Genomic DNA, 72089 nt, shown 5'->3' with positions numbered 1-72089 from the left:
ATGTATGTGTGTATAAAGTCAAAGAGAAAAACAAAATGACTGAAAGACTTCAGTACTTCCCTATAAGGTAGAGTTTTTAATAATAAGGTCCTTGTTTACCCTTCTTGATATGAAAATTGTAGAATCACAGTTAGAATTTCTATCCCTGTGAACAGGGATGAACTTTGGACAGATGGCCTGATTTGATTAACATACAGTAAGGGCTGGAAATTGGGAAGACATTTCATTATTTTTTCTGTCTCCCTATTTCTCACAAAAATGAAACACTGCCTCCCTTATAATCTGTGAAAGAGAATAGCAGTGTGACTTGACATTAGAATCTACACTATATATGGAGTTATAAGACCAGAGACCAATAAAATATTAATGTGTGAGCACATATCATACCATTTTAGAAAAAAGATGTCTCAAGTGTATTACCTGTGAAGGCAATGCATCTTAACATAGGTTGAGAGGCAGACCAGGATTATGGTAATTGTGAGTGGTTTTGGGACACACTATTTTAGCTTGGAAAATACTCTGTAATAGTCAAATCTGCAGTGAAGACACCACAGTAATCAAAATTGATTCTGGGATGTGCTTATGTTTTCTAAAATTGATGGTATTGAACTGGTGCTGTGATTTTCTTGCATTTCTTTTTTGTCGATAGGGAACTTGGAAAATTGGAACATTAGAGATTTGCAGCTTGAATAGTACAACTTTGGATATGCTTATAAAGGTACATAAGTCCTAGATGAAGAAAGCCCTGGCTTCAAACCCTAACAAAGAAATTTATAATCCAACCGAGTATTTTAATGAGATCTTTCTGCTTATATCTGCATAGAAAAGGAAGAAATCCCTTAAGAGGATGTTTTTTGTACTTTGAGAATTTATTTTCTCTCTAGAATCAAGGGCTTTATTAAGAGGAGTTAATATGGTTAAATTTTATGTGGATTGAGAAATGAGGAACAGGTAGTTTATAGGCAGCTGGACGTCACATTCCTTATAGTCTTTGTATCACTCTATATCTCACGAAGAGTAGGGTGCTGTTATGCCAAGTAACAAAAATTTTGAGCTCTCAGGGGATTAAAACAATACATGTTTATTTCTCCATTATGCTATACATCTAATGGGGGTCCAAGTGGTTTCTTATTGTAATCCTTATTGTATATGAACACAATCTGATGCACAAGACACAATAGGGATGATTGTGTCTTAGCTTGGTATAGAGTGTGGTCTTCCAATGCGCTAAAACAAATTGAAGAAAACTTTTCCTGACCTATTTCCGTAAGTTTTAGAGGGAACAACAAAGAAACATTCATTAAAACATCTGAGGAACATTTGAAAATTTTAAGAGCAGGAATTTTATATTCTTTCCCTGGCCAACTATTTAGGCCTAACAGTCCTCCTTAATGACTTAGCAGAATAATGAAAATTGAAGCAGAATTTTCCACTACCAGATGATCAGAGCTATTTCTTCATTCTTTTATTTTTAAATTTGGATGTAATAGGCATGCAATGTTACATTAGTTTCAGGTATACAGCTTAGTGATTTGACAAGTTTATACATTATGCTACATTCACTACAAGTGCAGCTGCCATCTGTTTTGTTTCATTGCTATTACAATATCAGTGGCTGTACTTCCTATGCTGTGCCTTTTATTCCCATGACTCATTCATTCCATAACTGGAAGCCTCTATCTCCTTGTCCCCTCCACCCATTTTTCCCCAGCCCACTCCCACTCCAGCAACCATCAGATTGCTCTCTGTATTTATAGGTCTCGTTTTGATTTTTTTTTTATTCATTTGTTTGTCTTTTAGATTCTATGTGAGTGGAATCATATGGTAGGTATTTGTCTTTCTCACTCTGACTTATGTCACATTTCATAATATATACCATATATGGTATACCGTATATACATTATACCATGCAATATACCAATATATCATAATACCATCTAGGTCCATCCATGTGGTCTCAAATGGTACAATTTCATCCTTTTTAAGGCTGCAGAATATTCCTCTGTGTGTGTGTGTGTGTGTGTGTGTGTGTGTGTGTGAGTATACCACCTTTTTCTTGTCCATTTTTCTATCACTGAACACTTAGGTTGTTTCCATATCTTGGCTATTGTAGATAATGCTTCAGTGAACATCGGGGTGCATATATATTTTCAAGTAAGTATTTTTGTTTTCTTTGTTTAATACTCAATAGTGAAATTGACCTTTCTGTTTTTAATTTTTTAAAATATTTTATTTATTTATTTGACACAGAAAGAGAGAGAGAGAGATCACAAGTAGGCAGAGAGGTAGGCAGAGAGAGAGAGAAGGAAGAATGGTCCCTGCCGAGCAGAGAGCCCGATGCGGGGCTTGATTCAAGGATCCTGAGATCATGACCTGAGCCGAAGGCAGAGGCTTAACCCACTGAGCCACCCAGATGCCCCTGTTTTTAATTTTTTTGAGGAACATTCTTACTGTCTTCGACAGTGGCTGTACTTAACCTAAAGAATGAGAGTTGTTACTAGAGGTGATTCAGTATAAGCAATACATTGGTCCAACATACTAGGCAATAAAATGTTAATGTAATAGCAGAGGAGTCAAGATTTTTCTTTCTTTTGCAATGGTCTATTTGCCCTCCCCCTCTCTTTTTTTTTTTTTTTTTTTTTTGAGTATTTTACTTCTTGGACTTCACTCTCTTTTAAATATTTCTCTCTCAGAATTTCATATTACTGTCATGACAAGTTGACCTGGGGCCAACTTCTTTTAGAGTAGGTGGCCCAGCTTATCTTTGCCTGAGTCTAGTTCAGCTTTCCTAGAGATTATGTTGAGTTTTGGAGCCAAAGACTCAGTTATGATTAATCAATCAATAGATACATAGACAAATCTATATATACATTTGACTAAACGTGTTCCCTGTATATGTATCTCTCTGGGGGATTTCATGGATGCGGGGAGGGGAATGGACAGAGGAACTTTAGCCACAGTAGGAAATTTACCAAAGGCTCAAGGTACTTGCATTCCACATCCTCATAGTCACTGTTTCTCCCCAGGTTTTGCCTCATTTTCCATTATAGAAACAAAACTAATAACTAACTTCTCATGTTGCAAGGTAAAGAGAAGTTTTTTTTTAATTCACAATATTTAATACAGATAATGTGCTCTTTAGTCCACTCTTATCTATATTGGTGAAATTAGTTTTAGCTGATGGAATTTATAATTGATTGTAAGATAATTGTGTCATGCAAATGATAATTGCTAGCTAATACACATGCTTCTTAGGGCAAAGAAAAAAATAGACCCAGAATATCTATTTTATCATTTCAGAACTATTTTGCAGTATCTTCAGTGATGTATTTGCAAACTTGTAAGTGGATCCATCTTGGGAGGATAAAATTAGAACATGAGAAAATCAATGCCTTTATACGTAGTTGTTTCCAGGGAAATTCAGTAAGAGGAATATATTTAGAGTTTATTTTCCTGTGAATAGACGAAATGGTTTGTTGCAGTTTTAAAATCTTGCAATGCTTATATAATAAAAATAATGAGATTTTACTGTTGGTTTTAGAGAAATGTTGGTTAAATTTAGAACTCTGTAGGAGGCAAAATTCAGACCACGTGTCATAATCATAGTTGCAATAAAAAACTTTTTGCATTAGTTTGTATTGGTTAGGTAATATAAAGAGATTACTGAAAATGTAACTTAAATAACAAGGTATTTAAACATAAATTGATTTTCCGATAGCAATTGGGTTTTTAAAGTCTTATCAGCTCTTAATGTTTCAAAATACGCTATACCTTACAGATCGCATCTGTGCAGTCTATGCTAAGGAAATTGAGGGGATCAAAGAAGTAGGTCTTTTTGCTAAGCTGCAATCACACTTCATCTTTAGAATAACATATGTGGGTGTATTATTATTCTCATTGTGTGAAAGGACAAAACAGTGTTCAGAAAGTTAACATTTCGTTTAAAGGCACACAGATCATAAATGAAATCATCAGTATTTTAATAAATGTGCACCTAATACTAATATCCATGTTATATAATACTTCAGAGTTGACCCTGACCTAATCAATGGAGATAATTTTCTCATTTGATCAAGTGACCCATTTTAACCTGAGATCAATAAGCCTGGGGAAAAGAATGAGAAAAGAATTCTTTGGACAACTTACTAGTAATTTTATGTTCATTGTTTATAATATGTATTGAATTAATTTACCAACTGCTAGTGACAAAATTTCTTTTTTTCTCCAAATTTTTATTTAAATTCTAGTTAGTTAACATACTGGGTAATTAGTTTTAGTGTAGAATTTACCAGCTCATCACTTACATACAACACTCAATGCTCATCCCAAGTGGCCTCCTAATAACTATCACCTATTCAACCCATAACCCCACCCACCTCCCCTCTGGCAGTTTGTTCCCTATAATTAAATACCAGTTGGTTTGCCTTTCTTCCCCTCCACCTCACCCAGTGTGTATTTTTGCATCTATGTTCATCAGGGATATTGGCCTTTCATTCTCTTTTTTAGTGGAGTCTTTGTCTGGTTTTGGAATCAGAGTAATGCTGGCCTCATACAATGAATTTGGAAGTTTTCTTTCCATTTCTATTTCTCGGAATAGTTTGAGAAGAATAGTTTGTTGACTCTTCTTTCTTTATTTTTTTTCTTTAGGAAATTCTATTGATTGATTGATTTTTTTCATGTTTTCATTTAAATTTTAGTTAGTTAACATATACTGGAACATTAGTTTCAGGAGTAGAATTTAGTGAATCGTCTCTTACATGCAGCATGCCGTGCTCATTACAAGTGCCCTCCAGGATACTTATCACCCAGTTAGTCGATCTCTCTGCCCACCACCCCTCCAGCAACCCTCAGTTTGTCCTCTTTAGTGAAGTCTGTTTTATGGTTTTCTTCTCTCTCTTACTCTCTCTCTCTCTCTCTTTTCTCCCCCTGTGATCTTCTGTTTTATTTCATAAATTCCACCTGTGAGTGAAATCATCTGCTAAAGTGTTAATATCTAAATCTATAAAGAACATCTCAAACTTACCACCCCCCAAAACAAATAATCCAGTTAAGAAATGGCCAGAAGACATGAATAGACAGATGGCTAACAGATGCATGAAAAGATGCTCAACATCATTAGAGAAACACAAATCAAAACCACAGTGAGATACTATCTCCCACCGGTCAGAATGGTTAAAATTCACAACACAGGAAACCACAGATGTTGGTGAGGGTGTGGAGAAAAGGGAACCTTCTTATACTGTTGGTGGGAATGCAAACTGGTGTAGCCATTGGAAAGAAAGTAGGGAGGTTTCCCCAAAAGTTAAAAATAGAATTACCCTACAATTCAACAGTTGCTCTACTAGGTATTTACCCAAAGGATACAAAAATATTAACTCTTCTTTAAATGTTTGGTAGACATCACCACACTCCTTTATGATATAGACATACGTTTGCTACGTTCTTTTTTTTTTGAGGGGGCGATAGCCCTTGTCTGGTCTAATTATAGTTCACTGTCTTCTTCTCTTCCTAGACAGAGCTGTTAATCCATAGGTGGGCATGTGAACAAGCAGCACAGGAAAAGGCACCTCTTTCTCTTGGATGGAACTTAACATTCCATAAAGGCTGCAATAAGCCTATAGATGACCTGTTAAGGAAATAAAGGAAAAATATCAGAAGCAAAGTCCAGAGGAAGGAAGGGTTAAGGGCAGGGTTTGGGGAGAAGGAGAAAGCAAGGAAGAGAAAGAGAAAGACTCAGATAAGACTAATAACTGGATTCTTGGATCTATGCATCTTTAAACTCAGTAACTCACTAAGGCTTCTTGGCTATTTAGGTTAGTATACCCAGAATTTTTCTTAGTCTAGTTGAGTTGGATTTCTGTCATTTCTAACTGAAAAATGTTATGATTCATTTTTCCTTTTGTCATCTTATATGGTATTTATTTTAAATTATGGTTTACATAATTATGCTGTTACTTTGATTATGGTAATCTTCTGAACTTGGAGAGTAATAACAAAATTAGAATTATTATATTTATGATTGATATTGTCATAGCTAATATTTATGTAGCATTTTGTAACTTCACATGTATTATCTTATTCAATCCTTAGAACAATCCTGTCATTTTGATGCTATTATTATCTCTGTTTTTCAAAATGAGAAAGATTAGGTAGAGGGGTCAGTAAATTTTCCCAGAATGAACTAACTGGTAAACATCAAAACTGGGATAAAAATTCAGATAATTTGGATTTAAAATCTATTTTGTAAACCAATGAGCAATGCTCTTTTTTAACAGGTTTTTGCTTACAAAAGAGAGAGAAAGATCTTCACTGACATTAACTTGTTTGTGTAATTATTCCAAACTTTCTTTACACATTAGCAAAGTCTTTCTTCTCCCTCATCAAAAACATGGTGTGGGGCACCTGGGGGGCATAGTCGATAGGGCGTCTGACTCTTGGGTTTGGCTTAGGTCTGATCTTGGAGTCTTGAGGTCAAGCTCTAAGATGGGCTTCATGCTGAGTGAGGCATCTGCTTGAGTTTTTCTCTCCCTCTCCCTCTGCCTTTTCCCCTTCTCTCTCTTTCTCTCTAGAGTAAATAAATAAATCATTTTAAAAAAGCATTGAGTGAGATACCTTCTCTTTTTTGTTATAAAAGTATATTTTTCTGGCAAACTTTGAGTCTTAGTCAACATTTATCTATCATCCATCTTTATCAGGACATGAAAGCTTTGAAGAGCTTATGATGAGTACTGTATAGTGAAAATTTTCACTAGAATAAATATTTAACAGACTTTTAAACTTCATCAGTAACTTTTTGTGACATGATGAGCAACATAAACATCTCTGTGTGGGCCTCAGTATTTAACAAATCAATTTATACCAGCACCTAAAAGAAAGGGTGAAGAGGAGAATTTCTATTTGTAATTAGTATAGTAGAGGAAGTTTTCCTCTGCCAGTCAGTTTCCTGGAGAATGTTCCTAGCTGACATGTTAACTTCATCATAATTTAATTCCACTACTTGAGTTAATCAAATCTAGGATCTCTTTGACAGAGACCAGGGTTCATAAAGATTCATTTGAATTTCTTCTTTGAAGTTAAAAAAAAGGCTCTAGAAATGTCCTTCCATTATCATTAAAGAGAAAGGAGTCATTACTTTCCTACCTTATGCTATCTACCCAAATCCTGTTAAAGAGAATCAGACATAGAGTAGAAGCTCAGAGAATAAAAAATATCATGTGAGCCACTTTTTGTGGCTGTATATGTCAAAGCCCTATGCAGGGACCCTAAATATGGCCCCTAAATATGCAGGGGCCCCACAGCTTGATTTAGGGATTTGAGTACCTTTCAGGTGGTCAACCAGAAATGTAACAATTGGTTAGACTTCTCCCTTTTCCAGCTCAACCTTCCCTGATTTATGTTATATATTCACATGTTACTTACACACTATCCTTCCCAGGAAATTAAGATAATTATATTATTTCTTAGGTGTATTAAGACATTTGGGTAAAATAACCCATGAGTCTTAGTATAGTGTCTAAAATATTAAAAATAATACTCAATAAATGCTATATGTCATTTTGATAATAAATGAGTACCTCAGATTTTTTTGGATATTTTTGACACAATGTTATGTTACATTCAAGTGTACAACATATTGACTGGGCAAGTCTATACATTATACTATGCTCAACACAAATGTAGCTACCATCTGTCACCATACAGTGCTATTACAATACTTTTGACTGTATTATCTATGCTGTGCCTTTTATCCCCGTGATTTACTATGTAAGTGGAACCTTATATCTCTCACTCCCTTCACCCATTTTGCCTATCCTTCTCACTCTCCCCTCTGGCATCCATCAGTTCTTCCTCTTTATTTACAATTCTGATTCTGCTTTTTGTTTGTTTACTCATTTGTTTTGTTCTTAGATTCCACATATGAGTGAAATCATATGGTATTTATCTTTCTCAATCTGATATATTTCAATTACCATAATAGTCTGTAAGCCCACCCATATTTTCTCAAATGGGACAATTTCATCCTTTCTTATGGATGCATAATATTCCATTGTGAGGGGTGTGTGTGTGTGTGTGTGTGTGTGTGCACGTGCACACGCACATGTGGGATCATATCACATCTTATCCCTTTGTCTATGGAAGGACATGTAGATAACGTCTATATCTTGGCTGTTGTAAATAATACTGAAATAAATACAGGGGTGCATCTTTTCACATGTTGAATATAATATGACAGTCCTTTCTGGTGAGCCAATTCTCCATGGACAGGTCTGCTGCTTGCTTTTTGTGCCTACCCTTGTAGGCCAAGGACCTCTTCTCCCAAGCTGCTTTCAGGGTTTTCTCTTTTCTCTGAAATTTGTGAACTTCACTATTCCATGTCAAGGTGCTGACCTATTTTTATTGATTTTTGAGGGGGTTTCTCTGTGCCTCCTGGATTTGAATGCCTATTTCCTTCTCCAGATTATGGAAGTTTTCAGCTATAATTTGTTCATACAAACTTTCTGCCCCTCTCATCTGCTTCTCATCTTTTGGGACCCCTATTATCTGGATATTATTTCACTCTATGCAATCACTGAATTCTCTAAGTTATCACGATCTAATTGTTTTTTTCTCTCTTCCCTTCAGCTTTTTTATTTTCCATCATTTTATCTTCTGTATCACTCACTCACTCTTCTGCCTCATTCATTCTTGTTTTTATAGCCTCCATTTAGGACTTCATCCTGGTAAAGCATTTTTAATTTTGGCCTGACTAGATTTCAGGTTTTTTATTTCTACAGTAAGGGATTCTCTAGTGTCTGTCTCTCTCTCTGTTTTTCAAGCCCAGCTAGGATCTTTATAATTGTTGTTTTATTAAATCTAGTTCTTACTTCTTACTTATACCCTTATTGATTAAATCCCTGGCAGTGAGTACTACCTCCAGTTCTTTGTTTTGGGGTGAATTTCTCCATCTTGTCATTAAACATAGGTAGTAACGGTGCTCAGCAATTGTACACTACAAAATTTTGTCCTCAAAGAACTAAGGAAAAACACTTTTACCTAATCAAGACTATGCTCAAATTCTCAGGTTGTGTTTCAAAAAACTCAATCCCAAAATGCAATAATCTATTCCTATGAATACATTTTTTTTCCTATGAATACATTTTTCTAGTGAATTTCTGTGAATCTCTTTTCACTTCCTACTTAGAAGCTTAATAATTAATAATATTTACTAAAGGCAATCCTGGGAAGGCCAAACATTAGCTATTTCTTACACAATTCTGTCATATATTTTTCTTACTCAAAAGTGAAAGAGAAATAGATTTTAAAAATCACACCACAGATATATTTAGGGACACACTAGACATTTACAAATCTTTTTCAAGGAAGACTTTTTATTAATTATTTTCACATGCATGACATTTAGTCCTTATCTGTAACCATAAATGATTGAGACACATGGAGATTCTATTATTTGGAAGGCATATTGACTTTTGACATAGGAGATGATTCCTTTCTTCAGTACATTAAGAAAAATCAAATTCAGTCACTAATGGGACCTCAGTGTTTCCTGTGGAAGCTGACACCTGTGAAGTACCAGTAAGAAACAGCCTACTGAGGTGTCATGGTTGGGGTCAGAGTAGAGAGAATTTTGTCACAGTGCAGATAGCAAAGGCATTTATTTTCCATATAGCTTGTAAAAATAATATAAAACGTGGAACCAGCCAAAAGTTGACCTGTCTTGTATTATCACCATGTGATAACAATTCTAAAATATGTTAGTGATAAAATAAAATAGTCCTTTCCTTTGGGACATATTCTTTCTTTATATCCTTCACCATGACAGTATACCACTGTCAATATGTGTTTGGAAATATTTTATTATTTCAAGTATTTATGTGATTCCATCATTAAGGGTCAGCCCATCCATCTTCCATCTACTTTGATCTAAAAATAGTGTTAACATTAAATCATACTAAAGATAACCCCTTCTTTTCCTTATTTTCATGCATTATCTTTACAAATTAAATGAGTGAAAAATTACATACCACTTAGTTTACATGTCTTGGATCATAACGAGGTTAAACATTTTATATAGCTATTGAAGGGCACAGATAATCTACCTGAGAAAAATCAGCTACTGACTGCAAGCCCTGCACAAATAGCAGAGAGACCATAGAAGAGATGTTATTCCTCTTCCCTCTTCACATCTTCATTGTGAGTTTTCAAGGTCTTGGTAATTGCTCCTCACTCTAAGCCATATGTAATCCATTTGTGAACGAAGCCAGAGAGAATAAACTTGGAGTTGAGCAAAAGAGTTTCTTCTCAGACATACCAAGGCTTATTCCTTTGACCCTAATATTGGTTTCCTGCAAGAATTAAATTCTTCAAACACCACTGGTCAACCTCTTCATAAAGCAAAGCCAGGCTGATTAGAATTCACTGCAGAAAGAGAAAACACCACTATGATTGTCTTGGCAGTGCCTTAAGAGGGGTGAGTTAGAGAATATTTATAGAATTTGGGGGCTTGTGTTCAAGAGGTTTAAGTTGAATCTTTCAAAGTAGGGTACTGCTTGGGACTAAGTCAAGATGTAATGGTTTGATTGGTAAACACACTAAGGTAAGGCTCCAATGGTGCCCTTGAGTCTAACTGTGCAGACACTGTTTCTGTGAATACCAGGTGTTTAAAAAACGTGACTTTTTATACCCTTGGGAAAAGGAAATAGGACTATTATATCATAGTTCTAATAATTTTTAAATCACTGAACTTCACATCAAGAGTTTCTAACTTGTCCTGAAGTCATCTGACCTCCATTTCCTACCCCGTGAATCCTATAGTATAGTCTGCTTCACAAATGTATGGTCTCTGGTTTTAGAATATGAGATTTGGTGGTATGCTTGTCACCAGTTTGGGCATGGGCTTTGGAATAGGATTGGAGTTGAACTTTCAGTGTCACTACTTAACTGGCTAAGTCAAGTGATCCTCTGGGAATCAGTATCCTCACATATTATGTGAAGGTAATAAAATATTTAATTCTTTTCTTAAGATAAAAAAATTCATGTGCAATAAAAATAGAGAATTGGGGGCGCCTGGGTGGCTCAGTGTCCTTCGGCTCAGGTCATGATCCCAGGGTTCTGGGATCGAGCCTCACAACAGGCACTCTGCTCAGCGGGGAGCCTGCCTACCCCCACTACCTGCCCCTCTGCCTACTTATGATCTCTGTCTGTCAAATAAAATCTTTAAAAAAAATAGAGAATTGAATATTGAATTTGAAAAAAGATGTTCAATAATTGTCTAAAAAGAAAAGAAAACTAAAGAAATCACAAACAATATTCAATGCTTTAACACATAAACCTGGGAGGGGTACAATTTGCTGTGTCAAAACACTGTTAAACAAAACCAGAAGTGAATGATAAATTGAGATCTTGAAAATCAATATGTAAAATTTTAACATACCATGAATAAAGAACAAAGGACTCAGACAAAATCTAATAAGTATAAAAATTGATACATTAAATTAGGGAATAATTCACAACTTAAGTAATAAGGAAGAAAAATACTCAATATTACTCACTTTAAGAGATTTTAAAATTAAAGCAAAATATGTTCTAGTTTACCAGTGAAAGAAGCAGCAATGGATATTATATTAGAATCTGGTGTTGGAAAGATGTTACTATTAAAAACTTTTGGTAAAGGGGGCAAGCTTTTGGGAAGAATTTGGTAGCTCATACAAGGGATATAAATGTTCAAAGTGTCTACCCCAGGAATTTTATAACAATACTTCCTTTTAAAAGAAATAAGCATCAGAGGGTACCTGGGTGGCTCAGTTGATTAAGTGTCTAACTCTTGATTTCAGCTCAAGTCATGATCTTAGAGTTGTGACATTGGGGCTCATGTTGGGCTGTGCATTCAACATGGAGTCTGTTGAGATTCTCTCTCTTCCTCTCTCTCTGCCCTCCCCCAGCTTCTACGTACTCTCTCTCTGCCAAATCGACCAGTAAATATTTTTGAAAAATAAGCTTTGGATATAACTCTTCAACAGAGACTGTTTAAATGTATTATGGGGACATCCCTATGATAAATTATATACAGTATAATTATAAAGTCTTAAAAACATGAGAAACACAAATTCTTAAAAAGTTTTTTAATCCCATATATTATAACCTTAATTTTCTTAAGTATTATTTATACGCACAAGATCTGGAGTAGAAAGCATTAAAATGTTGATAGATATTTTATTTATTTAACAGATATTTCTTGATCACTTTCTCTGTGCCTAATACTAGTCTAGGAGCTTTACAAATATCAAACCAAATAATTTTGATTAAAATCCTACAAAGAGATACTTTTATTATCCCTATTTTATAAGTGAAGGCACTATATTAAAGAAATCATGTTCATTACCAAAAATTTTCCAGAAAGAAAAGTCCAGACCCAGATGGTATTGTGTTGAATTCTATTAAATATTTAAGGAAGTAGGATTTCCAGTAGTCTGTCAGCAATGATGGAAAGATGAATACTTCCCAACTCACTTTCTGAGGCCAGCATAACCCTAACAGCAAAACCTGAAAAAAAAAATTACATAATAAATTCCTAACCAGTATTTTTCATGTATGTAAATCCAAAACCCTTTAACAAAATGTATTTACATAGTTTATCCCAGGAATGGAAGTTTAGCTTAATATTAAAAAATCATTGTAATGCATTGTCTTAAGGGTCAAGGAGAAATGACCAAAGATAACTTCAGTATATATAGTAAAAATATTCAACAAACATCAATACCTATTCATGATAAAATAATTTCAGAAAACTAGTAATATAAGGACTCTTCAATCTGTCAAAGGGCATTTATGTGTAATATATAACTAACAATTCACCAAATTGTGAAATGTTGATTATTTTCCTCCTGAGTTTAAAACAAGGTATGTTCACTCTCACTCTTCTATTAAGTGTCATACTGCTAAGCCTGGTCATAGAACTATATCTAGAGAATGAAAATCAAAAGTATAAAGACTGGAAGTTTCTTTGTTGGTGTGTGGCATGATTTTATATGCAAAAAGTCTTACAAGTAATATTACAAATAAGTATTAGAACTAACAGTGAATTGAGTAAGTTCTCAGAGAATAGCTCATTTTTTTAAAATCAGTTTTTATATAACTGCAAATGAAGTTTTGCAATAGTTCTAATTATTGAGGAGGTAATAAATATAAAAATATTTAGAAATAAATTTGATAGAAGTCATATAAGCCCTCAACACTGAAACCATTGCTCAGAGAAACTAGCATCCAAAAATGAAAATTAAATAACACAAAACAAATGTATGCATTGGAAGGCACATGTTTTAAAGATGTCATTTATCACCTAATTGATTCATAAACTTAGTGTATTTTCAGTTCTTTTTTTTTTTTTTTTTTTTTAGATTCTATTTATTTATTTGACAGAGATCACAAGTAGGCAGAGAGGCAGGCAGAGAGAGAGGAGGAAGCAGGCTCCCCACTGAGCAGAAATCCCAATGTGGGGCTTGATCCCAGGACCCTGGGATCATGACCTGAGCTGAAGGCAGAGGCTTTAACCCACTGAGCCACCCAGGTGCCCCTGTATTTCCAGTTCTTATTCTAGCAGGAGATTATTTCTTGTTTCTCCTTTCTCTCTCTTTCCCTCTCTCACTTCTCTTCCTCTCTCTCCCTCTCTCCTTATCTCCCTCTCTCCCTCTCCTTCTTGCTTTCAGAATTTGACAAGCTGATTCTAAATGTATATGGAAATACAAAGGACCTAGAATCCTGAATGTGAAACAAACAAACAAACAAATTGGAAGACTTACACAAGCTGTCTTCAGAAATTATTGTTAAGCTAAAGTAATCAGTATAACATTGTACTGGCATAAGACATGACAGGTCAATGGAACAGACAGTTAAGAAATAGTTTCACGTATATAGTCAATTGGATTTCTTCAAAGGAACTGAGTCATTCCTTTGAGGAAAGAAATACCTTTTCAAGAAGTTGTACTGGAATATCCACAAGAAGTAAAATGAATCTAAGTCCCAACTTCATACCAAATAATCATAGTGTTAAAAAATGGTGTCTTCGCCTTGGCATAGATGGACCAGAGAATCAGATCTTGCTCTACTTGTCAAGAGAATACACAATTCATAAGATGTAAGATACTTTCAGGGGTATCTACTAAGCTACTGACATAGTCTTAAACTAATCTGTCTATTGTTTCCAGAACATTAAAGAGGAACCCAGATGGGTTTCTTCTAGCTACATCAATCTAGAGGATAAAATGCCCCTATTTTGATGGGGTTCTTCTCTGGATCCAGTACTAGAAAAATGCAAGTGACAGATGCCAGCCAGTCAGTTTCAATTTAGTTTATCCTTTCTACCCAATAGCAAGGTATTTTTCCTCTTTTAAGTATCTGGTATTGAGGTTTACCATCATTTGGCCAGATGAGTGGATTAGGGAAGATTAAGATAATCTACTTCAATTGTGTTGGTAAATTTAGTGGCTTTCTTTCACAAAGTATATTATTTCAAGATGTAGTGAGATTCAGGTTGACTGTGTTGAAAGAACCAGACCAGCATCTGGGGCAAGGCCTGGGACTAAGGTGTTAAAGCATCAGACACTAATCCTGAGGGGAAGTGTGGGGATCTAAATATGGGATTCAAAAGAGTGATGACAGCACATAAATCCAGGAAGACTGAACAAAATGTAGACTAGGCAGGGTAGAAGAGTTCCTTCACTCTAGAGGGAATGAATTCACAGGTGACTCGCCGGTGACTTCACAAAGAACGGGGAGGGGCCAGTAAAAATCACAGAAGGAACCAGTGCTAGAAAAATGTTGGTGCTAAAGTAGATACTTTAGCATAGAGCTAAAGTAGCTACTAGCTAAAGTAGCTAGTAGAGCTCCAGCATAAAAACCAAGGCAGAAGCTCACCTGTTAGTTAGACTTCCAGTATACATGGCAGGGGTGGGGAACAGGGTGAGATGTGGGGCAGAAGGCCTGCATTTGGGGAATAAACTTGAATCTGTGACCACACCTGGGGGAAGCAAAGGGTTGTCTTCTCAACAACTCTACCTGAATCCATCTTGGTTTTCCTTAGGTCTCCAGGAAGGTCAAAGAATGCACAAGTCTTAAATTTATATTCCTTAATTCTGAGCAGTGTTGCTGTCCTGGTCTTCTGCCTTCTCATCTGTGCTAGTGAAGATGGATTCGGTAGTATGTTTCATGATCTTTTTCATCAGCCTGCCCATAAACCATAGAGTTCTTATTTAAAAGTATGATTTAAAATATTCATCCCATTCACCTGTTTATTCCTTTTATGGATCCTTCTTTTGGCATGAAATCGAAGACATCTTTGCTTAGTCCTAGGTTAAGATCCTATGCACTACCCGCATCGGAACCAGAACTTCTTGGGGTTGGATCCCAGGTATTGACAGGGTAAACAGGTGTCTTGGTTGACATTAGGGACACTAAAGTTTCAAAATATAGTTAAATGATATGAGAAAGAATGGAAAGATAGTGAAAAAAAATGAAGCAAACTCAGTCATAGGATAATCTGGAGAAATGCCACAGAACCAGGGACTAACTTTCTTGGTTCCCTTTTAATTTCTGGATTGCTTTCTTTTGGCTGCTCTCATGGTGAGTTTTTCTATTTGGGCTATTCTATTTTCTATTTCCACTGAAATAGACCCAAATTGTTCATCCTAAGATTTACTACTTGACATGCTATCTCGCAAGAAGAAAAGTGACCACGAAAGAGCGCCAGAAAACATTAAAAATCTGTTCACTTCGGATCCCTGGGTGGCTTAGTCATTTAAGCCTCTGCTTTCAGCCCAGGTCATGATCCCAGCGTCCTGAGATGGAAGCCCACATCAGGCTCCCTGCTCAGTGGGGAGCCTGCTTCTCCCTCTCCCTTTGCCTGCTGCACCCCCTCCTTGTGCTCTCGTGCTCGCTCTCGCGCACTCTCTCTCTCTCTCTGTCAAATAAATAAGTAAAATCCTAAAAAAAATCTGTTCACTTCTTGGCCCCAGAGGATTCTTTAAAAGCATATAGATCTGAAGCTAGACTCAAGGAGAAAGGAACTCTTATAACCTCTCTTCTTCTATTGGCTGTTAGATTCATTTTCCTCCCTGAAAAGGTGCAGGATAAAGAACGGAGGGTTGGGACGCCTGGGTGGCTCAGTTGGTTAAGCAGCTGCCTTCGGCTCAGGTCATGATCCCAGCGTCCTGGGATCGAGTCCCACATCGGGCTCCTTGCTCCGCAGGGAGCCTGCTTCTCCCTCTGACTCTGCCTTCCACTCTGTCTGCCTGTGCTCGCTCTCGCTCGCTCTCTCTCTGACAAATAAATAAATAAAATCTTCAAAAAAAAAAAAAAAAGATGGTGATCTTTAAAAAAAAAAAAAAAAAAGAACGGAGGGTTTAGAGGGGTTATTGAGGTAAAAGAAAAGCAGAATCCTGAGGCCAAGTCTAGAAGGAAAGAACTGGATTCAGCTAGACTCTTCAGATAATGTTGAGTGAAGGTATTTAACTACGTTACGTCTGAACATGGTTTGGGTCCCATTGCCTAGGATTGTTCTAGCCTGCAGGAAATTAACAAGAAATCTGTAAACTGAGGCAGAATCAGAACCTCTGACAAGGGTTCGACCACTTGAATGAGAAATGAGGAAGACACTCTCCCCAGCCTACTATGAGATAATGTTGGTTTTTGAAAAGGAGTGACTACATTCCTAGCAAAATCCAGTATTGGCAACATATTTGTCAGTTGTTTTTTATCCTTGTAACATTCAGCCATTTAAATATTCTTCCCTTTTAATAACTCCAATGATTATTTCATTCGTTGTCATTAAATGACAAATCTATAAGGCTCAGCCTTGAATGCAGAACCTTAAATCGTATACTCATGGGGAAAAAAAGAGCACTCACTGTGTGGGTTAGCATGACTGGCTTTCATTTCTGTGCTTTGATTTCATTTCTGGATTGCAGCAATCATAATTATAGCAATGCCACTTGGCCTCCCTAGCCACCAGGGGGAAGGGTCCTACCATGCGTTAGAAAGCAGTGACCCAAGACATCCTTTATGACCGAGGGCTTTAGCTAAACTTGGCCTGCAGGAAATGCACCACAAGCCTGTTTGCAAGGGGGCGATCTAAGAAAAATACTGGTGCTCATGAATGGTAATGATTATCGCAGTTAAGAGAACAATTTTAATGCCACATCATCAAAAAATGACCCTGGGAATCCTTTCTGACATTCCATGTTAGGCCTCGAGCCAAATACTGTGGTTAAAAGTAACTGTGACAAAGAAGCTGTGTGGGTTTTAGCATTATAATCTGTAATTTTTTGCCAGCTCCCTCTGACAGGGTCTTTATTTCAGAGTGTCTGTTACTTAGAAAAACATTTAGGAGGAGGTGAAATGTGAATTCATTTTCACTTATGACTCAAGCCTGATTTGATTACAATAGGCTCTGTAGGACTATTCAACCTTGCCAGTTGTCATGGAATTTTATTTAATCAAGAGTTGTTTGAAACAAGTGAGCTAAAGCTTTCTCTCTCTCTCTCTCTCTCTTTTCCCCTCTCTATCTCTATCTCTATATGTATAGATTTTCATTATAATTATAGTCTTCCAAATGAGACTTGACTTGTATTTTGTCATTTTTATTTGCCATTTTTATTTGCCAACAGTTTTTGCTAGCGTATATAGTAATAAACTAATTTATTTTAGAAAAAAACAATTGAAAATCACATAAAACTATATTCAGATTCCAAATTAAAATGCTTTCTAATGAGGTAAAACTAAACTAATGTTGCATCTAGTACATAAAAATAGTGAAAACAAAGCACAATCAGTTATTGCGAATATCTCTAAAATTCTGACATTAAAAAACTTTAAAGATCATCTTTTATTAAATCATATTTAGTGGTCTCCTTTACCTAATTTATTAGAATACTAAAAACAGTTATATTGCTGATAATACTGAGATAAACATAACAATGTATGCCATAACAATATCTGGACTAGAGCCCTGTAGGCTGGACCTGAAGCTCTAGCTTCAGTCTAGAGGGAAGAGAGATGAATGGCTTCTACGTCCATCCCTTTGGACCCACCATAGACAAACCAGAATCTCTGGGGTAGACTCTAAGTGTGTTTGTTTTTAAACTTTTTATTTTGAAGTAGAGGCAGTTGTCAGATATGGTACAGAAAGATCTGCACTCTTGAATGAACAGACCTCAACTTCCACCAGCGGTAACATCTTGCATAACTATAGCACAGTACCTCAAGCAGGAAATGGATTTCCATACAATTTATCTACTGCATTTAAATTCACCAGTTTTACATACACTAATTTGTGTGTGTGTGTTGGTTTGTATGTATTCTCTTCCATGCCAATTACTGCATATGTAGATTTGTGTGGCTTCCCCTGTCTGTCAAGATACAGAACAGTCTTATCACAAAGATCCCTCATGTTACCCTGTTAAAATTACAGCTACTCCCTTTTCTCCCCTGGAAAGCCCCAGCAACTACCAATCTGTTCTTCTGTTCTATAATTTTGTCATTTCAAGACTGTTAATATAATATAAATGGAATCATGGAGTATGATCTTTCTAGACTGAATTTTTTTTTTTCACTAAGCATAATTATTCAGAAACTCATCCAGGTTGCTGTATATATTAATAGATTGTTCCTTTTGATTGCTAAGTAGTATTCCATGGCAGGATGTTATGCTACATGTGGACCTTGGTACCACGGTATATTTAATCATCCAACCATTGAAGGACATCTGGTTGCTTCCAGTTTGAGGCTGTTACAAGTAAAACTACTGTCATCATTTGGGCACAGATATTTGTGGGAATATGTTTTCATATCTAAGATATAAAACCCCAAATGTATAACTGCTAAGATTATATGGTACTTGGATATTTAGGTTTATAAGAAACTATCAAATTGTTAGTTTAGCCATTCTGATAGACATATAGTGATATTTCATTGTGGTTTTTCTTTGAATTTTCCTAGTAGCTAATGATGTTGAATGTATTTTCATGTGATTATTTACCATCTCTTTCATGGGATATCTGTTCACATTTTCTAATTGGATTGTTTGTCTTTTTATTATTGAGTTTTGGGAGTTCTTTACTTGTCCTAGATACAATTCCTTGTTGTATTTGTCATTTTCAAATATTTCTCCTGGCTGATATCTCCTTTTCAAACTCAGGGTCATATGAAGAATGAAAGCTTTTAGTTTTGATAAAGTTTTATCAGATTTTCTTTTCATGGATCATGTTTTTCGGTATTGTTTATTTCTAGCTCCTGGATTTTCTATGGTCTTTTCCCTTCTAATGGTTTTATAGTTTTCATGACTCATTTTAACATAAGTTCACTATGAGGTGAGGTGTGAGGTTTAGGTAGGGGTTCATTTTTATGTCCATGGATGTTCAATTGCTCTGGCACCATTTGTTCAAAATTTCATGTTTCCTCCATTGAATTGTTTTTGCAACTTTGCAAAAAAAAAAAAAAAAAAAAAAGTCCCAAAACATGTTAGACCTATTTGTGCTCTTCTATTTCTGAATTCTTAATTCTGTTTAATTGATCTATGCGCCTATCCTTCTGCCAATACTATAGTATTGATTACTCTGTCTGTATAGTAAGACTTGACATTTCGTAGAATGATTTCTCCCACTTTATTTTTCTTCATCAGAATTGTTTTAGATATTCTAGGTACTGTGCCTTTTAATATAAATTTTAGAATAAACTTATCTATGTTTATAAAAACTTTGATAGAATTTTCAGGGGAATGGCATTAAGCCTATAGATGAGTTAGAGAGTTGATGTATTCACTCTGCTGATTCTACCATGCTATTAACATATTATAATATGTCTATTTAGGTCTTTTATTTCTTCCATGAGTATTTTGTAATTTTCAGTACACAGATTTGGATTTGTTCTGTTAGCTTTATAATTATTTCATGTTCGTAGCTCATTGTAAATGATATTGTTTCTGTTCTCACGTTTCCTGTTAGTATATAGAAGTGTAATTTTCATTGTACGTTGAGCTTTATTGTTGTGTATTGAAATTGTATCCTGTGACCTTGCTGAACTCATTTGTTTTTGAACAATTTTATGAAGATTCCTTGGAATTTTCCAGATATACATTCATGCATCTGAAAATATGGGCAGTTTTATTTCATTGCTTTTGATCTGTATGTTTTTCTTTTTTGGATTGTACTGCCTAGAACTTCCCATAAAGTGTTGAATTAAGTGACTAAGAGTGGAAATACTTGCTTTCTTAACTACCTCAGGACAGACAGTTTTCATCATCAAATATTATGTAAATTTAAAGTTTTTGTAGATGGTCTTTACCAAGTTGAAGTACTCCTTTAATACTACTTACCGAAAGCTTTTATCATGCAGCTACTGGATTTTGTCAAATGTCTTTTCTGCATCACTTGACATATGACCATATGAATTGTCTTCTTTGACCTATTGTTATGTCTTAGTTTGCTTGAGCTATTATAACAAAATACCACAGACTGGAGCTTATAAGTAGAAATTCACTTCTCACTGTTCTGGAAGCTAGAAGACTGAGATCAGAGCCAGTGTGGTCAGGTGAGGACCCTCTTTCAGACTGCAGACTTCTGATGTATCTTCACAAGGCAGAAAAAGGCAAAAGAGCTTTTTTATAAAGGCAGCAACCCCATTCATGAGGGCTCAGCCTTTGTGACCTAGTCACTTCCCAAAGGTCCCTCCTAATACCAACACCATGGACATTAGGTTTTCAAAAAATACATTTTGGGGGGACACAAACGTGTAGACCATAGTGTCATATAATAGATTATATTGGTTAATTTTTGCCTGTTGATCCAGCTTTGCAAGCCTAGAATAAATGTCACTTGGTCACGGTTTATAATTCCCTTCCTATATTGCTGGGTTCGATTTGCTAATATGTTATTGAATATTTTTGTGTGTAATGAGAGATACTGGTCTATAGTTTCCCTCTTCCTCTCTCTCCATCTCTCTCTGTCTCTGTCTCTCTCTTTCTCTCTCTGTTTTGTATTACCTTTATGTGGTTTTGGTATATGGTAATAATGGGCTCATAAATGAATTAGGAAGTATTTTCTCTTTTTTTGTCTTCTGGAAGATTCTATGAATCTTGGCATTAGTTATTCTTTTAAATTTTCATAGAATTCTCCATTGAAATATCTGAGAAGTACTGGTATTTTAGAAAAATGTCAAATTACCAACTTATTGTTTTAATGTGTAGCCAAGGCTGAACTAGTGGTTCCTTTTGGTGAATGATGTGACAGATAGATCAATAGAATCTCTCCAAAATTATGTTAAGCCATTTACATGAAGACCTAAGCCTAGGGGCACCTGGGTGGCTCAGTCAGTTAAGCATCCAACTCTTGATTTAGGCTTAGGTCAAGATCTTAGGGTTCTGAGATCAAGCCCCATTTTAGCCCATGCTGTATGAAGACTGCATAAGATTCTGTCTCTCTCTCTCTGTCCCTACCTTTTCTCTCTTGCCTTCAAAAAAACAAAACAATAACAACAAAAAACAGACAAAACAAATCCCACTCACCCTTTCTTTCTTTCTCTTACATGCTCACTTTCTCACTCTCTAAAAAGCCAACCAAACAACCAAAATGAAACAAAAAACAAAAGAACACCTCAGTGTAAGGTTTGGGTAGAAGAACAAGATCTAGGTCCCTGAAATTTTGAAATTGGCAAGTTGTGCAGGAGGCCAGTCAAGCCGGTTAGTGCCCTGACATAGCCAGGTCCTAGAAGAGACTGATAGACACATACATATATAAGAAATAATACAGGGGCTCCTGGGTGGCTCAGTGGTTAAGCCTCTGCCTTCAGCTCAGGTCATGATCTCAGGGTCCTGGGATCGAGCCCCACATCAGGCTCTCTGCTCGGCAGAGAGCCTGCTTCCACCTCTCTCTCTGCCTGCCTCTCTGCCTATTTGTGATCTCTCTCTCTGTCAAATAAATAAATAAAATCTTAAAAAAATAATAAAAATAAAGAAATAATACATACTAGTTTGCAGTGTGTCTTTTCTTTTTTCTTTGTTTTTAAGATTTTATTTATTTATTTGAGAGAGAGAAGGAGTAAGAGAGAGGGAGAGAAAAAGAGAGAGTGTGAGAGTGATGACGAGCAGGAGGAGAAGCAGGTTCCCTGCTGAGCAGAGAGCCCTATGCAGGGCTTGATCCCAGGAACGTGGGATCATGACCTGAACCAAAGGCAGACACACACTTACCCAACTGAACCAACCAGGTGCCTATGCAGTGTGTCCGTTTCATTCAACAGTATATTGAGGATGCTTTTTTTGCATTTTAGTGATACAAATCTAGCTTATTCTATTAATGCAATATTACATAATGTAGATAAGGAAAATATATTCAGCCCTTCTGTTATTGTTGGTTATTTATAATATCTTCATACCTTAGACAAATATTTTACTGTATCTAAGTATTTTTATTTACATTAAATGAATTTAAGTGGCTTATACAAGTTGTCAACACTTACCGGAGATCTTTAAATGTCTGTCTAAACTTCCAGATTTTTAAGATTGCCATAAGGTACATCTAGTATCATGTGTCTTTAGAGGAAAAGAGAATAGAAAATATAATTTACCAGAAGCAGAATCAGGTGTTTTGCTTCCAGAAACTAAGGTCAGCTCTTCATGCAGGAAGAAATGGGTGTTTTGTTGTAGTTTTGATTTGCATCTCCCTGATGATGAGTGATGCTGAGCATCTTTTCATGTGTCTGTCAGCCATCTGTATGTCTTCTTTGGAAAAATGTCTATTCATGTCTTCTGCCCATATGTTAACTAACTGGAATTTAAATAAAAACTTGAAAAAAAATCAAACATTTCTTTCTAACATGGGGGAAGAAGGAAATGGATGTTATCAACCTTCTACCCACAATGCTAAATTTTGGCAAATTCTCCCAAATTGTGCTCTAAAAAGTTCATATGAATTTGCACTCAAGAAAGAGTAAATGACAATATGATTTTCCTCACAATTTTTCCAACACTGTATATATTTTTAAGTTTGCTAATCAAGTGCAGTATTATTTTTTATTTGCATTTCCCTGAACATGGCTAATCTTTAAAATACACATGCTAGTTAATCTAAGTTTTGTAGTGATTTATCTGCTCATATGACATTTTTTTCTATGAGGTTGTTTTCTATGAGGTTGATTTAAAATATCTTGCATATTAGGACGATCATATTTTTGTTTGTTACTTGTACTGTATGTATGTATGTTCTCTATTCTTATATTTATTTTTTATTTTTTTAATGATACAGTTGGTCAGGATGAAGGCAAAACTAATTACCTGGTCAAATATGCTGTTTTATGCATTATAACTTTGGGGACTTGTCATAGACTTATGGTGCGTTTTTCTCATGCAAAATTCTAAATGTATTTATCACATTTCTACTGAGAGTTTTGTGTTTTGTGTATGGATTTTTTCATTTTGTTTCCCTGATCCATTTGCAGGGGCTCAGTGTTACTCTGTAACTCAGTTCCTTTGTAACTGGAGGTTGACTAGGACATTGCCCTACTTGTGTTCCTGGCATGGAGCCCACCCTGGGAGATCCCTAAGGCAGAACCCCCATTAAATTTAGAGCTCACTAGCTTGTGCCTGAGAGCTGTATCCTGACCCAGCAGTTCCCCAGCACTTTAATTAATTACCTTGCCAATTGCCCCAGGGACTGCTATGGCTCCCAAGTTAGGCTTTTTCTGATCCTGGGGAGTTTTCTGGTGTTCTCTTTGGAAAACTTTCTTTTTTCCAGAAATCCCTACTGAGTTGTCAGTTGCTCACCTCTGTGGGGTTTCTTTTTCAATTAAATCCCATCTGCTTTATATCTTAAAAAAAATTCTTCAATACTCCTTGCCTTCTGAAGGCATTCTTCTTGTTTTTCTAGGATTTTTCCCCTGTCATTTCAAGTGGGTTTTAGGGAGGGAAGCCAATGAAAGCCTGGATAGTCAGTCCTTTTGACCTGCCAATGCGTAACGGATTCTTAAAATGTCTTATTATAAGCACACGAAAGCCTAGAATGAGGGGTTGATTCCTAATTAGATCAGCTTTCAAAAGAAGAAATGTTTAATATAGACAATTTGGATTAGATCAGCAAGTTGTCACACATTAAAGTTCACTTTTATGTTTTTAGATATGCAATTAATGAAGTCAAACTTTTAATTTGGTAAATATTAGTGAAAAATTCAATTCTTAACATAGATTCAAATAGATTAATTCTTAAGTTAAAAGTGCCTTAAATTGTTAAAAATGATGTTAATGACATTATTAAATAAAATTATTGTAAAAATGTCATGCATTGAGGACTCTGTCTACACATAAACCTGCAGATGAATGTTGGTAGCCACTGTATTCATAATTGCCAAAACCTAGAAGTAACCAAGATGCCCTTTGGCACATGACAAGTTAGTAAACTGTGGTACATCCAGACAGTGGAATATTACTCAGTACCGAAAAGAAATGAACTATCAAACCATGAAAAGACAGAGACAATCTTAAATGTGAAAGCAGTCAATCTGAAAAGGTTGCATCCTGTTTGATTCCAACTATATGATATTCTGGAAAAGGCAGAGTTAAATTCTAAAGATAAAATCTACAGCATGGTGACCATCGTTAACAATACTGAGATATTTGGAAGTTGCTGAGAGTAGATTTTAAATGTTATCATCACAAAAACAAAAAATGGGTAATTCTTTGAGGTGATGAATATGTTGACTAATCTTATTGTGGTAATCATTTCACAATACATACTTGTATCAAATCACATGGCATACACCCTTGAACGTACCTGTGTTCCATGTCAATTATATCCCAATAAATCCAGAAAAACATAAATGCTATCATATGAAATGAGTTTTTTTACAGTTTAATAAATATTCCCATCTAAAGATATTTTAATTGTATAGATTTTATGTTAGGAAATTTATTTTATTTTTTCAAATTACTTTCCTTAGTGGAAACAAAGACTAAGAAGAATAGAGTAGGGCTGTTGGTTCTCCAGGAAGAATTTCAGTTAAAATCCACATGTGCAAATGTCTGGATTTTCATAATGTTTTTGTTCATTCATGCATCTACTCATAAAAATTATTGATGACTTACAGTGTGCCAGAAGTTAGACAGTACCAAATCCCAAGGATTCTATGACAAATACTTCAACTAGGAAGCAGGAATCAGAGACTGCACTGATATCTGGAAAGAAGAATTCTCCTTTTTCCTTTTTATTTTCCCCATCAGACACAAACCACAGCCAAGGCATGAAGGGCAAAAAAAGTTCAGATATTTGCCTTGAAATTATTTATCACTCAAAAGGTTCCCATTTGTACTCACTGAGGGATTGGATATGGAATACTTTCCTCTCTTTTTGTACATCCTGATGTGACAACAGGAGTGCAATAGCAACAAAACCTGTAAAATACTTTAAGAAACCAGTTTTTTAGTTTTGGCTTTATCATGGTCTTATTGCTTCAAGACTATAAAAAGACAAACTGAAAAAAACTATAAGACACTCATGACATTTCCTTAGTAACCAAACAGAGCTCTGGAAGTGGGTCTTCTATAAAATAGACAGCTCTTTTATCCTGTGTTCTAGGTGTTCTTTAGCTTTTCTGCATTGTCACTTCTCTTCAGGCATTTGCTCTGGGATTGTCACCTCCCAATTTTGTGTATCTGGCAAATGTTTGCATGTTGCTCAAGTTCAAGTATGGATACTGTAATAGTCAGTTAAAGTAATCATGTCCTGATTTGTGTTAACCTCGAACTGAGTATCCAAACTCTTATACTACCTACCCCCATGTCTTGTTATTGTATTTAGTTCTCAGTTGACTAAGAGTTTCTTGAGAGAAGTGACTGGTAAAGTCTAAATTATTAGTAGTTTTAAGATTTCAGTTTATTATACAATGCCTTGCTCATCATAGACAACAAACAGCTCTTCTTTAATTGAGCACGAGTAAATAAATTCTGTTTTCTTTAAAGCAAAATGTAAAATTTACCATAGGAAAATAAATAGTTATGATTCTAATTCTTGACCTTTAGTATTATAAATTAAAATCAAGCTACATTTATTTTTGGATTCCCTTCAGTGCAATGTACTTTGTGTTTCAAAAATAACTTTCTTCAAGAATTTTGAAGGCAATGTTGCTAGGTTCCAAAATCTGACTATTCTTGTCCTATTGCCTCATTCGTGTCACATCTATGAGCCAACTGTTGGCCTTGCATGCTTTGACTATTAAAGTCTTAATGTGTTCAAAACGGCTTTTTTTTTTTTAAAGATTTTATTCACTTATTTGACAGAGAGAGACACAGCGAGAGAGGGAACACAAGCAGGTGGAGTGGGAGAGGGAGAAGCTGGCTCCCTGCTGAGCAGGGACACCCCCCCCCCATTCAGGGCTCAATCCCAGGACCCCGGGATCACCTGAGACAAAGGCAGACACTTAATGACTGAGCCACCCAGGTACCCCCAGAATGGGTTTTTAAATTTATAAATATACTGTCTCATACAATCTTCTTTATACTATCACTTCAACACATTTTAGGTTAAAATTATTTAAGGTTAGTCTGAATGGACCAGAATTTTCCCCAGAAATAGTAATAATTGGGCCCAAGGAAAAAAGTGATGGTTTACTGTCCAAACTGTTGTCATAACAGAGTATAGGTAATGATGACAATGATGATGACAACTGAAACTCTTCAAGAATGTCTCCAAACATTAATAACCAACACCAATAGTGACAACAGTATCAGAGTGAGAGAACAGTATAAATACTCTTTTAAAATATATTTTAGTATAAAATTCCAAGGCACTCTGGTAGGCTAGTATCAATGTACCCCTTAAATTATAGGATGCCTGGGTGGCTCATTCAGTTAAATATCTGCCTTCGGCTCAGGTCATGATCCCAGGGTCCTGGGATTGAGTCCCATACGAGGCTCCCAGCTCAGTAGGGAGTTGGCTTCTCCCTCTACTCCTCTCCTTTCCCCCATTCATTCTTGTACATGCTCTCTCACTCTCTCTCTTGCAAAAATTAAAAATCTTAAAAAATTATAAATAACTCATATTCCTCACCTCCTCAACACATGGTGTTAAATCACTGCAACTTATCTTGCTTTGATTTTAAGTTGTGCTTTAGAGTTCAGTTCAGAAGAATACAGAACACAGGTATTTTGAGAACTTTTCTATCTTTTCAATCAGATCATTAACAATCAATAAATATTAAAATTTGTATTAAACACCCATTGTGTGCCAGGCACTGGGCTAGGCACTAGGTACAGAGTGATAGATAACATAACCCCCTCCCATGGGTGAGAAACATAAATACATAGACAGCTGCAGTGGTGTATGATAAAAGCTCGCCTAAAACTAGGTGTAATGCCGGTGAGTAGGTGTCACAAATCATATGACTTCTAGAGGCAAGAGAGGCCAGAAGACAGTTTTCTCCAATGAATGACATGATCGGTTGTTTGACTATATATCCTTGGTCCATCTTCACTATAGTTCCTACACTAAGATTTGAAGCCCTTTGAAAACATTTCTTCCTAAATTCTAGGTTTTTCCAGATGTATATAAAATCATATGCTACACAAAATCTTTACAGTAAAACTTTGTGAATGATGAGAGCTTGTTGTTGACATTTATATTAGAATAATGAACAAAATAGCTGGATTATAAGCAGCATTAAGATCCTTTCTAGGATAAGTTTTTTTTTTCAGATCAGATCTAAGAATTTAAGAAACTGCTCAGTCTTTGGGATAAGGTGGGATCGAAATGTAGCTTTTGTAAAGTTGGTTTGCAGTCGACTCATACCAGCTCAGAAAAACTGGTTCTCAACTCTATTGACATCACTGTGGTAGCACAAAATCAGCAAATGCAACAGATTATTTTTCTTTCGTTTCTCTGGAGGGTTGGCTTAACCTGCGCAGCACTGCATAGGTGTGCTGTTTACCTAGCGATATGGTGGTTAGATAATACTTTATCATAGAAAGTTTCTCTGCTGTTCTCTAACTAGACAGATCCATTTTGGTTTCTTTTAGGTACCTTCTTCCCTTACTAACACAATGTCAAGGGAAACATCTAGTTTTCCCCAATTTCTTCCATAAAAAAAATTATTTCATTAAGTTTTATCTTAAAAATTTTTCAAGTTTAGGGCACCTGGGTGGCTCAGTGGGTTAAGCCTCTGCCTTCAGCTCAGGTCACGTTCTCAGGGTCCTGGGATCGAGCCCCACATCAGGCCCTCTGCTCAGCAGGGAGCCTGCTTCCACCTCTCTCTGCCTGCCTCTCTATTTGTGATCTCTTTCTCTCTCTGTCATAGAAATAAATAAAATATTAAAAAAATAAATAAATGGGCTGCCTGGGGGGCTCAGTGGGTTAAGCCTCTGCCTTTGGCTCGGGTCATGATCTCGGGGTCCTGGGATCGAGTCCCGCATCGGGGTCTCTGCTGGGTGGGGAGCCTGCTCCTTCCTCTCTCTACTTGTGATCTCTCTCTGTCAAATGAATAAAATCTTTAAAAATAAATAAATAAGTAAATAAAATAATTCAAGTTTATATTTATCTTTCACATACTTAATTTCACATAGATGTCACTCTTCCATTTACCCTTAAATCCAGAATATGACACTGTTTGATGAATTTATGAACATTTTCTTTCTTGTCCTTCTTAGTAAAATTTTACCAGTTAGCCTGGCAAGGAACCATTTCCAATACGGTTGTTGTTATACTACTTTGACTTTTGTTAGCTTTTAAAAATCACAAACTGAATTATTCCATGAATACTGGGTGAGTTTTCATAATCATTTCATTAAAGTAAAATTACATAGAGTTAGTGATTGCTAAGCACATCTTTAATAACTCATATCAAAAGCAAAATAACAATTTGGCTTTCTTTTCATGGATTCTGATATTTTAAACTGTTCAGCCCAATATTAATACTGGATTACCACACTGGGCATTGTCTTTCACATCCCGTCACCATGTGATGAATATCAAGGCGTCTGCATAATTTCCTCATGGTGTGGAACTCATAAATAACACTGTTCCAGTAAACAATTAAGTTTGCTATGGACACATAGGATGTTCTTGGCAATAGAATTACTGAACAAGGAAATGATTAGAGGTCTTTGGAGAGTTGCATGCTGGTCTGCATGTCATTTTTTATGCAAATTCAAAAACAAAATTATGCAAATACTCTTTTGAGTAACTACTGTGCCGTTGTGTTGGAACTGCAGTTTTCATTTCTGGTTGGGGAAACGATATCTTGCCAAAAGCAAAAGTAATTTGTGAAGTAGGGTTATGTTCCATCCCCTGTGGACTCCTCATACATCGTCTCTACCATGCTGAGACGCTTTAGGTGGCAAAATGGCAGCAGCATAGTGGCGAGGAAGGCTGTATTTGCAACTGCCAGAAAAAAAAAAATTATGAAGATCTGCCAGTCCCTGGGAATCCCATTTAAATATCCTAGGTTGATATTTCAACTAGGATATGAATTCCTAGAGGACTTTTCTTTGGTGTACCAGAAATCCGAGAGTAACATAACATAAAACTACATCTTCTCCTAGGTTTACAGAAATCTGTTCCTTATTGGCCATACCTTCCAAAAGCCAAGAATAATACAACTAGAGTCCTTCTCACGTCTATGACAGAAATTATTACACATGCTTGAAAGGATTTATTCTCTTGAATCTTCTACTGATTCAAGCCGAAATTTTCCAAGTTCTATTTTGGTCATGACATATCTTAAGAAACCTCCTGGGATTGTCACTTAACTCTCATACATTCGTGTATAAGGTAAATTGTAACATTATCTAGGGCAGCTATTCCCAAACTCTTGCATATAGTCAGAAATATATTGCAGACTTTTCAAAAAACCAGAGACTTCCAAATCCCTCTAAGGAGATTCTGATTCAATGAGTGCAGTAGATTGAATATTTGGGATGAACCCCACTTCCAAATTTATTTGTTAAAACCTAATCCTGGCTGTGATGGTATTTACAGGTGGGGCTTTTGGGGAGTGAATAGGTCTAGAGAGTAGAGCTTTTATAAAGAGACCCAGAGAGCTCCCTCTCCTCTTCTCCAGTGGGAGGACTCAAGGAGGAGACAGCAGGAAACAGTTTCCTTACCAGACACAGAATCTGCTGCTGACTGGATTTTGAACTCCCCAGCCTCTAGGACGGTGAGAAATAAATGTTTGCTATTTAAGCCACCCAGTTTATGGTATTTTTGTTATAGCAACCAGAACTGACTGAACAATATATTTGTGGAATGTAGAAATAGGGACTGGGGAAAGGGTTGAGTAGGACAGGGCTGGGGGTACAATATAAGGAGTGTGTGTGTGCGTGTGTGTGTGTGTGTGTGTGCTACACACAAGCCTGCACATATGTTTTAAATCACTCTCCAGGTGATTCAAGGAAATAGAAGTCTAAGTTATTTCTTTGGCATTGTACATGTGGAAATCTGACTATAAAATGTTAACAGGATATTTTGCCTGAAGGAGAAGGTCAAAGAAGAAAACAGAATGTAGTCTCTCAATTTTTTTTTCCCTTTTGGGTAGGAATACTGCTGGCATCCTATAAAATATGAAGAGCTTAAATACTTAAGTAATAAAAACAGCATACCTTGCTTTTCTAGGGGGACACAAAGAAAGAAGACACAAAGAAAGGGGTGGGCATCTTCTGGAACTGTTTGTGGTACAGTATTCAGTGATTTAGTTTTTACAGATTTATATATAAAGGATACTTTTTCTTTTCCAACTACAAAAGAAACACCCACTTTTAAGAAGGAGCAGAATGTTTGCCTAGTTTTGAATTATCTCTTCCAAAATATTTATTTATCACTATACTGGTTTAAATAAATGTCCACATATTTTTTTTTTAATACTCCTCCCTAAGGAGGTGGAGCCTAACTCACCTTCCCTTGAGTGTGGGTGGAACTTAGTCATTCTTTCTAAAAGATAAAAGTTAAAAAGAGGGAAATGGTAACTTGCCTGTGGAGGAGTCTGGCAAACATCCCTTATCCAAGCAATCAAAATTAACATCATCAGTAGTAAGTCATGCTATGTAATCACCCATCTGATGCAATGAGAGCACTTGGACTCTATGGTGTTCTTTCCAAAAATACCTAAGCCCAGTCTACTTGAGAGTAAACATCTGACAGATGACAGATATTCTAGCAAATTTTTGACTAGTACTCTTCATAAATGTTAAGGCCATTAGAAAGAAGGAGAATGTGAGACATGGTGACCAAATGTAACGTTGTATCCTGGATTGGATCCCAAAACAGGAGGAAAAATCGAAAAAACATTATTGGAAAAATCTTAAACTGAATAAAGCCTGTTGTTAAAGAAAAAATAGTAACTAAATACCCTCTCATACCCCAGTAAAAAAAAGTACCATGTGTTTTCACTTTGAAAATATGGGAAGATACTTAAAAAAACATGTTACTAATCTTAGTGTAATTATTCATATGTAACGACTTTTAATATTTTGGTGATTTCTCTCACAGAGAAAGTGTATAAGTTGCAAAGTTAGATTCTTGGTAAGTATGAAATGTTGAGTCCTCTTTTGCAATTCACATATTTCATCAATAGTTTGTCCTTCATCCAGACTTATTACTAATATAGTTTAACTGCTCTGAAATATTTGTACATTAAAACTTTAATACCCGATTTGTCCTTCCAAATTTCTGTCCTTTGTTTATTATGGCCAGTGGCTTTTTGTTGTTCCCCTTCATCTCCCCCAGTGGGGTATTTACGCCTCCTATATTAAGAATCTTTTAAAAGCTATTTTCTAAAATTGACATTTTCTTCATTCTACTCAGTATTTTCCCTCTTATTGAGGTATATTTAATGGAAACAATTGTGATTTTTCTATATCTCATCTTTGAACCAGTAGGAATATTGTCAATAAGTACAACGAGTTGATTACTCTTGATCTCTCTCCTTGGTTACTAGCATACTAATAGAATCCTCTTCCCAGGTATGCAGTGGAATGGAAATTGATGTAGAGATAAACTGAAGTTCTACCATTTAGCATCCTTGATCCAATTAGATATGTTGAACTACATAGTCATTTCATTTCCTTTATTTCTCTGACTAAAGTTAAATCATGCTTCTATCAACTCTGAATCCATCTGTAATTCTTTCTGTAGCACGAGATATACAACGCTAAGACAGAATTTGGTGAGCAACAGCATTCACATGCAGGGGCAAAGAAGAAGAGTAGATAGCTGAAATTGACTGCATTATTCTCTTTTATGTTTTCCCTTAAGTATTGTCTTTAAAAAGATTAATTTGCCTCTCAGTCACATACTCCTTCTAATTTTAGTGTGTTCTCATTTAAATGACTGTCATATAATTGGGGCATTATTGAACTGATGGGATCTAGAAGTTTGCTGGATAATTAGGGAAATAATATCACTGAGTATGAAATATGCACAAGGGCCCTTGATCCATAGGGGAATTTTTGGAAGCCAGAGGCAGGGATATAACATAAGATGCCAGGAGTCCAGAAGAAAATAAATTCTGGATGATATAAGTAATGATAAACAGCTGTGAGTATTGGAGGAGGTGAGTTGGAGAGATCAGATATATATTTGTCACTGGACTTCCTTCATTTCTACTGTGTTATCTCTGAAGCTTCAAGTAGCACATCAGCTTTTTGACACATTTTTGAAGTAAAGGACTCCTAGGTAGTATGGTGTGAGGTACAGATCTAAATTAAATTCTTCACCAACATGGCTACCTAACTGTTCTAGTATCAATTACTAAGTAATCATTCTTTTGCACACTGATTTGATATATAAAATTTATCAAATACTATTAAATCCCTCTATTTGGTTCTGCTTCTGGATTCTGTCTGTACCAGCATCACATTGCAGCTATATTCTATACATTTTTAACAAAGAATGTATAAGAATCTTTCTTTTTTAAAGAATTACATATTCTTGCATTTTAATATTTTACTCATGGAATTTAAAACTACTTAGTTTAGGGTATCCTCAGATATATTTTTGATATATTCATTGTAATTATATAAATTAGAAGTGTAACTGCGATAATTCATGTTTTATATACAAAAATCTTGTTGGTATCAAGTCCTTTTTCTGTCCTGTAATAGCATTTTCATGTTTCTTCATATAGGCATATTTTTTGCTAAGTGTATTTGAGGTTACTTTATCCTTTGAGTTGGTCTGGTGGAAGGAATATTTCATTTTGTCTTTTGGTGGTCGCTGTGGGTATAGAAATAACAGATGAATTAGATTAAATAAGAATGTAAAATCTTCCCATCAAGGCATAACCCCTCATTATTTAATACCGCAGATGCCTTCTTATTCATACATTTTCATGATGATATAACACACCTGTCCAGTTTCATTGACATAGGATTAAAATAATGATTTCTGTGTTCATAACGTTAAGCCCTGTAATGAACTGCCAGATTTTCAGGGAGTCCATGTTTAATCCAAGATAGCCTTTCAAAACATTCTGTTTGCTTGGTTGCCAGCGCTGAGACAATCACCAAGTCCTATGTATCAGTGCGTCCAATCACCTAACCGTCTTCCGAATTCTCAGTCCTATATTGCTCTCTAGTTCTCACCTCTCCCCAGCACTGGAGTCCCCCTCGAATTCCCAGCCCCCACGCCCTCTGTAATCTGCTTTGTGGTCTCCAAACCAGTTTGCTTCCTAAAATATTGCTCTGCCTTCTCATTTGCATCTGTGCTACCTCTCTCAGCTTAACTTGACGGGTCCAGTGCCACATGAGCTTAAGGTTCTCTGGTTTTGGCAACATCTGTGAAAGTGGCTTGGGTTGGCAGCTTTTGGTGAGTGACTATCTGCTTCCTGGTCCTTTACTGGAAGGAGGGGCTGAGGCAGTGGAAGGTCTCAGGAAGGTCTTCTGGTCCTCTGTGCTGCATCGGCCTGCTTTCTTTGGCTCTGACTGCTGTTTCATCAGTAGAGCTGGCATCGCTGCTCTGCTCGCGATCATCTGGAGGTACCCCCCCCACTCCGACCCCGCCAGTCGTGCAGTCACCTCTGCTGTTTCTTAGGGGTCAACTACGTCAGCTCACCTGAAGGTAGACATTTTCCTTCAGGCCAGAATGTTCCACGGGAGGGATCCTGTCCTTACCCATAGCTCTGGACAAAATCATTCTCCTCTTTGAAGGCCTAGACCCTGAACTGGGTCCCGCCACCCAGTTCAAACATTCTTCTCTGTTACCTTTGTATTTTATTTTAATTTGCATTTCAGTATAGTGGACATGCAATGTTATATTAGTTTTAGGTCTCCTCCCGAATCTTTTGAGGGTCCTCCCATTGATCTTCACTATAATCTGTTCCTGACTATGGTCACTCCTGTTTGCTGCCGTATATTCAAAGCTTTGAACTTGAGAGATCCATTCTCGGTCTCTCCCTGCCCAGCAAGCTATTCCACTTTTGTGTAAAGTCCCTGATGATCCGGATGTGTTCTTCTACACCCCCTTTATATTTGGAAAATTAAATAGACCCATCCAGTTTATTTTAGGTAGAACTAACTGTAATCGACTTTAAATTCTATGTTTCATGCTGCTTTTAATAATAGTAGTTTTTCTGGTTTAAGATTGAACATGTAGCTTTCATTAGTGACTCCCTATTACACAGTGAGGAAGAAATTATTTTAGTGTAAAAATCAAACTAAAAAGAATTTGCAATCCTTTTCAAAAATTGTATGATTTATAAGAACAACATTAGGTAATTTAACACTGATTCACTTTTAACTTTAAGTCTAAATTTCTCAAAGAACATTTCAGAATAGTTCTATCTTCTGATGTAATGAATCCAGGTTATCTGCCCATGAGGACTGACAGGGTTTCCTAGGTCTTCCATTTGGGGATTATGTCCTTGTATGGCATTGTTCTCTGAGGTTTCCTTCCCGTTTTCATCTTTCTCATCTTCTTCTTCCTCCCCCTCCTCCCTGTTTGGCTAATTACTTGTTTTTGTCTTCTCTGCTATTTCCTCTTCACTCATCTTCATCTTAGTTCTCTCCCCCTCCCTGCTATCTTTCACTCCTCCTCTTCATGTCACTCTTTCCCTTCTATTTTTTTTTTAAAGATTTTATTTATTTATTTGAGAGAGGGCATGAGCAGAGGGGAGGGACAGAGGGAGAGGGAGAAGCAGGCTCCCCACTGAACAGGGAGCCTGGCATGGGGCTTGATCCCAGGACCCCAAGATCATGACCTGAGCCAAAGGCAGGTACCCCTCTTTCCCTTCTTTTTATTTTTCATCTTCCTCATGGGTTCTCCACTGATTTCTAAGCACCCTCTTCTACCTCACCTTCCCCTTTTTTCTAAATACTATAGAATTGACCTTTTGTATAGTCTACTTTTAAAAGGTAGAAGTAATTCAGAATACTTAGTAAAAAAAATTAAATTAATTTTAAGATTAGAGAATATGCTAAATGGGCCTGAATATTAGAATTATATTTCAAAGAATATACTTCATTTAAAAAAATATCTGTTGATGAATGGATCAAGAAGGTGTGGTATATATACACAATGGAATACTATGCAGCCATCAAAAGAAATGAAATCTTGCCATTTGCGACAACATGGATGGAACTAGAGCGTATCATGCTTAGTGAAATAAGTCAAGCAGAGAAAGACAAGTATCATATGATCTCCCTGATATGAGGAAGTGGTGATGCAACATGGGGGCTTAAGTGGGTAGGAGAAGAATCAATGAAACAAGATGGGATTGGGAGGGAGACAAACCATAAGTGACTCTTAATCTCACAAAACAAACTGAGGGTTGCTGGGGGGAGGGGGTTTGGGAGAAGGGGGTGGGATTATGGACATTGGGGAGGGTATGTGCTTTGGTGAGTGCTGTGAAGTGTGTAAACCTGGTGATTCACAGACCTGTACCCCTGGGGATAAAAACATATGTTTATAAAAAATAAAAAATAAAAAATCAAAAAAAATCTGTATAAAAAAAACTGTATATCCTTAAAAATACACAGACCCATATTTATTAGTTATGAGTTTTATTCTGCTTGGATGGAATATTTATTTTCTTTAAAATGCTGCTCAAGGTGCCCAGTGAGTTGGCCATCTGACTCTTGATTTCCACTTGGGTCATGGTCTCAGGGTTATGAGATTGAGCCTCATGTTGAGCTCTGTGTTTGGCACAGAGTCTGCTTGAGATTCTCTCCCTCTGCCTCTGCCCCTCCCCTGCTTGGGCATGTGTGCTCTCTTTCTCAAATAAATAAAGTAAAATCCTTTAAAAAAATGTTGCTCAAAACACCATGAAAATACAGAGTAAAAAAAAAAACAACACCAAAAAACTATGGTCCCTTAATAATGCCATTTATTATGTAGTGGGGATGGATAAATGTATCCAGATGGCCATATAAACTATTGTCTAGATTCTCAATGCTTTTTTTTTTTGTATTTATGTATTCTATTTTTTGTTCCAGAAAAAAAAAAAAAAGAAGAAGAAACTAGGGTTCATGTGTATCATCATCATTACTCTATTATGGTTATTATCACAGTCTGTATGAAAGAAAGACCATTTCTGCACAGGTCCTATTATCTTAGCCAATCACCTATACAGATTGAATTGATTATTGACTGAAGGGTCCTAGCTTACTTACTATATGATCCAGCAAATGTGGGTAAGAATTTGAATTGCGTAATTCAAGCACAGAATCTTTCAACAAAGTATTTCTATCTTCTATAAGTAAAAGACAAAATTTAGGACTTCCTATGGCTGAGAAGTTTGATTTCCTATTACTTCATAATTAACAAAGAATATATTGGCTCACATACATACACATGCATACACACACACACACATTCTCACACACTCACACATAAAAATTATATACATATTTGCTCACAAGACAAATATATATATTTATGTGTAACCTCATTGCAAGCACTTTCCAATTATTTTTCCTTTTTGGTCCTCAGATTTTGATACTTTGAATTAAATCTCTGGACAAAAGGCAAGTAGTCATCTTTAAATTTGTCTCTGGGGTACAGTTGCCAGGTCTGCTCATAAACAGCTCCATTCTCCCTACAGATGGAAACACTTTCAGTGTCAAACAGGTCAGCCTCCTTTGTAGACTAGCAGAAGCTAAGGCAAAGTGTGCAGATGGTATCATGTCAAAGAGCTCAGTATTTAATTAGAGCAGTCTTCCAAACAATGTCGCCCCGATTTTTCTGTGCCTCCACTGGACATCAACTTGCAATTGAAAGTGTTCTATACAGTTAAGACAGGCTTAAGCAAATGATATCTGGGGTCCATTCCATTTTGAAATTTATATCTTTTTATACATTTATGAATAATTAAATGCATGAAAAGAGTAATAACAGTAATTGGCTGAGAAAAATTTACATTGCATTCTTTTTGGCTCCTGTGACACAATTAAGGGTCACAAATGAATGTTTATTGCCCAGATGGCTATTATCAGCTACTCATTAGCATGTGTGGTCATTGCCGATCCGAATGGAGAGCAAAAGAAAATCACTCATAACGATTAATCCTTTAGATTTGTGCTTAAAGGAGTATCCATTCACCAAGGAACCCTCCCTCATGTTGTCTGTGAAGAGTGAGCCAGAGTTATTCTTGTGTCAACTAATGCCATTGAAACATGTGAATATAAGGTTTTGTTTTTGTGCTGTTGTTTCTATTCATGAAAGAAAAACCGGGGACGCCTGGGTGGCTCAGTGGGTTAAGCCGCTGCCTTCGGCTCGGGTCATGATTCCAGGGCCCTGGGATGGAGTCCCACATCGGGCTCTCTGCTCAGCAGGGGGCCTGCTTCCCTTCCCCTCTCTCTGCCTGCCTCTCTGCCTACTTGTGATTTCCCTCTTTAAAATAAATAAATAAAATCTTAAAAAAAAAAAAAAAAAAAAAAAAAAAAAGAAAAACGGGCCTGTGGTCAAGGTAAATATAGATGGTTGACCTTAGAATGAAGTCATGATTAAGTCACCCTTTTTCTCCTATTTCCATTTCTTACTAACTCTTTCTACTGTCATGTTTTCATTCATCCTTCCACGGACTTTAATTTACTACACTAATGCAGACCTTATTTCATGCTGGTCATTGCGGCTTTTCTCTGTTTTCCTATTCAGAGTTCCATGACAATCACTCCCAGTTTGCTTGAGACCAGAGGGCTTATTATTAGGATGGACAAAATTCATCTGCCATTATTCCTTTCTGTGAAAGGTTTTCATGTATTCTGGGAAACCAACCATACTAAGGACGAGCTGGGGATGGTGAAAATAAAAAGGAAAAGCCATCTAGGTTATCTTAATGACCTTGTTTTCTTTTTGAAACTGGTAGGCAAAGTACAGGGAAGCTTAGAAGAGATTGTTAAATCCTAATGAAATGTGTGATTCGGGGAAAATTATTTAACCCACTTGAGTGATTGCCCTGCCATATAAAACGAGTAAGATAATGCTAAATTTGCTAAATCTCAGTTACTGAAATTAACTGAGATGCCACACAGGAAGTGTCTATCTCAGTATACAGGCATTCCCAAGTCAACTAATTCTATTTTGGCCTTTCTTTTACTTAACTTTAAGGGCTTGTTTTAGTTCAAATAATACCTTATTAAAAACTGAAATACAGATTTTGTTATATGTAGTATATAATGTTTCTGTAGATGTGAAAGCACTCGGGGTAGAAATAGTTCATGATTCTGTATGGTGAATGTCATAAATATTAAGTTAGTATTTAGTAAACAGAGTTAGTTATTTGTGCTATTAATCCATTTAGGAAAATATAATTGGTATGTACATCACATATATGCAGTGGAGACCAATAAGTCTCTCTCAATACTTACTAAACAGAACTTATTCATTCTTAGGCACTTATTGTGTACTAAAGAAATATCCAACCAGTACAATTATTTGGTTTTAATAATGGTGCCCAATTACTTTGTAAAAAGGAATTGAGCAACCGAAATGTACTTTATATACATAATCAATTAATGTAAGTGTAGGTATTCACTGGCTGTCTCTGAAACTTTGATTAATATTCTAATTAGAAGTATCTGCAGAAGCTTAAATTGCTTTTTTCCCAGGCCTGATTTTAAGTTACCATATAATACCAGGGAGTGCACAATGTTTTCATACTACTAAATTAAGTGGCAAATGAACTACTTTATTAAAAACAAGGATGCACATTTCCTCTTGTTTTGAGTAGTCCTTAGGTCAGCAATTTCCAAACTGTAGATTAAGAATAATTAATTAAAAATATATTAATGCAATCCCAATAGAGATCGTAACAAGTTATTTTGTGGATACTAGCAAACTGATTCTAAAATGTAAATGGAGAGGAAAAATACCACAATAGCCAGTTCAACGTTGAAGGAGAAGAACAAAGTCAGAGGACTGACACTACCTGACTTCAAGACTGAAAAAAAAAAAAAAGACTTACAGTCAGAAAACAGCAATCAACTCAGTGGTGGTGATGAAAGAATAAGCAGACAGATCAATGGAACAGAAAAGAGAGCTCAGAAATAAACTCACAGTAATATAGGCAAATGACCTTTGACAAAGAAAGAAAGACAATACAAAGGAGATGAGACATCTTCACAACAAATGGGCTGGAAAAACTGGACACCCACATGCCAAAATATTCCACAAAAAATATACAAGCAAAAAACCAAATCTTAGACACAGATTTTATACCCTCCACAAAAATTAACCCAATATGGGTTATAGATCTGAAGGTAAAATGCAAAATTATAAAACTCCAAACAACATAGAGAAACCTAGATAACCTTGGGTATTCTAATTACTTTTATATATAACCTAAAAACATGATCCATGAAAAATAAAAAATGGATATTTTTGACTTTATTAAAATTAAAAACTTCTGCTTTGCAAAAGACACTGTCAAGAGAATGAGGAGACAAACTGTAGACACATTTGCAAAAAACAAACCAACAAACAAACTGATAAAAGACCATTATCCAGACTACACAGAGAACTCTTAAATCAATAAGAAAATGAAGAGTCCAATTAAAAAATGGGCAAAAGACCCAAAAAGACACATCACTAAAGAAGGTACAGATCAGCGCATGAAATGATGCTCCCATCATATGTTCTTAGAGAAATGCAAATTAAAACAGTGCGCTACTACATACCTATTGGTATGGTCAAAATCCATTTCACCAGCAATGCTAGTTGCTGGTGAGGTACAGAGCATTAGGAACTCTCATTTATTGTTGATGGGAATGCAAAATGGTACATCTACTTTAGAAGATATTTATACAGTTTCTTAGGAAAGTGAACATACACTTACCATACGAGGCAGCAGTAGTGCTTGTTAATATTTAGCCAAAGGAGGTAAAAATTTATGTCCATAGAAAAACCTGCAAATGGATGTTTACAGTAGCTTTATTCATAATTGCCAAAATTTGGATAGCCAATATGTTCTTCATTAAATTAATAGATGAATTGTGATATATCCAGAAAATGGAATATTATTTAGTATTAAAAATAGATAAGCTATTACCCCATAAAAAGCTGGAGGAAACTTAGGTGTGTATTGCTAAGTAAAAGAATCCAATCTGGAAAGTCTACATATTGTAGGATTCCAATTATATGGCATTCTGGAAGAGGCAAAACTATGGAGATGGTATTAAAAAATCCCAAACAACAGTAGTTGCCAGGTGTTAGTGGCGAGGCAGAGATAAATAGAGTCCATATAATTCTTAGATCAGCAATATTATTCTCCATAATAATTTAATGCTGGATACAAGTCATTATACATTTATTGAAACTCCTAGAATGTAGAATAGCAAGAGAACTCCAACATAAATTGTGGACTTTGGGTGATAATGATGTGTCAGTGTAAGTTCATAGATGGTAACAAATGTAACCACTCTGGGGAAGGATTTTGGTAAAGGAGGAGGCTGTGTGTTTGTGGATGGGGCAGGCGATATATTTGTACTTTCTGTTTCATTTTTCTGTGAACTTAAAATTACTCTTGAAAAAAGTCTACTTAAGAGGAAAAATAATTGGGGTGTCTTGGTGGCTCAGTGGGTAAGGCTCTGCCTTCATTCAGCTCAGGTCATGACCTCAGGGTCCTGGGATGGAGCCCTGCATTGGGCTCTGTGCTCAGCAGGGAGCCTGCTTCTCCTCTCTCTCTGCCTCCTTTCTGCCCACTTGTGATCTCTCTCTGTCAAATAAATAAATTAAATCTTTAAAAAAAGAGAGGAACAACAATTAATTTTATTTGTAGAAATAAAATGTTATAAATAAAAAAGAAGGAATGATAAAAAAATAAGCTCTTTTGATACTTAAAAAGAATTTATTTAGACCATTAAAGTCGTGTGTTCATCAATTTAACATTAATATTTAGGTGACTTTGAGTACAGAAAATCCATGTGCTTGCTGCTACAATCAACTTAATACATCTTAAATCTTATATCTTTAATCTTCGAACATTTGACTATTGAGGAAAAAGGCGCTGTTAAGATTCTGGTGAATTCTGTTCCTTTGGCTGATCCTTGTCATCTGACTCCAGTGCCTCCCTTGCTGAAGGCAGTGAACGATGGTAATAGCAAATCTGCTGTCCAAGTAGGTCACAGTTTGTATACACCCACCAATGACATGAGTGTTCTTTTTGGGGCCCCATCACCCCTGTAACTTGGGTACCTGTGGAAGAAATTTGCCAACATGATAACTAGCCCACTCCCTGTAAGTTGGAGCCCTTGACATCTATCTCCTTTGGGAATAGAGAAGAGGCGAAGTGGTGGCCAGGGGTAGAGGGGACAGTTTTGAGTGGTTTGTCCCAAATTATTGACAGTTCAATTTGGACCATTGGGTTCTTTGCATCTAATTGCCCTATGCTTTAATTCATAGTCAAATTAAAAGGTTCCTGGAAAAAGCCTTGTCAACACTCTATGACAAGGTAATTCCAACAAATAAGATTAAAGTTTGAATAATTGATTTAGTTTTCCCATATGAAAGATGATTCATTAGGATTTTTTTTTGCTCTGTACCTCCCATTCATTTTCTCCATCCTTTCCAGAGGTCAAGTTTATCGTTATCAAGATACTAGTTCATCATTAGTTTTAATTTTAAGAAAAGATTTAATATGCGCTTTTCTCAGTTTATCTTATTTCTATCAGTTTTGACTTTATCTTTAAATGTTTTAAAAAGCTTTCTCATTACAGAAATTTTCATTCATGGAAATCGTACATTGCTATTCCCGCCTCCCTCCCTCCTCCCTTCCCTTTCCTTTCTTTATTTTTCTGTTTCTTAATATTTTTAATTTCCTGGTAGACAACTAAGAGCCACCTTTCTAAAGCATACTTCATCATGAAAGAAGGGGTTCCTAATTTTTTCCTGTTGCTTTCCTCCAAAACACCATAGCAGAATTGCTACTTGAACCCCTCTTCCGTAGATACTCACTGAATACCAATTTCAACATCCAGCACGTAGGAAGAGAAGGCTCCTGATAAGGCTCATGGCTTATGTATTACCGACTTAACGAACTCATTTATTCTTTGTAATTCATTCAAAGTACCTTTCTGAGTGTTGACTTTTTGCTAAATAGATGTAAAGTTCTCTGTGCTGACAAGGGGCAGGCAGTATGTCAGAAGTAAAACAAGTCAAAGCGAAAAATCATTGCCATTATTTTAAATTCTATAATTCATCCTTACTGACTGACTTGCGATACAGTCACATCACGTGTGCAGCAGGAAGATATTACAGGGAATGCTCCTCCGGGGGAACAATTTAATAATTGTTTATTTCCCATGCCCTTCCAAGCCAAGCCAAAACAAAACAAAACAAAAACAAAAACAAAAACCCAAAGCAAAACAAAACAAAGTCAGTCAAAGAGAAAAACTAAAATGTGGATAATTTTTCAAAGTTATTTCATCATTTGAATTTCCATATTTTATTTCTGTATATGTACAAATACTCCTTCTATAATTAACACATCTTTTACGAGAAGATTCCAAAATAAATCATGCAAAACCCCACTATCCACACAGGTGCAAGGCTGGCTTGAACTCAATATTAATACCATCTGGGAAAATGAAATCAGGGACAAAAAGAAAAAAAAAAAAGAGGAAAGCTTTTCCTTTTTTACTTTCTAAACAGCATGCGACAGGATTTAGGTCAATATGTAAATGCTTGTGTACGTGAAGAGGAAGCACTATGAGCTGGTTCAGAACATCAAACCACACTACAGACAGCGAGGGAATTATTATTATGTGATGTAAGACTGTTGTATGGAAAAGGGAAGATTTGATGATGTTGGAAGTTATTTATTCTCTCTGCACAATTCAGTAGCATCCTAGCAGTTATCTTGTCAAGAAAATAGATCATTTTCCTCCAGAAATTTTTTTCAAGGTATTTCTTTTTATTCAAGCACCAAATGCCATAGAGGACCATACATTGATTCCCTGTCTCCTTTTCTCTGCTGATATCTTTAGTAATTGATCAGAGGTGACTAATTCAAAGCAAAATAAGTTGAAGGTATACACCTACTATCAAAAGCAAAAATCAATGCCTGTGACTTTCCGTCCCCCACTCCTTGCCCTCCACCCAGTGTACTAAAGCGTAATTTGTAGAGCTAATTAAAATAAGGTTTGTTTTGTTTGGCACACAGTGCTGAAAAACATACACTTAGTTTTCTCCTTGTTTACTGGCCCCGGGTATCCTTAGCATAAATGGAAGTTTATAGTGCTCTACCAGTCTGGGAATTCTTGTCTACAGCAAGCTTACACCTAATACAGTCTTACTCTATACAAATAGAATGAATTAATGACTGTATGCACAGACCTTTTGGAGAACTGTGTTCTGTGGAGGGCACAAAAGGAGTTAACCTTCTGGGTAGAGGAATAATTCTCTTGATCCTCAAATAGTTCCTAGAAGCTGCTGTTCGGCCGGTGAGTTCTCTTGCTCTGAGGAGGGCTCAGAAGCGCACACTAAATGCATTTTAGGTGTGTCCTAAAATAAAGACTAACTCAGAAGTCTCCACTTCCTAGCCCTCTCTGATTCCTTGAGGCCAAAGTTTTTCCTTATTCTATGTTGTTCTGTCAACATCTGAAAACACTGATTTCATTCTATAAAAATTTCCACATTTCTCTCCCCTTCAGAATATAATCTACTTGGGAAAAAGAAAGTGCAGTACGTTTTAGTTTTTGTTGATGCCAGGTATAGAACATAGAGGGCACTCAGTAAATATTTGGCAAATAAAGGAGTAAATGCTACCTTAATATCTTCTTCCAAATTAAATCCATTTCTTTCATGGAAAACATGTGTTCATTATCCGGAGAATCTGTGAGTCTGGAGTTAAAGAACTTTTGACGGTGACTGAACTAGTATCTGGGAAAATTAAACTAGTGTGGTATTATGTGTTATGATCATACAGTCACATACTATTTTACCTCAGGAATCTAAGGTATGACAGTACATTTTTTTTAAAGTAATTAAGATTATTAATAGAATAGACACCATAAAACAGCTTGATTCATGTAATATAATGTATGTAATATATGTAATGATTTTGTATTATTAATATAGTTACAACTTTTAGTGCCTTCCTATTTGCTTTGGCTCCAAGAATCAGTGACTGGCTACTTGAGATCATGCTTAGAAAACATCTAGTAATGGTTTATGAAATGAACTCTTCAAAGTATCCTCTATTCTGACCCTCGATTACCTACACAGTTTTATTTTTTTTCCACCAGTATTGACCCTTATAAATTACTTAAAGTATCACTTAAAGTTTACTCCTTAGTCTACAAGTTTTTTGGTAACTTTGGCCAAAAATATGTTTCTCTCACAATTTCAGAATGTTCCAGAAGATTATCCATATTGCTCCTATGCTGGGGTCAGTGAGTCCTGTTTTAATACTGGCGGAAAAGAGTGTTCTTCTCATATTCTAATAGATACTTGATTCTTAGTTCCACCCAAATAAAATGTTGTCCAAATAATGCATTTTGTGCTTCTCGTCACATCAAATATAAAATGCTGGTTTGCATTAAATCACTACTTGGACACATTATTTCATAGACTAAACATTTTTGGCTTTATTGTATTCTCCACATACAAGGTTTTATACGCAAGAGGTAAATTATGTAACCAAATTCTATAGTAAATCAGGTGTAGTGATGGAATAAAGCCTAAGAAAATTATTCATTTGAGAACTATAATGATCACATCAACTGTCTTTTATATTTTTGAAAAGATTACTTGCAGGATAAAAATTGCTCAGGTTTCTTGTTCATACCATATCCCAACAATGTTTTTAAATAGTTTTAATTTGCTAATTTAATCAATTCTCCCAACATTCCTATGAGGGAGTTAATACTATCCATATTTTAAAAAAAGGACTAAGGTATTTATTTCCTTGTCCAATTTCAAAAATATAGAAAGTATCCTAACAGAAATTTGGAACCATTGGCTCTTCTCTAGAGTCAAAAGTCTCAGGACCACAAAGTGGTTAGAATTCTCAGAAGCTGAGCAGAATACAACCTGCACAGCTGGACATGACATTCACTAACCACTCTGCTCTTTGTCCTCTGAGGTGGCACAATTTTTTTTCTAGTAGAAAATTAAAATATATCTCTGTATTTGTTACTATACAAATATGTGAGTTAAATTATACCCATTGGTATGAAGCCTTTAAAAATCATCAAAAAAAATTCTCAACCCTAACTGTACTAAAATAAAAAGCAGTTAATTCAATGACTCTTTTTGCAGCTGCCTTCTGGTTAATTCTTAGGAGAACAAGAGAATTTTTGTGGTCTGTGGGATAGTGGGTAATCTTCAATGATTATGACCTCAAAGCATGAAACAGACAGATACCGACAACGGGAATGAAAATAGAATCATCTTTTTAAATGATTCTCTCTAATCATTTAAAAATAGAAAGTGCACACAGAACCATTCCCCTGGATAATGACTTTCAGGTTTTCATGGCCAGGTGCAAGGCCAGGTGCTTGTTTGGTTCTCGCTACAAAGAGGTCATATTATTAGCCAACATCAGTGTGCTGAGTGACATGTTGCAGCCCCTCTCAGAGCAACTTGGGATGCTCCTGCTTCCACAGATCTCTACAAAATTGGGCTCATAGAAGCTTTGAGTAAAATATCCACCCATGTAGTAAAATGCTATGCCTTGGTGTAATTTAAGTGATTATCTAGGATTAGTAAGAGAATCTTAGTTCCTTTTTTTCATGTTTTGTCTTTTAAATGTAAAATCTGTTATTTAACATAGAGTGTATTATTAGTTTCAGAGGTAGAGTTTAGTGATTTATCAGTTGCCGATAGCACCCAGTGCTCATCACATCACGGGCCCTCCTTAATGCTCATCACCACCTCCCCTTCAGCAACCCTGCTTGTTTTCTATAGTTCAGAGTTTCCTATGGTTTGTCTCCTTCTCTGTTGTCTTCTTTTATTTTTCCTTCTCTTCTCCTATATTCATCTTATTCACCTGTTTTGTTCCTTAAATTCCACATAGGAGTGAAATCATATGGTATTTGTCTTTCTCTGACTGATTTATTTCACTTAGCATAATACCCTCTAGTTCCATCCATGTCATTGCAAATGGCAAAATATCATTCTTTTCGATGGCCAAGTGATATTCCATTGTGTGTGTGTGTGTGTATGTGTGCCCCTCTTCTTTATCCTTGAATCTGTTGGTGGACATCAGGCCCCTTTCCATATTTTGGCTATTGCGGACATTACAGCTATAAACATTGGGTGCATGTGCCCTTTGGAATCACTATGTTTGTAACCTTTGGGTAAATACCTAGTGATGCCATTGTTGGGTCAGAGAGTAGTTCTACTTTTAACTTCTTGAGGAACCTTCATACTGTTTTCGAGTGCTGCATCAGTTTTTATTCCCACTAGCACTTGCCAATCCTTGCCAATACTTGTCGTTTCTTGAGTTGTTAATTTTAGCCATTTTGACAGGTGTCAGGTGGGATCTCATCGTGGTTTTGATTTGTATTTCCCGGATTTCAAGTGATGTTGAACATCTTTTCACATATATGTTGACTATATGTATATCTTCTTTGGAGAAATGTCTGTTTATGTCTTCTGCCTGAAGAAATCTTAGTTCTAATAAATATTTTAAGCATCTTTTTAGTGAACCTGTAGTGCTTTATATTATCCACATCTACAAAATTGTGTGGAGTGGAGTATGTTTTTATTACTAGATTAATACAAAGCGAATAAAATCAGAGACAAAATTAATCTTATATTTTATTTTATTTTATTTTTATTATTATTTTTTTTTATTTATTTGTCAAAGAGAGGGAGAGCGAGCGAGCACAGGCAGACAGAGTGGCAGGCAGAGGCAGAGGGAGAAGCAGGCTCCCCGCTGAGCAAGGAGCCCGATGTGGGACTTGATCCCAGGATGCTGGGATCATGACCTGAGCCGAAGGCAGCTGCTTAACCAACTGAGCCACCCAGGCGTCCCAATCTTATATTTTAAAAGGTATTTAAAAATTTATCTGTGAGAGCTTTCTATTGCTCAACATGCTTAATAAAAAAGTCTTTTAATTTTATTAGATAGACATTTCTTTCATCTGCTGTCCCAAAATATCCACAATTAGTACAACTCTGTGGAAAAATAAGCTTTTTTTTTTTTTTTTTTTTTTTTTTTTTTTTTTTTTGCTTTTGCACACAGTTCGTTCTTGCAGGTTATGGGAATAAAATGGACAAAAGCCAATTACCTCAACCATTCCAACCCTTAAGTCTTTTAAAAAAATGTTGTTATACGGGTGCCTGGGTCGTTCAGTCAGTTAAGCGTCTGCTTTCGGCTTGGATCATGATCCCAGGGTCCTGGGATTGAGTCCCGCATGGGGCTCCCTGCTCTTCAGGAAGCCTGCTTCTCCCTCTCCCACCCCACCCCCCTACCCCCCCACCCCCCCGCTGGTGTTCCCTCTCCGGCTGTGCCTCTCTCTGTCAAATAAACAAATGCAATATTTTAAAAATGTTGTTTCATTCAGATTTACAATGGAGAATATAAAGAGACTATCATTCATGAATACACAGATGACCTTCACGATATTTCAGAATCCATTAACCCTCGTGTCAGCATTTGTTTTTCTCTCTTCACTGGATTCCGTTGCCATTGCTCTTCTCTGCTGGAAAACTCTTACCTTTGATGGCCTCATGCTTCACTTTTGTCCTCTTCTTCTTCAAGTCTGTCCAGATGCTAACTTTTCAGGAAGACTTTCCCTGACCATCCACTGAAAATTGGCACCATACCCTCCCTCCAGCTGGCCACTTGGTATAGCTGCAGGCTTATTTTTATCTGTTGTTACTACTTGACATTCTAGGTCTGTCTGTGGTCTGTGTGTGTGCACACGTGTGTGTATACGTGTACATGTGTGATCCTGGTCTCCACTGAATAGAACGTAAGCCCCACAAATACAGGAGTGATTGCACGGTTTATTGTTATATCCTACCGTTTCGAAGAGTACTTCTACATCCTCGGTTCTCAATAAATACCTGTTCTCATTAAGTACCTTCATAACTTAATTTTTTTTAATTTAGAGCTATAATCTGAAAATTTCTCCATATCCTTAAGTCTCCATAGAAAATGTAATGTTTAAGAAGATTTATTTGTTTATCTGAGGGAGAGAGAGAGCATGAGCACGAGGGGCAGAAGGAGAGGGAGAGAAAATCTTGAACAGTTTCCCCACTGAGCAGGGAGCCCGATGCTGGGCTGGATCCCACAACCCTGAGATCACAGTCTGAGCTGAAGCCAAGAGTCCAATGATGCTCAAACGGCTGTGCCACCCAGGTGCCCCATATAAAATATAATTTTAAATATCTGAAAACATATCTCTTTTTGACATAATAGCACATTTTTGGACATTTAATTTTGAGTTTTCCCCTAAAATAAAAATTTTATGACAGTGAAATTCTTGTTTGCTGTGGTCTGATGGTGTCCCCCAAAATTCATATGTTGAAGTCCTAGTGCCCAAAGTGATATTTTAAGGAGCTGGAGTCTTTGGGAGATGCTTAAGTGATGAATGAGCATAGAGCCTTTATGAATGGGGTTAGTGCCCTTGTAAAGGAGGCTTGCAAAGGAGGCTTTCCCTTTTCCCTCTGTACAGCAATCCAGGGGAGAAGTCTGTGATTTGGAAAAGGACCCTGATCTTGGAGTTCCAGCCCCTGCACTTGTTAGAAGTAAAATTCTGTCATTCAGAAGCTACCCAATCCATGGTATTTTGTTGTAGCAGCCCAAACCAGCTAAGACATCATTCAGTTACATGTTTCTCCTTTATGATTTCCCAAAAACAAATTTAAGTGGCATTGCTGTTCAAAATGTATAAACTCTTTCAACATTTGGCCTTTTGCATCTAGAAAGGCTTGCCTAGTTCAAACAGCCCTCAGAGACATATGACTGCTTGTGTTTTGGAACATCCTCACTAAACCTTTGTATTAAGATTGTTTTATAATTTGATAAATAAAAAAATATATACATTACTGATGTTTCAGCATGTACCTCAATGTTAATGTCTACACCAATAGGGATTGCTGGAGAGAGCAGAAAGTTCATATTATTACCTTACCTACAGGTGCCAAATTTTGAGGTCCTTAACAGGCCTGACTATAATAAACATCAGGTCTGGATCATGTAGAACTGGCCATCAGTGCCAGAGAGAAAAAAAATAAATAAATCTGTAACTATTAAAGAATATCTTATGAGTTAAGAGTTAGCATCAAAAGACACAATTATTATCATTTCCTTTATTACGATTATTATCTCTTTCCAAAAGGAAAATTATAGATTTACTATTTTAGGGGACAGAGTTAATACACCATTACTTTATATGCCCAGATGTTAGTATCATTTAAAAAAGAGCAGTTAAGGGGCACCTTGGTGCCTCAGTTGGTTAAGTGTCTGACTCTTGGTTTTGGCTCAGGTCATGATCTCATGGGTTGTGGGCTCCAGCTCCACACTCAGTGGAAGGTCTGATAGATGCTCTCGCCTTCTCCCTCTGCCCCTCCCCCACTCATGCTTATGCTCTCTCCCTCTCTCTCTCTCAAATAAACGAATAAATCTTTAAAAAAGAATAGTTTGATGTAAGGCCTTGGGTACTAAGAAATTTTGGCCCACAGTTATTGTTTTATAACAATATATGGAAAATATTTCATCTACTAAGACTTACATGTTTTAAACCATCTAAGACGTGATAATGTTATAAATTGTATTTTTATAAGCAATGCAGTTTGGTTAATGATCTTCCCATGCTGGAGTACAGGACCTCGCCACACCAGGATTGTGATGGGATTATAGCTAGCTCCTACAGCCCAGCTCCTCAGGTCACAGACCAGAAAACCAAACCTGTTTCTCCCAGATACTTACAAGCTGTTATAGAAGCCTCCTCCTAGACTTCCAATAATTTCCTTTTCAGTTTTAATTAGCCTGATCAATTCTGTTGAAGCTGCTAATAACCCTCACTGAAACAGAATTTTTAACCTAAAATTAAAATGATACATCACTGCAAATATAAAGGATGATTGAGGTGTGTGTCTCTGATGAGCTCTTTCATCTAATACAAGGTTAATTGCCTAAAGAGAACTCTGATAAGTAGGGTAGCGAAAATAGGGTATTATACTAAAAAGATTAATTAAAATGATAGTTGGAGGTCATAACTTAAATGGCTAAGGATTAGTAGTTTGAATAACAGAAGTCATGTTGAAGCCTTGACAGGCATTCTACTCAAGTGTGTGTGACAGGCTGGAGATGGGAGTTCTCACATGCTTTTACATTTCCATTCACCAAGAGTTTCTGCTGTATTAGTAGAGTCAAATCTCTTAAACCAACAATACGCTGATACAACAGAATTGCTTCTACTGATCATAGATCACTATATGGTCTATTAAAAAACTATTCTGGAGTGTTTAATGTTTCTTCTACACCTGAAATAGGAACTCAAATAATTTATTCCATTTTTTTCCTGTCTCATATATATGTTCCTGTCAAACATATATATGTTTGACCACAGTCCCAACAACCAAATTTTCCCCCTGATTCAGAGAAGTTATTTCTCACAGATTCATTCGTTTTGATGAGATGACATTGATCTCCAAATATTCTCCTCTCCTGGTAAATAAATTAATAGGACTTACCTGTATAGAAACCTACTTTAGGGCTTCTGAGACCGAGCTCTACAAAGGGAAAGATTTTCTGAGAGTTTCATTTGCATCTTGTGAGAAAGCCTGCCTTGCCAGAGAAGTGTTACTGATTTATAGCAGTCCTTTAGAAGATAAGGGAAGTTCTCTTGACTGATAACATCTTCAAATTGTCAAAGCATTCATTTGTCACTGTAGGGGGACAATTCTTACTGATAAGACTGGTCTCCTTAAAACAGATCTTATGATACGTTACAAATATTTTTTCTTCTGCATTTTGTTTGTTACTTTTGACATAGAAAGTTTACAGTAGATTATGTCCTACTAGATTTGTTGGTTCCCTATTTATAATGCCATAATAATAGTTAATATTTATTACTTCCTTACCTTCTATCAGGCATTGTTCTAAGTTTTACAGGTATAACATTTAATTCTTAAAAAATCTGTGTGGTATGCAGTATCATGGTCATTTGGAGGTAAGAAAGTTGAAGTTAAGGGAATTGACCAATGTTTTAAAACTTTTTTTGAAGCAATATGTTATACTGCTTTCTTCAGGTTAATCAATGAAATTAACCTGACAATTTTAGGACATTATTGGAAAGTCATGGTTGTACATTGGCAAAAGTCAGACATTGCAATGGGTACTCAGCATAAGGAACAGGTATGGTGAACGGACAGAGCATGATAAATGTGACTTGGCAACCACCCTGTCCATCAGTATCAAATACATCTTAAGTATCACTTTAATCACTTTCTCCTCATGTTCAGAGGTTCCATGGTCTGTTGAATGAGATTCAGTCTCCCTAAACCTTGTATCTAAAGTTATTTGAGTTTGATTTCAACCTATGTTCTTCACCTACTGTTATCCCAGTATGTACCTTATCTCCCAGCCAGAACAGACTACTTTCTCTTTCTCAGATGGCCTCTGTAACTCAACTGGATGAAATAGCCATCCTCCATTTTTCCTTCAATGATAACCTATTTCTAAAATAGGTTATGGAACCTTCTAAAAGGTTATGAAGCCTCTTGTTATCTTTCCAAATGGGATTGACTTCTTCCTTCCTGAAACTTTATATTTCTTTTTATATGATATTTTTTGGTCAAAAATTAGCTTAGCTATTTTTATATTTTCTTTCCTCTCACATTAAGGTTTAAGCTCATCTTTTTACCTCTTGCATTTTCTTGGGACTACAGCCTGAATAGCTTGTGCGGCTGTTTTCAAACTGATGACCATGGTCTGAACTTAGTATTTGAACAAAGAATTGTAACCTGATTGAAGACAAGGCTTCAAGAATGACTTTCCTAGGATTGTTATTGAAGAGAACTATGCAATAGTTATTACAGAAAATGCCAGTTTTCAGTATTTTTTACATGTTTTCTCATCAGGAAGGCAGTTGTGATCAACAGAAATATATCTACAAAATGAAACAAGACAAAATGAAAAGCTTTTTCCTCTGTCCTTTACTTTTATTGCACTCCACAAGCTACATAGTATCTCTGTCTTCCAAGCTTCTTGAAAATTCTCCTTCAGGTCTTAGCCCACAAATGACTTTGTTTCTCCTTTTGTTTTCTTCCTGATTCTGCACCCCAAAGCACAAAGAATCTATCTGGTTATAATACAAACTTTCTCAAAAGATAGCATGGGAAGAAAATGAACAGTATCATGGGAATCTTTTTTAGAAGATTTGAGAAGTGGATATACTGGGAAGAATATTCTTTTGTCCAGTAAATATCAAGAGACTCTTGGAACATTTCATTGCCCCCCAAAAAGAAACTTGACAAAGAAGAAAAAGAAACCCAGCTTTATGAACAAAAGTGCATACTTGGTCACTAAAGAGAGATAAATATAATAAAATATGGTACCTCTATGGGACTATAACAGCTCCTATTAGGACCATACCTTTTATGTTCTTCTGACATATTCACTATTGCTAGTTAGTATTGTCAGAAGATGTGTTCATCACTTAACTGTTACAATTTGCACTCTTGTGGACCCACAATCTCTCTCTGGAAACCACAAAGAAAATAGGCTGTATTTGTGAGTACTCACATTTGCAGGGCCCAAGCCGGTATAAATCCACATTTGCAAATTGAAACCTACTTTCTTTCTCATCCTAACACTGACCTCAGGGCTCCCAGGAAGAGGTTCTTTGCATATGTTTGGGCCATCCAGCCTTCACATCTAAACTCTGTCCAGAACCCCTCTCAATCCGTTGCAAATCTCTTGGCTACCCCTTTGATCTGAAAGTATACACACTGGGAGCAAAGTGTGCCTTCTCAACATCATACCAGAGAAAGAAGTTTGTACAACACTTGTGATAGGCTGAAGGACACTTGGGAAGGGAACTCAGATCCTGTGTACCCATAGCAGAATCTGGAAGAGAAAAGGGACCTCTGGCTGGATGTGTCCTCTTGCACCTGCCTTCTTTCCAGCCTGCCGTCTCATCTTTATATAATAGCTGTAGGCCCCGAGGGTCCTTAGACTCATCCTGCAACAAGTATACAAAGATGAAACACAACTGCACCTTCAAACCGAAAACCAGCTTTCACCCATTATGACCTTTGCCAAGTTGCTTAACATACCTGTGCCTCAGTTTCCTCACCTAAGTACTGAGCATTTCCTTGCAATTACATGTACCATTAGAAGAAAATGGCTGAGGTAGGACTGCTATAAAATATACTCAGCACCAACTGGAAGTCCATCATTTGAATGGAAGCCTTAAAAAGCACTCTCAGCTTAAAAAATAAACATATGAAATTAATTTTAATTTTGGATATGTTCTCACTGATGTTAATGAGACTACTTTTGTTAAAATGCTGAATATACCCGCAACTGGGCTCACCCAATCCCCCACCCAACTGTTGGTGGGTATGAAGGAGGGCAGGTATTACATGGAGCACTGGGTATGGTGCATAAACAATGAATTTTGGAACACTGAAAAAAAATAAAAATTTTAAAAATGCTGGATATATTTACTTTGTGGAAAAAACGTCGATTACAAAACCAAACCAAACCTCAAAAAACAAATTAGAAAATCCCACCAGTATAGAATTAGCGTTTCCTTAGTAGCTGGAGTCATTCTTTGGAACACATTTATTCTATGTGCCTAAGCCATTGCTCAGTAGAACACTTCACCTATCAACAGCTAGAATGGATTTATAAAGGTGAAACTCATTTATCTTCTGTTGACAACAAATATTTATCTAACGCACAAAGTTAAAGTGAGAAGTCATTTACCTTCTTTTTGTTTTAGCTGCTGTCTATAAAGCAGGACAAATGATGGCTGTTCTGTGCCCAATTTAATATCTGTCATTAAGGTAAATTATGAGAACCCCATGACAAAGTTGACACTTTTTGGAAAAAAAAATGAATTTACCGATGTATTTTTTTGTTTGTTTTTTGCTTCTGTCTTTTTTCTCTCTTTTCCTGCCCTTTTTTTAAATTATTGAAATGACGAAATTTTATTTCAACTGTTCTGTTACTAGATTTTCTTTTTTTTTGCATGTTTAATAGTAGTTTTCCTGTAGTTTGCAGTATGCATCAGTAACCTAAGAATAGTTTGTTTCTTAGTGATAATAATGTTACTATGTGAAGCAAAATGTAGAAACCTTAATATCTTAATAGACCTATTATCTCTCACACCTATCTTTTATGTTGTAGTTGTTATACACCTAAAAACACAAAACTCAGTATGTAATTTGTATGAAATATTTGAAGATGAAAGACCACGAATCATCACAAACTCATAGCTTACACCGTGTCATTTAATCTTATTTTCTTCATGTTAGTCTGTCATATTGTCAGAAACCTATCAATGCCTTCAGCTTCAATGAGCATAAGATATTGTACAATAATTTGTTAGCAGGAGAAAGGAAAAAGAACAAGTAAGAAAATGGCAAGTGGAAATAGCCACTTTAATGTGTAAGTCCCTAGTATTTATTATTTGTTTTCCGTAGTATATTAATCGAAATGTTTGCTTATTCCTGAACTCTTTATATTCTAAAAATTCAACATGTAGGAATGAGAAAATATTACTTGATATGTAAATATTAAGATTATTTAATATCCTTAAACAGGACTTTGAATTTGCCCATGGGGAATCTTTACATTCTTTTTTTTTTTTTTTTAAGATTTTTATTTATTTATTTGAGAGAGAGACAGTGAGAGAGAGCATGAGCGAGGAGAAGGTCAGAGGGAGAAGCAGACTCCCCATGGAGCCGGGAGCCCGATGTGGGACTCCGGGATCATGACCTGGGCCGAAGGCAGTCGTCTAACCAACTGAGCCACCCAGCCGTCCCGAATCTTTACATTCTTCTGCCATGTTGTGCCAAGATTTCTTGTAGCATTTATATTGACTTCTGCTCTAAATCACCATCTATGTACATATTAAGGCACTAATTATCAAATCATGAAATGTATTCTTGAAAAAGCACAGTCTTTAAAAATGTAAATGTCAAAGTAATTTTCCAACAAGAAAAAAAAAAAGAAAGAAAGAAAGAAAGAAAGAAAGAAAGAAAGAAAGAGAGAAAAGATAAGGTGAGGGTATTTCGGCCCCATACAGAAATATTCATCTACATCATCATATCTTGTACCATGTTCATATAATGAATGCTATGCCATTTTGCGTGGTTGAAAGAAAAAGAGTGAAAGACAGACTTGGGGAAGTTAAAAAGGGTGATGGTACCATTGCCTTACAAGTTGTTTAGAGTTGGCTGTCATGACTGGGTAGATCTTTAAGCAGCAAATCAATTATAAGAAGGTAAGATTACAGTTAATATGATAATACAGATAAAAGCCCGAGGCGCCTGGGTGGCTCAGTCAGTTAAACAGCCCCCTTCAGCTTGGGTCATGATCCCAGGGTCCTGGGATCGAGCCCTGCGTCGGGTTCCCTGCTTCTCCCTCTCCCTCTGCCTTCCACTCTGCCTACTTGTGCTTTCTCTCTCTCTCTCTATCTATCTCTATCTCTGTCAAATAAATAAAATCTTAAAGAAAAAAGTTCACACAGCATAAAGATGATAATAGATGCCAGGATGATGAGCGATAGTTATGAGATGTTGTTCGTTACTGGCTAATTTCGTCCATCATCCTTCGGTAATGTCTATGAACTGTGGTGGCTGGAGTGGATGTTGTTGGTGCCTGGCCCAGATCCGTGCTTCCAGGCTGGTGTTGGCTTCCATTCCCCTAACAGCTGTGCGCATTGTCTACTACTGCCTCAGAACTTCCCTCTTCTCCTGGTGAATTCCCTCAGCTTAACTAAGAAATTTCTTTGGCATTATGTACATCCCCTGAGGGTAACCCACAGACAAGAGTCAACTTACTGGGGGGAACAAACTTTTGGTGCATTTTCCCTTCACAGTTCCCTGTGGGATTTGGCTGAAATTAGACTCTGCTGATTTTTTTCTCCTACTCCATTCTACTTTGCTCACTTTCTTACAGGTTAATCCCAAGAGCACTCCTTCCATCAAAAATTCTGTGCACAAATATTCTTATCTCAGGCTTTGCTTCCAGGCAACTTGTCTTAAGACACGGGCCTACAGTGACACGTCTGATATGCTCTGGGACCAAACTTTTCTTCACAGTGGCAGGCAGATATTAACCAAAAGTCTAAATGAGGAATTCACACACATTCCAAATGTGCTTAAGGCAAAAGTCTCTAGAACAACAACAAAAATGTCTGTACTGTTTGGTGCTGAAAGTTTGCCTATTCAGCATTCATACTGTCATTTTCATTTCTAAGCTACAGCTTTTGTTTCATTGGGAACTTTTCCACAAGTGTTGCATAAATGGATACTGCTCACTAGGGAAGAAAGTTTTCAAAATAGAACTGTTGTGTGCCTAGTGCTAACAATTATAATCTTCTCATGGCTGTTGCTTGAGCAGAATTTTTCAGAATAGTATGACTGTAATTAGTTTTTCATGACATTCGGTTTTTAAATATCAGATTCTGGGGTAATGTTGAGAAGCACTGGCCTTTAGAATATAGCATTTGAACTCTTTACCCTGTTGGTCCTAAAGCTTTCTTTTAGGGGGGTAAAATCCTGACAGTTACCATTAGGCTTGGTTATCAATGGTGAAGTGGACTTACTCTCAAAAAATACCCTACATTAGCCAGTCTCTCCTTTTCTGACAAAATTCTGGGAGATTCTTCAATGCTAATATTTATTTTGTTATAATAAAAGACCTAAGGCAGAATGTTAGCTTATTTTTTTAATTCCATCTCAGCAATAATAGCAAGGATTTCTCCAGTATTTACTCTCTTCTAAGCATTGTTCTGGACTCTTTATAGGTGTTCATTTATTTAGCATTCATGGCAACTTTTTTTAGGTTAATAGAATTATTACCACAATTTTATAGATTTGGGTAATAGTACAATTGAAATCCAAAGTATAAAAGTATTAAGCAACTTGTTCAAAGTCACATAGCTTGTAAGTGTTGTGGCTTGAATCCAATGCATTTCACATTCCACAGAAGATACATATGACTCAAATGCTATATTATCTATGAAGATTCTTAGCTGGAGCCTTAGTCTAACAGTGATACAGTTATGGCATATTATGGCATATCCCAGAACTGTGCTATTTGTTACATGATCTACCTTGGCTGCTGTTCTGGAAACTGTTACTACTGTAACTGTTACTACTTCAGTGTCTAAATCTGTTGGGTCGGCTGATGCAGAATACCATAGATTGGGTGGCTAAAACAACAAATACTTACTTCTCACAGCTCCAGAGGCTGGAAAGTAAGTCCCAGATGGAGGCACTGGCAGACTCAGCGTTTGGTGAGAACCTTCTTCCTGGTTCGTAGACAACTGGACTCTGTCTGTCTCCACATGGTAGAATGGTTGAGAGAGCTCTGTGGGATGTCTTCTCTATAAAAGCGTGAGGGCTCTATCCTCATGACCTAACCACCCTGAAGAGCTTCATCTCTGAAAACCATCACGTTGGGAACTTGGTTCCAATGTTGACTTTTGGAGGCGGACACAGATATCCAGTCAACAGCATACAGGAAGGGCAGACACTTCAGGTCAGCAGTGAGAACAATCTGATGCTGCCCTGGCCTTCCAGAACACGACCCGTGAACTCATTTCAGTGAGCAGGGCATAGACCAGTCCGAGTGTTCTCATATTCAAATAGTGGATCCCGTATTGTACAGAGCTTCATGTTATGGAGGTGTTTCGGGACCGTGTTAGAGGCTAGGGATGACAAAAACAAAACAAAACAAAACTGAACAATAATAATAATTTTTAAAAAAGCCCTTCAAGGAAGATATTCTTTATGTACCCGCACTCATTCAAAGATCCTGGTCACAGTCCCCATAATACACCCCAAATCGAAGCTCAGTTAAAATTTCTTTAGATCATAATAGAGCTGAGTTACAGTGCGAGCAGGAGTAGGAGAATGGGTTGTTAGTCCATTTCGTGATGGCAAGTTTAAGGAAAGCCAGGTTGGATAACCTGGAACTCAGTTTAATGGGCCCATAAATGCCTCCATCTCATAACATGCTGAGAGGAAGTGAGGGACCAGGGTGACAGTGCCAAGTGCTCTGTATAGTGGACCTCCCATACTTCCCTCAGGAAAACTTGTTAACAAATTGAGGACATCTGTGTCACTGCATGTGGCAAGTGCACGTAAGGCTTAACCTTATTCCTTTTGTCCCCCACATAAAATTATACAAAGACACTTGAGAGGACTGGTCTAGAGAACCATTTGGGACTTTGTATTATGCACTTATTGTCATCCTGAGATATTTCCTGCCCTCCACCTTTAAGGTTTTTAATAATGTTATTACAGAAAAATAAATTATTTAACATGGAATAGGAAAGGATGTGTGCAAGTCAAATCTGTATCTGCAGTATGAAGAATTTAATATATTAAAGAGTATTATAAATAATATTTAATTCATTAATAAACTTAACTTTTATAAATAATATTTAATGTATTAAATAATACTAAATTGCCCAAAATTGAGTTTTTTCCCCCCAGATTAAGGTGCCACCTAATTCTAAATAGCAATGACAACAACACACACACATATACATGTACACACCGGTGAGGGAGGCTAGGAAAGAGGCAGAAAGTGTCCTGAGAACACGTTCTACAGTGTAATACAGGGAAGTGAGCATTTAGGAATTCAGGCTATTGATAAGAGGAGAAACTGTTCTGTATCAGTGTTTGTGAAAACATAAGGTAGTTGGATTTATTCAATCTGTGCTTGAAGGCACACATTCAAGTAAATTGATATAACTTTAAAAAGTCTAAGTTCTTGGGGGGATGGGTAAGCCTGGTGGTGGGTATTAAGGAGGATACATATCACATGGAGCACTGGGTGTTATACACAAACAATAAACCATGGAACACTACATCAAAAACTAATGATGCACTGTGTGGTGACTAACGACATAATAAAAAAAAAAATCTAAGTTCTCTGGAGGAATTCAGTACTTGGGACAAAAAAGTAATGGAAAGCAAACTGGTGGCCGATGGTTGGGGAACTTGTCAAGGCTGGGCTTCTCCCCTTTTCTATCACCCAAGTCTGGGTGATATCCGCCTCGTTTTATTTGTTGTTTTAAGAATTGAGGTTAAAAGTGTGCGGCTGGTGTGTGAGTTATTTCCTTGGAAGGAAATCAAATCCTTGGAGCTAGAGTAAGTCTTCAGTCAAGTTGGGAGTGTGTCCATATCCCTCAGCCTCTAGAGAGAAGACATGGTTGCCCTTCCAGTTTCTATACACGCTGCCTGACTTCCGGCCATGGCCTTCTAGACTCTCAGTCTTTCTGAGCTATCAACTACAGTGTGGCAGGAAGTATAGGTAGAACATGAAAGGCCTTTTCTTTGGGTCTCCTCTTTGCATGAATTTTTAACAGGACCAAAGGCTTACTAGATTCCTGTTCATGATGCAGAGTCTCTTATTGAAGTCAGACTGAGCGTCGGCTTGGTCTTCTCCTCAGAAGGCCTGCCCTGCAACTTCCCTCAGGCAATATTCATCCTAAGACCACAGACACTGGAGGGAAGCTTCTTAAGGAGAGAATCCCGATTTAGATTTAATTATCCATGGAGATATTCTGGACCCTGCAGCGTTTGGAAGGGCTGAGAAATGACAGACACCGAATTAGTTCCCTTAATTGTAGGGCCACACGGAAATAGCTCCAGACAGCGAGGAAGGAATATGTTCCATCTTTCAGAGAGGAGACTCAGAGAAACCAAAAGGTAACTCTGGACACTAGAGCCCGTGAATGGCAGGTAGCAGTTCTCTTCAGAATCCTAATCATGTTCGGACGCCCGGATGACTCAGTCAGATGGCTGACTTTTGCTGGGGTCATGATCCCAGGGTTCTGGGATCGAGCCCCACATTGGGCTCCTTGCTTAGCAGGGAGCCTGCTTCTCCCTCTCCCACCGCCTGCCACTCTGCCTGCTTGTGCTCTCTCTTTCTCTCTGTCAAATAAATAAATAAAATCTTAAAAAATAAAAAAAGAATTCTAATCATGTGTACCTTGCGACAGTTGTTTCATTGCAGAAAGGTAGTAAATTACTGAGAGTGTGTTTGGCCTTCCTTTCTTCGTGTAATGAGAGAGCCGGTGGGAGAAGGGGTTATAAATTCTATAAATTCTACCTTTTACAACTAGGTAAGATTTTGAGATACTTGATAGTAGCCAATAACTGAATGACCACTGGGGTGTGCCTGAACCTTTTCGCTTCGAGGAACGATCAGCACAGGGTGGTTATGAGCTTGTCAGTCAGCTCCCTTCACCAGTTCATTCCGCCTTGAACAGGACCGTGGTCGAGTAAGCTCCCACAGTTTTTAAAAGATGACGATTCCTTTGACAATGTCTATGTTCCTATGAATGAGGATTCCTGGACATCAACCCTGTCAGTGGCTTCAACAGAACAGTGCTAAAGAGAAAAATAGAAGATGGTTGTTTTATTTATTATTCCGTCAGTTAACCCTGGCTTCCAGTAACAGGTGCACAGAGAGTTCAAACAAGCAGCCCCAGGAGGCATGGGTCCTGTAGAGCTATACTGACACCTGGTGGAAGGATTAAAACACGAACTTAAAATGGCTTTTAAGGAAGCGTGCCTACTAAAATTTAGCTTATTGGGTGTATTTAAGGCTTTGAAACAAAGCAGTTTTGTCTTCATAAAAAAGCAGCCAAGTAAACACAAACTTGTTGATACACAGTAAACTCACTTTCTTACAATTATTTTCTGTCTCTACCTTAAAGGGTTTTCTTTTCTTTCTTTTTTTTTTTTAAGGTTTTATGTATTTACTTGACAGAATGAGAGAGAGAGAGAGCTCACAAGTAGGCAGAGCAAGAGGGGGAAGCAGGTTCCCTGCTGAACAGAGAGCCTCACGTGGGGCTCGATCCCAGGACCCTGAGATCATGACCTGAGCCAAAGGCCGAGGCTTAACCCATTAAGCCAGCCAGGTGCCCCTCTACCTTAAAGTTTTCAATCGCAGGCTGTCTTTGCTGATGGTGAAAGGAATGTGTCTCAAACTCAATATGGTAGTGTGAATATGGGCGGCAGTATATGCCATGTGTAAGGTTTCAGCCAAAAAAACCACCTCCACCGTCTGTCAACCGACTTGAAATATCCTTGATTCTTCGTCCTTTCCTGTCAGTCGTACGGGAGACCCCATCAGAGCGTACTTGCTGCTCTTGGCGTCGACCTTGGTCCAATTCTTCTCCTCCCTCCCACGAATCATTTCCTTCTTCTGCTTCCTGGCTTCTCCCTATATCATGATTTAAACGTATCCAACGCTGCTGCTCTGAAAACATTAAAAATAATAATAAATAAATAATAATAATAAAACATTAAAAATAATAATAAAACAACTTCTATCAGAGCAACAAAAGCAGGAGAGAACCCACCATCGTACCATCTTCTTTAACTGCCGGTTCACACTGCTTCACTTCTCCCTTCCTGTTACTGTGTCTTGTATAGCTAAGATTTTTTTTTTTAAGATTTTATTTATTTATTTGACAGATCACAAGTAGGCCGAGAGGCAGGCAGAGAGAGAGGAGGAAGCAGGCTCCCTGCTGAGCAGAGAGCCCGATGCAGGGCAGGATCCCAGGACCTGAGACCATGTCCTAAGCTGAAGGCAGAGGCTTTAACCCACTGAGCCACCCAGGTGCCCCTATAGCTAAGATTCTTAAAAGGAAGACGTTCACGGGCCACCTGTGTGGATCAGTTAAACCCCCCACTCTTGATTTCAGTTCAGGTCATGGTCTTAAGGTTTGGGGATCCTTGTGGAGCTCCCTGTGGGGTTTCACCTGGGGTTTCATACAAGGCTCTGTGCTGGCCGTGGCACCTGTTTGAGATACTCCCCCTGCCCCTCACTCCCTCTTTCTAATGAAAAAGAAAAAAAAAAAAGGAGGATCTACAATTTCCTTCTCCTTTTTTTCTATTCACATGGGCTTACTAACCCACTTCAAACTAGTTCTACACAGCCTGAATGGAAGCTGTTTTTTACCCTTAAAGGTCACCACTGGCTTCCACATCAGATGATGATGGACACACCTTAATACTGATCTTGCTTAACCCCTGGGTATTATTTGAAATTCTTAGTCATTCTCTAGTTCCCCAGAATCAATTTCTTAAGGTTCCTAGAAGCCATACTTTTCTAATTTTATTCCTGCTTACCTTCACATTCTGTCTTCCTCTCTTATATTGCTCAGCCCAACTCCTGAGTGCGTGTGTGTGTGTGTGTGTGTCCCCCTCAGGGTTCTCATTCTGTCTACCTTCCCTCATTGAGTCATCACACCCGATGACTCCGGTTAGTGTCAACATATGCTTATGACATGAAATTTCCATTTTCTGTCTAGATTTCTATTTTTTATACCCTGTTTCATTTTTTCATTAATCCAGTTATTCAATGACAATATCACTTTTTTTTTTAAAATAAATAGCCTTTTTCTGGACTTTAGTCTCTCTCGTTTTAAACTTCTAAGAGCTGCTTTAAGGCATCTCTTGTTTGCTCTCCTCTAGCACCATTTTAAATCCAGTATCATAGTGACATCTGAAACCATCTTTTTCTCTTTTTGATATATTTTTTCCTTTAAAAACTATCTCTTGCACTATGGTGAGTGTTGTGAAGTGTGTAAACCTGGCGATTCACAGACCTGTACCCCTGGGGATAAAAATACATTATATGTTTGTAAAAAATTAAAAAAAAACAACTCTATTTCTTTAATTTAAAAAAATATTTATTGCAAAAATTATCCAATGAATCTTGGAACACTAAAAAAATAAAAATTAATTTAAAAAAGAAAATAAAAAAATATCTATTGAACACTATTACAATCTCTTGTATATGATTCAAACGTTGCTGAGTCATACTTGCAGAGGAGGATGTAAAATTTTTTCTGTCTTCCAATTACACACACACACACACACACACACACACACACAAACCCCTCTCCTTCTCAGACATAGAGTTTGCAGTACACTGTTTTCTGATGTTCCCTTTCCATGCATTTCCATAATACATAGTTATATTTTAACATAATTTGTTTCGACTGTGAGTATTTGTGACTTTCTTTGATAATTTAAAAAAAATGATAGGTAATTTTCCAAACAGAGAAAGAGAGTGGGCTGTGAGGAAGAGAACATTATCTACTTCTATGGATACATATTTAGATCCTATCCTTGCTTTTCTCTGCAACTGGTGTCCTTATACAAAACTCTCTGTGCATATGTTGGAATCCTCATGAGTACTCTCCTAGACGTTGCGTCGAGAGTACATGATTTTTTTTTTTTAAATAAGCTCTAAGCCCAGTGTGGGACTTGAACTCACAACGCTGAGATCAAGAGTTGCATGCTCTATGGACTGAACCAGCCAGGTGCCCCAAGAGTACCTAAATTTTGAACATGGATTGATACTCCCAAAATACCTTCCCCAAAGCCTGTATTTTTAATTATTGCCAATATTCTTAGTACTTTATAATATCCTAAGTAATGAATAAAATATCATAAACCTAGTTCATATTTCCTAAATACTTATGAGGCTGGGAGTATTTTTATATGTTGAAACAATATTTGTGTTTTAAAACATGATAGCTTTCCATTTCCCTGCTGAACTGTTTCTCCTTTCTCTTTTTAAAGTTATAAGTGATCTGTATATATTTATTGATTATTGATAATTATTGATGGAGTTGGCTGTTTATTCCCTAGCTGGAAACCTATTGACCAGACACCATATGGGCACTTGAGATTCAGTAGTGACTCATGCAAATGAGCCCTTCCTTCCATGTGTAGTTACCAAGATTACATTCTAGAGAGGAGAAAGAATAATTTGAGAACGGCTCAATAGTGATGACTGCTATGAGAAAATCAAAACAGTATATCTGAGAGAGATTGAGTGCTTAGAGAAGGCATTTTTGAAATAGAGATATTTTAGCTGGGGATTAAATTAAAAGAAGTCACCAGCCAGGTAAAATCTGAGAGAAACGCTTTCTAAGAGAGGGAACAGTACATAGAGAATAAAATGGTTAAAATTGAGCTCCGGAGGAAACTCAGAAAAGAGGCAGAGAATAGTCAGGAGTACTTGAGAAACAAGTAAAGTGTCACAGAAGCACAGCGAGGAGAAAAGAAACCTTTATTCTTTTGAGAACTGAAGAAAGGTCATTTCTGTAGTGAGCTGGAATAGAGCCTTCATTGCAGGGGGAAGCAGATAGAAGGGGAGGGGAGAAAGAGACTTAGTGACCACAGACAACAGATACTACAGGGGAAATAAGAGGAAAGGCACTAGTGTTAGGGCATTGGGAGACTGAGAACATGGTCAAGTGGAATGATCCAGAAGGAAGTCAAAAATTAACATTGCAGAAGAGAAAAAGAATATTGGCAGAATTAATTCTTGGGATGACAAGAGAGAGAGGGATGTGAGGCATAAGGAAAATGCATCCTTTGAAATATGGAAACATGGTAGATTGAGGATAGGAGAATAAGAATATTAATTTGACTGCTTCCATTTTCCTAAATCTAGGAAGCAAAACATCAGCATAGACAGTGAGAAGGTGATATGGGTAGGGGAATGGGTACAAGTTTGAGATGAAAAGATGTGTGAAGCTGTCATTTTGTGAGGAGGGAAATAAAAAACACCAGGAAAATGCTCCTTGTAGTATTTCAGGACCATTAAAAAGTTACAATTATTATCAGATGCTATTTCCCACCCCAAAGTTAAATTTCAGTTTGATTGGGTATAGAATTAAGTCAAATTATTTTCTCATACATCTTTAAATACAATTGCTCCATTTTCTAGCTTTCTGAAAGTGAGAAATAATGTGTAAATCTGATTTTCATTCTTTTATAAGTAAGTTTTCCATCACCACTTCCCTCCTCTGCAGCTTTTAACATTTTCTCAATGCTTTCACAGTGATGTCTAGTTATAGATGAATTGCTAAAATTAATCTTATTAGGCAGTCAGTTTGATTGAAGATATATATCTGTCTTCATTTTAGGGAATTTTTTTTTTCATTTTAGGGAATTTAAAAAAATTTTTTTGTAACTTTCTCCTTTCTTTCTTTGCTCCTTCATGGCCCCTGACTAGGTAGGTATTAGAAACAGTCTACCCTCCAAATGCTCTAAGGCATTTCTATCATTTTCCCCTTTTGCTTAGTATTTTGGGGAGAATTCCTTGACTCAGACTTTCAATACACTACTGAATTTAGCTTAATATCTTTTAAAAAATGTATGTATTTATTTATATTGGTTGGGGGAAGGACAGAAAGAGAGAGAGAGGGAGACAGAGAATCTCAAGCTGATTCCCCACTGAGAGGAGAGCCTGACCTGGGGCTTGATCTCACAACCCTGAGATCAGGGCCCTGAGATCATGACCTGAACCAAAAATATGAGTCTGACTCCTAACCAGTTGAGCCTCCCAGGCTCCCTAATTATTTTGCTTTAGCCACTGTAAGTATAGTCACTATCTGTCACTACGCCATATAATGTTATTACAATATTAATGACTATATTACCAATGCTGTATTTTCCTCTCCGCAGTTTATGTATTTTAGAACCGGAAGTTTGTACTTCTTAATCCCCTTCATCTATTTTGGCCATCCCCCTACCTTTTCCCCTCTGCCAACCACCAGTTTGTTCTCTGTGTTTCACAGACTGATTTTTGTTGGTTGGTTGGTTTGGTTGATTGGTTGGTTTCGCTGTCGCATGTCAGTGGGATTCTATGGCATTTGTCCTTCTCAATCTGACTTGTTTCACTTAACATAATACCCTTTAGGTCTATTCATGTTGTCACAAATGGCAAGATACCATTCTTTTTTATAGCTGAGTAAAATTCCTATATATGCGTGTGGAAATTTTACAGGAGCATACTCATCTTTGTAGCTGTCTTCCTCCATGCATTTTGGACAGTGGTTTTTCGTTATTCTTTCTCATTTGTTTCTGATTTTAGAAACCCTTCAAAATTTTTGGTGTGCTGATGGTAAATTTTCTGCTCTTCCGTAATTTTACCTGCTTGTGATTTCATGGGTTTGTGGAGAATGGAATTTTACCACCTGGTAAATGAAAAAAATACCGATTGGGTGCATTCTTAATCCTGTTTCTCTGCATTATAATTACTCACTGTCTGTCCTCCTAAACAATAAGACCTCCATAAGACTGAATATACCCGCTCATGACTGTAAAGGCTATGAAACTTTTTCTAATGTAATGCCTGAATTGGACATAGCAATACTGTAATAATGTATTAGCTATTGTCAATAATATAAATGTATTAACATATATAAATCATCAAAATGTTATCATTGTTAATAATATAAATCTTAAGATTTTAAAAGTGTTTATAGAATGTAGTTGCATTCAGATATCCTAATAAGTTATGACAGTTGTAGTCACTTTGTCTACTTATGCTTTATAGTAATTATAATAATTATAAAAATCATACTACATACAATTAATGGCATTTATTATATTACTCTCATCAACGTAAGCATATACTTGGCACAGCCTTTCAGATTTTGCTTTTCATCCTTGATTACTTGATATATGGAATTATACATTCTTTGGGAAGCCTCCGAACCAGATAAATCTAACATTTTTTTTAAAGAATTTATTTATTTGACAGAGAGAGACAGTGAGAGAGGGAACACAAATAGGGTAAGTGGGAGAGGGAGAAGCAGGCTTCCAGTGGAGCAGCGAGCCCGACGTGGGGCTCACTCCCAGGACTCTAGGGTCATGACCTGAGCTGAAGGCAGCTGCTTAATGACTGAGCCACCCAGGTACCCCAAATCTAGCATTTTGAGGAGACTGTGTTTGAATAATGCAGCATGTGACTATCTGATTTGCTTCCATTATGGCAGAGCCCCAAATAGATTTCAGTTAGTTAATATTTTTCACCAAATTTTGCCCTAACAAGGTATTTTTTGGGGGAAGGGAAAACCTTTTACCTGATAAATGTGGGTTGGCCATATATAGGCACTACATTGGCTATCTAGGGCATTGAATTCCCCCCAAAGTGTGGATATTGGTGGAATTATAGCACCCTTTGTTTAAAATGAATTTAGTATGGCTTACAATATATACATGTATAGGGAGAACATAAGTTATAAATAGTTGACAAAATAACAAAAACAAGAACTATAAATGCTTGGGCATAAAACAGAATGAGGAATTAAGCTAATACAAAAAGTAGTCCTTTAGTATCATACCTAAGAGAAGTGGGCCACAGATTTGGCTTTAGAAGAAAAATAGCCAAGATTTCAAATAGTAAAGAGTTCCCATTCCATCATGCAATTTAAAGTATCCATAAATTTATAATCAACCAAAATTATCCACAACAATCACAGACAGACTCTAAATACCAAAATATAACTTGTCTCAGAGTCAGAAGTTAGAACTAAATGCATTTGTGCCCTTTTCTTGGTGTTGGTGTGCCATTCATGGGAGGCTAAAATCTCTGCAGAATGCTCGCTGTGATGTCTGGGGATTCTCAAGGTGTGCTTGAGTATTTCCATACATTTTCTGATTGTCGGCTCCTTGTCTTTGAAAGTTGCCTCGCTCTAAACTGTTACTGCTGCTGAACTCCCCGTTCACTTCTTGCTGATTCCTCCACTTGGTGGTTCTGTCCTGGAGCCCCAATTCATTAGAGTGGAGATAATTCCCACAGACCCTAAATCTCATCATATCGAGTTTCACAACTCATTCCAATGGCTTCTCTAAATGAGTAAATAACGTGACCATCCATCCCGTTACAAAGAGACCTGAGCCATCTGCCACTCTTCAGAAGACCCCCCCTTTAAATGAAGACCTTCATGTTTTTGTTAGTAATCAGTGTGCTAATATGCAAACATCTTTTAAATATCCCAGTAGTTTATAATAGTTTAGCTACTAACATCCCAAACAATGAAGGCTTGTTCTATTTAAAATGTGGTTCCAAGGAATCTTTGGATGAAACTTGAAAAAACACTCAATGTTCTGTGCCTAAATTTCTTCTCATTCTCTTGAAAATACATTTATGTTCATTGGGCACAAGGAAACAACAGGAACACCAGACACCTTCACTCAAACATCCAGAACATAAAGCTTTCCAAATTGTATATTACCTGGCTTGGTTTCATGTCATAGTCAAGTGGGAAAGTGCATTAGGAAATATATAGTCCTTTCTGTCCTTGAACAGATGTGAAAAGTGATGCCCAGTGTGGTTACGTGATTTGTCCAATATCCTACATTTTTTTTAAAGCTTAATTAGACCTCCCTGTCTTAACTTTTAGTCAAGTGTTCTGCACATATTTCTCTCTACTTTTTTACCCATAAATAAATGAAGAAGCCATACCATGTACTGCTAAAATCTCACCATCCTCCAAAAAAGTTAATTATTCAATGAGAATATTTATTATATATAATTGTATTTAAAATATTATTTATTGACATTCATTCTTCTTGCTTCTCCTGCACTGCCACCAGTGTAATCTCATTCTGGTACTTTATCTTGAGTAAGAAAACATGAGTACAATATTTCTACTGTGGGATAATTCAAAGCAAAGAAAAATCCATTTTATTTCTCATATCAAGAAGAAGAGTTGTCATTTTGACTTTTTTTTTTTTTTTCATTGCAGACGCCTTTCATTTTGACTTTTTTAAAAAAAGATAATATCCAGCCAGTGTCTGTATTTGCTGGCTATTAATCACATATGAAAGGAAGAGAGAATTATTTTATGCCAATGAAATTCTGTAACTGATTTATTTGTGAAATGATTTACATAAACATAAACATGAAATTTCTTCTAGTCTGTTTTGGCAGTACAGTTCTTTACATGCTTCCTAATTTGTCAAATACACTTTCCTTCTGTTTCAACTCAATTTTCACATGTGCAAAGGAAAAAAAAAAACTGACATGAAGAGTACACATTCAATCTCTTACTCATAAATAACATCTAATCATAAAGAACATTTTCAACTTTGTAACTGAATCAATTTAAATTAGTAAATGCATGCACAAATAAATATGTTTAGATTATTTGGATTTTTCTAAAATATCTTTGTTAGTCATTTGTTTATGTTTATAGGGAATTTCCATAATGGCTTCATCATTTTACATCTGTACAAGGAAAACATGATTAATCCAGTCTTTCCACATTCTTTCCAATATTTGTGTTGTCACTACATTTTTTAAATGCTAACCATTCTGATAAATGGATTTGATATCTCATTGTGATTTTCACTTGCATTTCCCTAAGTATGTTGTACCTCTTTCTATGTGCTTTTTTGTCATCTTTATATCTCATCAAAAAAATGTCTGTTCATGACTTTTGCTCATTTTTTATCGAATTGTTTGCTTTTTACTGTTGGGTTTTTAAGAATTCTCTGTATATTATAAATCGTAGTCATTTCTCAGATATGTGGTTTGAAACTATTTTCTTTCAATTAGTGAGCTTGTCTTTTCATCCTCTTTTTTTTTTTTTAATTTATTTATTTGACAGACAGATCACAAGTGGGCAGAGAGGCAGGCAGAGACAGAGAGAGGGGGGAAGCATGTTCCCCGCTAAGCAGAGAGCCCGATGCAGGGCTCAATCCCAGAACCCTGGGATCATGACCCGAGCCGAAGGCAGAGGCTTCAACCCACTGAGCCACCCAGGCACCCCTGTCTTTTCATCCTCTCAACAGGATAAAATACCCTCCTTCACAAAGCAAAGATTTTTAATTATAATGAGATCCATTTTTTCAGTTTTTTTCTTTTATGGATTATGCTTTTGGAATCAAGTCTAAGAACTCTTTGCCAAGCCCTAAATATTATCTCATATTTTTTTCTAAAGTTTTCATATTTTATGTTTAGCATTTAAGTCTGTGATCATTTTTGATTTTTGTTTTGGTTTTTATTTGTTTTAAATAAAACAAAGTTTAGGCCAATGTTTATTTTTTTTCTTGTCTCTGGATGTGCAATTGCCCAATTCCATTTCTTAATAAGATTATCTTTTCTTCACTGAATGGTTTTTGCAACTTCCTTAAAAATCTGTACAATCACATATGTTTAGATTATCTGAGTTGTCTTAAAATTAAGAGCTGTGCTTTTAATCTTATAAATCATATTTCTCATCTAAAACCACTAGATGGCAATATTGGCCTTTATAAACATGTTAACAACAGTTTCCCTGAAATTGTCCATTTGTTGAAATTTACTTTTTACTCAGAGCCTCTAATTTATTACGTGTATTTTTAAAACTTATTACAAAATTACAAAAAGAACTCTAAATGCTTATCTGGGGGAAACATGATATCAATGTATTTTGGAATATTAGAAATCCCAACCGGTTTTAGTGGTGGTGAACCTAGAAAATGAGATCAAACCAACACAAATGTTAAACATTAAGGTAGAGTACAGAGGCTCCTGATAAGTCAATTTCCAAAAATTTCATTCTTTTAAATTCACTGGGGAAAAAAAAGGAATGGCTTCATGGACTTTTTTCTAGAATAAACTGTAAACTGGTTTTTACAATTACGTATTCACATTTACATATTGTAGCCCTGATTTCCGGAGAACATCCCTTTCAATTAGAGAAGGGTTTATTGTCTTTGAATACAAAGAAATGAATGACATTTTCTTGAGTAAATAGAGTGCAAAGAAATCTATCAAGAAGCATTTGTATTTTGAAATAGCTCTGTTGTATGTCTACAACTTTTTAATGAAATGTTTTAATTCATTCACTACTGTCAAAAATTGTTAGCTATAATTATTCCAACAAAATGAAGATATGTGTTAGAAGATATTCTTCCAGTTGTCATCCTCCAAAAAGAACGGTGAGACTGGTAATTACCTGACCTTACATTCCATTTAGAATAAAATCTGCTTCACTTAGTGGAAAAAAAAAAAAAGTAAGTTTTTTTAATAGCTCATTGTGCTGTTTTATACATTTGCTAATTAACTACTATTTCGACTTTTTCTCATAAAGAAACTGTTTATTTAACATGGGTGCTTATTTAGAGTGCTATTAAGAAAGAGGAATTGTCTTCACACATTTTCACATGCTCCAGAGAAATGTGAGATACACAACATAAATACATATATATATGTAATTGGTTTTGTAGTTTTTTGTTTTTGAGAGAGAGAGAGCAGGCACAAGTGCAAGTGTGCATGAGCAGGGTAGGGGGAGGAGCAGAGGAGAGGGATGGAGAGAATCCCAAGCATGGCCGTGCTGAGCAAAAAACCTGATTGGGGAGGGGCCTCCAGTCCATGTCCCTGAAATCCCAACCTGAGCTGAAACCATGTGTTAGCCATGCTTCACCAACTAAGCAACTCAGGTGCCCCAGTTTTATAGGTGTACAGATAATAATTATAGCTTCTAAATTGAAATGAAATTGAGATTACACCTTTTTTTAAAATTCAGATTTTAGTCCAATGGGGGAAAAATAAATACCCAATCACTAAAGCTTTAATGTTTTTCTTCATTATTTAACTTTTGGAGTCATCAAGTTATTAAGTCAGCAATTGCTATACGCTCTTTCTTTTCTCAACTTTATGATTCTACTATTTTATCATGAAGT

This window comes from Mustela erminea, chromosome 11 (assembly GCF_009829155.1).
Source record: "Mustela erminea isolate mMusErm1 chromosome 11, mMusErm1.Pri, whole genome shotgun sequence".
Lineage (NCBI taxonomy): Eukaryota > Metazoa > Chordata > Mammalia > Carnivora > Mustelidae > Mustela > Mustela erminea.
This window is presented reverse-complemented; position numbering follows the sequence as displayed.